The 52398-nt window shown below is 61.3% G+C and overlaps 2 protein-coding genes across 5 annotated transcripts in view; both read left to right on the top strand.

Moving 5' to 3' along the window:
* Nucleotides 1–12539: 12539 nt before the first annotated feature.
* Nucleotides 12540–46793, top strand: OTUD7B (OTU deubiquitinase 7B). Of its 4 annotated transcripts, XM_075445307.1 has the most exons (13): nucleotides 21475–21998; nucleotides 22132–22649; nucleotides 25830–25977; nucleotides 30659–30829; nucleotides 31019–31234; nucleotides 36676–36777; nucleotides 37632–37759; nucleotides 40300–40412; nucleotides 40987–41114; nucleotides 41726–41875; nucleotides 42704–42818; nucleotides 43879–43963; nucleotides 44949–46793. In XM_075445307.1, exons 3-13 carry the CDS (start codon nucleotides 25905–25907, stop codon nucleotides 46263–46265), a joined length of 2598 nt encoding a protein of 865 aa, XP_075301422.1. In that variant the 5' UTR covers nucleotides 21475–21998; nucleotides 22132–22649; nucleotides 25830–25904; the 3' UTR covers nucleotides 46266–46793. The 4 variants fall into 4 exon arrangements, with proteins under 4 accessions (XP_075301421.1, XP_075301422.1, XP_075301424.1 ...); XM_075445306.1 differs by lacking the exons at nucleotides 21475–21998; nucleotides 22132–22649 and adding an exon at nucleotides 12540–12634; XM_075445309.1 differs by lacking the exon at nucleotides 22132–22649.
* Nucleotides 46794–52386: 5593 nt separating this feature from the next.
* MTMR11 (myotubularin related protein 11) overlaps nucleotides 52387–52398 on the top strand; it is a 7093-nt gene continuing 7081 nt past the window's right edge. The window contains exon 1 of the mRNA XM_075445163.1: nucleotides 52387–52398. This exon is cut by the window's right edge and continues 240 nt beyond it. The gene's annotated coding sequence lies outside the window, so the exon portion shown is untranslated.

Genomic DNA, 52398 nt, shown 5'->3' with positions numbered 1-52398 from the left:
AATAAGGATTGGAGAAGGAGGCTTCTCCATGAAATCTCGTCCGCTTTAGACAGCAGCCAGCTGGTCCGTGATATTTATCAGCGCATTCCCGGAGACGCTGGCAACACCTTAGCGACGCGCCGACCACCGAAGTTTGCCTGCGGAGCTGAGACGGGGAGTTTGTCCGCAGCGCGGCGTCACGGAGCTGCTCAGAAGCGTCACCCCTTCCCTGGCTGCATTAAGCTGAAGATAACCAAGGTTTTCTCTCCTTACAAGCTGCAGTCTTTCACCTTTCTGGCGAGTAAACGGGGTAAGGTTTAGAAATCCCAGCTGCTGTACGCAAAAAGCCGTTGTAGCCGAGTGCTCAGAAGCATCCCCATGCAGTGGGCTGAGGACGTTTGGCTTTTCCGCGCACGCAGTTGCCATAAAGGTGGTCGTTAACCCAAAACATTCAGGTGAAGACAAGGTGTTGGTTTGCCAAACTGCCTCCTGTTTGTAAATCACAGTCCGGACGAAGGGGAAGCCGTCCTCTCGCTCGGTGTCGAGTGCAGCGGAAAGGCAGGGGCCCGAGTGGCTTCTCACCGTTCCTCGGCCTGAACGGAGGGAAAATGAGCTGTGTCTCTGAAATAATACAAGAGGCAGCAAAAAATCCTGCCCCTTCGTCTGAGGGCGCAGGCTCAGGGCGCTTGGACTCGACTGTTTGTTTGCCAGCGCGGTTTAGGGAGCATCAGGCCGACCCTGTGCAACGTACCCACCCCGCGCGAGCAGACACCCCTCAGCTGCGCACACCCCTGCCCTCCGGTAGCGAGCTCCTTCCAGCGTTTATCGGCATTTAAAGAAAAAAACCAGCCTTAACCCCAAAAGGATGAGACGTTTTCGTATTCTCGCTTGCGCCTCGAAAGCCGTAAACACGGCAGCAGCAGAAATGCAGCCGGCGCGAGCAGTGTTGAGTAACTTCATGACACGCTGTTGGCTTGGCATCGATTTCGTGCTGTCCTTCCGAACGGCGTGCAGCGCAAAGACGGAGAGGGAAAGTTAGAGGTGTTTTAAAATCCAAGACACTTAATCAGCCCTCAAGAAAGCTGACGTTAAGGAGGTTCGGAGCTGATGCGGATCCGAATTTTCCAAACACAATGGTTTTTTCCTCTCTCAGGCCCAGGAAATTGATACTTTGAGGACAGAAAATCGGAAGCTAAAAAATGCGGCGCGTTTCACATTTTGATTTAAACGTGTAGGCAGTTTGCCGTACGACCGCTTGCTGCAGCTGCTCGGGGAGCGATCGCGCACCTCAGCTCAGCGCCTTTGGCTTCTCTCGTTGACAGAGACTTCGCTGTCAGCGTTTCTGTAGTTTTGCAGCGGCGTTTTAAATCCGATTTCAACTGGGTTTGAATTCCTGCCGTGCCGGGGCAGAGGGCGCCTGCGGAGCGAGGAGCGGCAGCTGTGCATCCTCTTCAGGGCCGAAGGCTTCGACGGCCTGGGAGAACCCTGACCACGGGGAATTAAACAGCCTTCGTTGGCCATGCCTGGTCGGTTTGCAGGGATGCTGCTGAGACGCAGCAATGACCCAAAACAGGTGACACCAGCTGGGTGCGCGCTGTGCTCCATGACCGGGGGCTCGTCCCAGCTCCCCGCGGCACGGGAGCCGCAGGGGAATCTCACACCAGCAGCGCCCGCGTCCCACGGCTGCGTGTCCTGCGCCAGGCACATCACCCCGGCCGGGCTCCTCGCCCGTCGTAGCCAAAAACCAGCAAAAGGGAGCGACAAATGGGGCCAGTCGCAAGGCGCAGCTGGGATGCAGAGGTCTGCCTGGCACTCCGATGGAAGGTGTTTGTCCAGCACGGCTCTGTGCGTAGCTGCGATACGAGGGTCACCCAGTTCACGGCAGTCCCATAGCTAAACATCAATATGTCTTGCCTGGGAAAAAAGAACCTGAAAGTCAGGGGACCTTGTTGCTCCTCCGGTGGGAAAACGATCCTACGGCATGGATCTGCGGGGAGGACGGGCAGTGCAGCTTCCACCAGGCAGGCTCGGGAGATCAGCCGGAGCCTTGGCTCAGCGTGTGCTGGCGTGGAAGAGCTAAAACCAGCCCCTACAGGAGCCAAGGGAGTCGGGTACTCCATTTTTTTCCCCACATCATTAATATTAGCACACAGGAGCTTCTTCGTCTTGGACAACCCACTGCTTCTCATCCACTTCAACGACAGGGGAAGAACTGAGACAGATTATGCTCCTATTTAGGGATCTCTAAGACGGCATTAGAGCTTTGGTGTTCGCCTGCAGCACCCATTCGTACGCTTCCACAAATCCCATCTTTTGAGAGCTCTTTCCCCCTCCCTCCTCTTTTCGCGCCACTAATCCTTCTGCTCAAACTTACACAGGGTTTGGAACTCGTGCCCGTACCGAGGAGGGCTTGGTGACTCAGACGAGCGTACTTCCAGGTTCAAAGCACAAGCGTGTTACCCGGTTTTACTGAGGCTTAGGCAACGCTCCTCTTCGAGAACGCCGGCGCTGGCGCCGTGGTGTTCGAGCGTCCCGAAGAGCCCTTGGCCCTGCTCATCGCAGTCGGAGCAGCAGTCGGGGTTGGACGCCATTCCCAGAGGGACAGAGCTAAAAAGGGGCCGCGCGAAACAGAGCCCGCGCACCCTCACTGTCGCAGCACTATTTATAGGAGAAGGGATGAGTGAGTAAATCCTGCCTTTCACGTCCAATTAAGCAGCTCCCCTCTTCCTCACCGAGTAACCCAGACATCTGCTGTCTCTCAAGCACTCAGATCACCAGCTGAGAGCACATCTTAGATTTCACAGCACCGTTCAAACCACTTTGGGTCTTCTTCCTCCGGAGCAGTGAGGGGCCCGGAAGCTCTGCGTACGTCGCAATCTTTGCACAAAAAAATACCTGTGTGGTTTAGCTGGTTCGGGATTTCCCCAGAAAAACTGCTATTCCAGGCACCTGATTTTAATTCTCTGCTTGATATGCACAATAATTGCAAACTAAATAAAAAGTCGGTGTTTAATGGCATCCTATTGTTTCCTGGCCTTGTTTAGAGTTGAAATGATTTAGTGTCTGCAGAGCACTTCTCATTTAATTATTTGTCCGGTTTCCTTGGAAATGCTTTTGTAATGATGTCAGTGATGATTTTTTTCAACTAAATAAGCCCAGAGTGTTGCCTCCTCCAAAAAACCACATCTTTGCAATTGTCCTTAAAGGCACGCAAACGCCGTCTTGTGCCTTTGCTGTTTTTCTGTCGCGATGGATTTAACTAGATGAATTACAGAGCAAAAGTACAGTGCAAGAATTATTTTGTTATTTTAGCATCAATATTCTGCTATCAGAAAGGATTCAAAATCCCTGTAATTACTGGGGGGAGGGGATATTCTCTCGTTACAGGACTGTTGCATCTCAGACAGGTGAGCAAAGCTCCAGGTAATGTACAGCAGAACATTTAAGATAGATGCAAAAATACCTCAAATTCTGCTTTTTGTAGTTGGAATCTATTGTTACACCCAAAGCCGCGACACGGCGGCTCCTGCACAGGTTTGGATGCCCGTGCTGAGACATCGGGGGCTGGTTCTTCTGCCAAATTTCAGTAGCGTTAGCTGTGTCTGCAGACGAAGTCTGACGCTTGCGAGACATTCGACCACAGAAGAAGACACGATTGGTGGTAAACTGTCCTCTGCTGCTGGAGCCTGCGTTAAACTGGCAGCGAAGGGACTGCGCGCGTAACCTCAACACAGCCTGGAGTCGGCGTCTGTGCTGCCTGCCCGCAGAGCCCAGCAGCCGGGCTGGCACCACCCTCCCGCAAGCTCCCGCAGCACCAAAGCATCAAATAATAACGATAACGGACGGATCCGAGCACCTGCCTGGAAAATCCGAACCAACAGCAGTACTGGACACAGACTAGAGGTGCGCTAGCCCAGCGACGTAAACCTCTGGATGAATTATCGAGTTCATTTATTGCAAAAGACGAAGCAGATCTCCCGATGCAGATTTTATCTTTAGTGTGGTCTGTCTGTTTGCCCTCTGAACTTACCTGGGTGTCTGGAGAGTCACTGGCCCAACTACCCCAAATACCCCGGCTTCTTCTGAATCCAGCAAATGATGGCCAGACACCACTTCTTCTTCATCTGTTTTCATTTTCCCCTTCCCCCACCCGTGCTCTGCCGGCGTAGCCCAGCGTCAGCCTCCCAACCAGCCCTAAAACCCTGCTGACCAACTCGATTCGCACCGAAGGGTGCAGCGCTCTGGGAACTGCGGACCAAAGGGAACCGCAATAAAATCGCAATAAAATCGCAATCAAATCTGCGGTGTCCGGGAGCTGAAGGCTTTCCTGACTCTGAACTGGGACTTGCTCCCCAGCGAGCCCATCAGGCAGGACGGCCCTCAAGGCTCCGCAGGTCAGGCTCCTCCGTCCCCGTCGTTATTCTTCCACCGAGGGTTTTATCCACCCGCAGAGGTCGGCGGGGACGACGCGGGCAGTTTGAGGACGATGCAGCACAGCGTTTGGTGGCTGTCGTGCCGGGTTTTCCTCGTGCCGACGTTTCATCCGCACGGAAGTGGGTGGGTTGTGCCAACCTGCCACTTTCACAAGTTACCAACTGGTGGACGTGCTAAAAGCTTTCTGCCAGAAACTAACAGAAAAGAAATTCTTCTGGGGCAAAAATAGTTCCAATGATCATTTTATGAATTACTGAGAGTGAAAATGTCCATCCTACTTGTAGGATATTTATCCGTTATTTGCAGATGAGACTTTTAAAGCAGCTTTATTTTTATTTTGAGGAAATCTTTACAATGTTCCTTTCCCGCGGGATGACTTCAGGTAGCGGAAGAGCAGTTTAATGTCAACAGGACTTGTTGCTGGACAACGTAACACTTGACATCATTCTAATTCAAATCTTCTTTAAGAATTCATTCAAATGCATATTTGAATAAATAAAAATCTATTTAATCTCACTAATAATCACTCTAGTCCAATTCCAATTTAAACGGCACGGTAACAGCTTCAGGGGCAGATTCTGGCACCTAAGTTCAGTCAATAGGATTGTCCCGGGATTACAGTGCTGTCTGTTTTAAGAGATCAAATTTTATCTTGATGATTTAAAAAGGAGTCGATTTTCCTCTTCTCGTTTCGCAGGGAAAGTGGGCCCAGGCAGTCTGCGTTCCCTGGGACACCACACGCTACCACGTAACAGAAAACTCCTCCTTGGCAACCTCTGATTCACATCCCAGTCTGTCTCCCATCTTTAAAATGCTTCTGCTTCTCTCTCAGGGTAGGAAAAGAATTCTTCCCGTCTCTGCTGTAGCAGATGATGCTGGTTCTTTCCCCAGATTTGAGCGGCTGTCCCACGGAACACTCGTGCACCACTGCTCACCTCGAACTAATTGAACACAAGCTTGTAAACGGAATCCCAGCGATTCAGGTTGAAACGGCGGCGTGAGCGAGCCCAGCTCCAGAAACGGGCAAGGACGAAGTCTTTGCTCCTCTAAAGTAACATCTTCAGTTCAGCGACAAAACCGGCTCCCTGCCGCGTCACTGAACGGGCAACAGCGCTGGGCACAGGAGAGGAAAAGCAGCCCACTGCCAGCAGACGGGAGTTGAAACTCATGCAAACTTTGAAAAACAGAGTAGTTGCTTAGAAACAGTTGTGCCTGTGTGTCTCGTGATGTTTTTCTTTGTCTGGTTTTCATTAATACAAAGTAATTTTCATTACGTATCTCCCTCCTGCGTGCAAGAAAGCTTACAGCACCCCGGTCCCGGTCTGCGTCTGGTTTCTGGTGACTCGGGAGAGTCCCGGCCCTTTCTCAGTGCCTACACTCCAAAACGACGCTCCCGCCCGAGACACCTTCTGCCGCAGCGTTCCGGTCTCCCGAGGAAAAGCGCTGCCTAAAGAAGAGGCTCTTGGCAGGCAAAACGAGGTTTGGATGACTTTCCATCTTTGAAGAGTTTCAGGCCCGCGAAGCCAAAAATGAGTTCATTTTCCTATTAGCTTTGCTTCTCGGCTGCCATTTAGCCCTCTGCTTTTCTAACCGAGTAAAAAAAAAGTCATCGCACCATGAGTAGGCATGTCTTTTTTCCTACTCAATTATCTCTCATTAGTAACTACAAGTAACTCCCTTTAACTGCCTTGGGAACAATTTCCGCAGCTATTGAGCTGGCCTACAGTCAGCCTTGTGGTTTCCTGTTGGCCTTGGAAAACGAGCACGCTTCATTATGTGGAATGGTTTACTTCACCTCATTATTTTTTCATCATCTTATTGTGCTTCCCCTTTTAACAGTGATGGAGGGGGAAGCAAATAAACAAGCAAAGGTTCATCTGGGTCCAAAACTTCATCCACTGTCTTTTGGAAGCTGCGTCTATCTGTCAGTTACGTTGAGTTAATTGGCCACTCCGTAAGGTTTTTGGGAAAAGTCAAGTGAGTTTTAAGGCAAGAAAAGCTTTTCACGGCCCTGCTAGTGGAGGCCTTTATAAGTCTTCTTTGCAAACCAGACCAGAGCTAACTGGTCGAGCCCAGGTTAAGCTGAAAAGACTTTGTGTCTGCGAGCCCTCTGCGTCCTCGTCATACGTTTCTCCTCGCTAGTGAAATGATTTTGGTACATGGCCTGGACAACGGCGGTCCTGGGCTCCCGCGTGCCTCGCCTCCCTTCTTCGGTGTCTTGGCTGTGCTCGCCATCTGCTCCTCTGTCTTTATCCCCCTCGACTCCAGCCCCTGATCCTCTTTGTGGCACTCTTCTCATTTATCCTCACGTCCCCTAACAAATCCAGGCCAGTCAGCGCACTCGGTCGAGACCGCGCTTTAATCTTCCTTCGTACCCGTGATGCCAAGCGCCGTAACGGTGCTGGTGCGTCACGCCGCGGGTGCCGTCAGCACAGCGGGCCCTTACGGCTGCTCCAGCAGTCTGCTATCAGCCCTGTGCCACGGCGGGCACTAATTCGGCTGACGACCAGCGCCCGAGGCTTCAGAAGAAAGGGAAAACCGCTGCGCTTTGCCTGTGGCGTGAAGCTGTGGGTCCGTTCCTCACCGCCGGAGGAGCGGGGTTGCTGCTGTGGACTCAGGCTCAGCGTCCAGCCTGAAAATCAGCTCCTCGGTCGGACGCAGAGGGGCTGCACGGGGGCTTTGCTGTGCTGGGACACCAGCCCGTGTCCCCGTGGGGGAAAACCCCATCCAAACCCGGGGTGACGCATGCTGGGCCCCCCTGGGCTTGGCAGCAGGCTGAGCGAGCGGGGGCTCCATGCCACCGCGTCGGTGACCTCCTACAAACACACACTTCACCTCGCTCTCCGCAGAAGGGACAGGAACATCCAACACAGAGAGACGGGAGTGGCTTGGGGCTTTAGCTCTTCTCTGGGTTTATGAGTTTTTAATTTGTTTCACAATGGTTTTTTTTTTCATTTCCAAGGCATGAAGAGCCATACAGTCCACCCCAGCTGTCACAAAATTAAGCGTAACAGTTCACGAGTGAGCCAAACACATCCCAGCGGACCCACAATCGTCTCAGATTTGCTTCCCCTCTGGGGCTTTCCGAAGGGAAGGTCACACCCAGGCTGTGCCCCTTCCGGCAGAGCCAGACGTGGACTCCCCTCGGCAGCTCCGCAGCCGGCAGCTCCCGCTCTGCCTCTCGCCAGCCCTGCCTCACCCTCGCCTTCTTCCCGTGCCCCATCCTCCCGTTCGCACCCTCGCTGACGCCGATCCAGCTAAAACCACCAGGGGAAGGCTCCGCTCGCGTCACCGAGAAACCGAGCGAAAACGGGGTTCTTCAGCCGAGTCGGCTGATGCCTTCCCCGCGCTCTCCCTCCTGGAGCCGGCACTCTCCTCTGCAGCATGCTGCTTTGTATTTCCTTTCTGACTTCAGAGCAAGGCCCCCCAGGACCCCCAGTTCCAAACCCCGACGTTCCATTGCCTGGCTGCACACCCAGCAGCCCGCGGCCGGTCTGACTGCGCTCCATCACACAGATCACCCCGCAGCTCCTGGCCACGGTGCCCATTCCCGCTCGAGTCCCAGCAGGGTAAACCCATGGCAACGCTCAGATTCTGCGGGTCGACTCTCCAGACTTGGAAAAATCAGGATTTTCACCTTCCGCTGTTGGCAGTTAGGGCTGGCTGTTGGGAATTCTGCTCTCCTTTCCAGCCTGACCCACTGGGGACACAAACGAGCCCGTGAACCTTCCGGAAGGGAGGGCTGCCTCCCGCCTTTGTAAAGGGACTGGAGCAAAACTGGGGGCTGCTGGAAGGGTTAATGCATTCCCATACGCGAAGTCCCCTGAAATCCTCAGACGAAAGGGTCTTCCGAAGTGCAGAGCACTGCTATTTGTCCGGCGTCTGAGGAGCGAGTTGTGCAGGAGCTGCTGCGAGATTTCCAGCTGGACATTCGGAGAAAGCTTTCATCCGAATGGAAAAAAAAAATCAAATGAAATCCCATCCAATAACAAACTCAGGAGCTGATGTAGGTGGGTGAGGCTCCGCGGAGCTCAGTGGAGCCGTCCCTGCTTGCGTCGTGACAGAATTTGTCCCCGAGTGGCTGATGGCACCGTAGCGAGCAGCAAGAATCGAACGATTCGGTCGTTCACAGAACTGTGGTGTCTGCCATCAAAGGCAGCGCCGTGCGGTCGTCCACGTCGCTCCCTGCCTCCGTGCTGTGCCGGGGAGGAACGCGGGGAGCTTAGCGTGTGGCTCTCCTCCTGCCGCCTTGGTTTCGAGTCCAGCGAAGGGGCTGAGACCGAGGGCCCGCTCCTCTGCCGTGCTGCCTCCTCGCCGAGGACGGAGGACGGTGCTGCGGGCGGTTTTAAGGCACAGCCCCAGGTCAGCGCCGCTGCGAACGGCACCGCTGTGACAACCCCGCAGTAACGCCAGCCCCGATGGCTGGGCGGGCGTTTGCAGCTCAGCTGGTCGCCCCGCGGCCGCATCGCGAGGCGTCTCGTCAGACCCAGGCCTGCCGCCTGTCCTCTCCTCCAGACAGCCCTTCCCCTGCTCCTGCGCTTTGCAGGCAGGCCCCTTCCCACCAAGGGGCATTTTGAGAACCGTCCTGCAGCTCCGTGTTCTGCCTCTCAGAGCCGCCGCGGACGGGAACGGCTGCGACTGCTGGGCGTCTCGCGGGGTCTCGGGACAAGGCTCCATCACCGCCGGCTCCCAGCCGCAGCGACAGGATCACAAAGCTCCGGATGAAATCGGGGTCGACGCTCGGGAGCGCACGGTCTCTTGCCTGGAAGAGCAACACCGGGACGCGGTGCTGGGCAGCCTGCTCTGGGTGACCCTGCTTGGGCAGGGGGCTGGACTGGGTGACCCACAGAGGGCCCTTCCAACCCCCACCATTCTGTGATTCTGTGATTCTGTGAAAAGCACCCAGGCGAGCGGGTTGCGCGCCGGTCGGCGGAGCTGCGCGCGGTCGCTCGAGGACACGGCACGGCGCAGCCGATGGCGACCAGCCCTGGGGACCGCAGGAGAGCGGAGCTGAGCCGCGACGCTGCCCACGTGCTTTCTGTTTAAGACTCCTCGGGCGGTTTGGGGTGCACAGAGAGGTCCCAGCCAGGGGCAGGGAGTTCGGCAGCGGAGAACACAGGAGCAAGAAGAGAGCTCTCGCCCTTCCGTGTGAGACAGGAAGGTAGGAACGGAGCAGTGGGGAGGCTGTGCGAGCACTCAGCGCCCTTGCAGCCAGCAGTTTGAACCTCCACGATCCGTTTGCTTCTCCCTCAGGCCCCGGGGAGACGAGAGCCCGGCCCGGGCTTTGCAGCGCCGCTTGCATTAGCCAAGAGGAGCTGCTGCTGCGGCTGCATCGATCCTCCTGCATCGAGGCCCAGCGCAGCACAGCCGACACGACGCAAACGCCTTCTCCCCGCTGACAGAAGCTCCTCGGGCCGGCAGTGTGAAAGGGGAGCCAGCGTGCCGAGCCGGTGAGCCCAAGGTCCTGCGAACGCTCAGCTGAAGGGATGCTGAGGACACAAACAAAACTGTGCTGAGCTCCTAAAACAGCTGATGCCGACGAGACCCAGGCCCAGGAGGGAGCTGGGGAGCTGCGAGCAGCCGTGGGGCAGCCCGGGAGCGGAGGTGTCGCGGGGGCCGGCCGTTGGTGTCACCGTCAGCGTCACCATCGCTGCGCCCGTTGCGTGATTTCGGATGGAAGGGCAGCACCAGCGTTACCGATGGTGGGCATGGAGGCCTCGCCCGTCTCCTCAGAGGGAAATTCATTGACAAAACCCCTGCTCCCAGCTGCGGAAAGGCTTTGAACTCGAACTGGCAGGGGAGAGGCAAGACTTTACTCCTATTTAACACCGTGCCTGCGCCGCTGAGCCCCTGTCATTGCTCCGGGCAGCTGGAAAGAAGCAGCGGATGCAAGCAGCACGGGCAGGGGACGACACGAAGCCTGGGCCCACGCCGGCAGCGCGACCGTCGCTATCGATCGCTTGGAAGTCAGAGGCACTCAGAAAAGTCTCTGCTCGGAACACGCGTGGCGGCGGGGGGAACACGCCTCCGGGGAGGCCGGGACGCCGCGGCACAGACCGTTCGTTCTTTGCTGGAGTTTTCTCTGCCCCTGCCACGATAAACAATCCTTTTGTCTGCGACATAAACAACGCTGGGCTGCTGGCGGAGAACAAAGCCTGCGATTCAGCGCCGGGATCAGCTGAACGCTGCGCATGACGGCCCCGCGCCGGGGGTTTGCCACCGGCCGCCGCCGGCCCGAGCAGCCCCCGCACCCCGGCTGCCACCACCGCACCGACCTGGGGCCCGTCCCTGCCCTTCTCGAGGGAAACGCGTCTCTGCAGCCAAAGGGCTGAGCTACCAGAGAGAGTCCAGCGCAGGGCTGCGAGGATGAGGAGGGGACTGGAGCATCTCTCCTAGGAGGAGAGGCTGAGGGAGCTGGGCTTGTTCAGCCTGGAGAAGAGAAGGCTGAGAGGGGACCTTAGAAATGCCGATCAATATCTGCAGGGTGGGGGTCAGGAGGATGGGGCCAGACTCTTCCCAGTGGTGCCCAGCGACAGGACAAGGGGCAACGGGCACAAACTGGAGCAGAGGAAGCTCCAGCTGAACCCGAGGAAGAACTTCTTCCCTCTGAGGGTGACGGAGCCCTGGCCCAGGCTGCCCAGGGAGGCTGTGGAGTCTCCTTCTCTGGAGATATTCCAGCCCCGCCTGGACGCGGTGCTGTGCAGCCTGCTCTGGGTGACCCTGCTTGGGCAGGGGATTGGGCTGGGTGACCCACAGAGGGCCCTGCCAGCCCCCCCCATGCTGGGATTCTGTGAGATGGACCGAGCGGTAAAAACACCCGACCGGCCGTTCCCTGTGGGCGCTCTGCCGGGATTTCCCAGCACATCCCGGCACCTCGTGGCAGAGCTGGCGGCACCGCGGGTCTCCCCGCACCGACCACCGAGATCTCCAGTTCGGCTTTGCGAGGACGCGTCCTCCTGGCTCCGGGAAGCAACCCGAGTGGCAGCGCCGGGGCGGATTCCCAGCGTGCTTCGCCCGCGGCCGCCGGCACCCACGGCAGGGGGAATGCCAGGCAGCCGGTGCTGCCCGGCCCACTCGGCCCTGTGCGCCGCGGGGCCGAGAGAGGTGGCTTCACCTTCCCCCACCCGGGAAAACAATTCCCAGCGGGAATCAGCCTCGGGGGACCGGGCACCTTCCCCTCGGCCTCCAGGATTTGGGGGTGCAGGCCCCACGCAGGGTCTTGGGCCCCACGCAGGGGGTTCAGGCCCCACGCTGGAGTTTAAGCCCCAACCCGGTAGGTTCGGGCCCCAAGCAGGGGGTTACTGGCCCCACACAGGCCCCACGCAGGGGATCAGGCCCCACGCAGGGGGTTAGAGGCCACACACTGGGGTTTAAGCCCCAATCCGGTGGGTTCAGGCCCCACGCAGGGGTTCAGGCCCCACGCAGGGGATCAGGCCCCACGATGGGGATTACAGGCCCCACACTGAGGTTTAAGCCCCGACTCAGTGGGTTCAGACCCCACGCAGGGTCTTGGGCCCCACGCAGGGGGTTAGAGGCCCCACGCTGGGGTTTAAGCCCCAACCCGGTAGGTTCAGGCCCCACGCAGGGGTTCAGGCCCCACACTGGGAGTTACTGGCCCCAAGCAGGGGGTTACTGGCCCCACGCAGGCCCCACGCAGGGTCTCGGGCCCCACGCAGGGGGTTCAGGCCCCACACTGGGGTTTAAACCCCAACCCGGTGGGTTCGGGCCGCACGCAGGAGGTTACTGGCCGCATGCAGGCCCCATGCAGGGTGTTCAGGCCCCATGCTGGGAGTTACTGGCCCCAAGCAGGGGGTTACTGGCCCCACGCTAGGGTTTAAGCCCCAGCCCGGTGGGTTCAGGCCCCACGCAGGCCCCACGATGCGGGTTCGGGCCCCAGGCAGAGGTCGAGGCCCCACGCACAGCCCTCCGCCCGTCTGCAGGGGGCGCTCTCCCCTCCCCTGCCCCCCCCCCCCCCCCCCCGCGCAGGCGCCGTCGCCATTGGCTGGGCCCGGCCCGGCGGGGCGGGGCGGAGCGGCGGCGTGCGCCCGTCAAAGCGTTCCGGGCGGGAACGGGGGCGGCGCGGCGTTCCGGGCGGCGGCGGCGGCGGCGGAGCGCGGTCACTTCCCGCCCCTCCGGGAGCGCGGCCGAGGCGGCGGCGGCCGGGCCGGGCCCGGTGCGGAGCGGAGCGGAGCGCAGCGCAGCGCCATGGAGCCGCGCGCAGGTAACGGCGGGCTCGGGGCTCGCTCTTTGGGAAAGTTTTCGGCGGGGCCGGGCCTGGGGCGGCGGCGGGTCCCGCCGGGGTCACGGCGCTGCCTCAAGCGGCCGCGGGTCCCGCCTAGGCCCGTGGCTGGGCCCGGGCGCCGGTGGGGCCGGGGAGGGGGGCGGCCGGGCTCCCTCCCCCCCCCGCGGGAGCGGCAGGCCCCGGCGTCGTGGGTCTGGTCTCGGTGCCTTGGGTCGGCCGAAGTCCCCGGGAGCGGGGTAGAGCCCGGCTTTGCCACCGGGCCTGAGCCAGAGCGGGCGAAAACCGCACCGGGGCTGGCAGAGACAGGGCGGTGGGCGCTGGGTGTTCGGCCCCGCTCCCCGGCGCTGGTTTTGGGGGCAGATCGGGGGGATTTGGGTACTTTTCCACAGCCTGGGCCAAGCGGGGTTTGCCGCTGGCAGCCTGGAGACGCGGCCGGAGCAGAGGTGGCTGCCAGGCCCCGTCCCGGGGGTCTCGCCCCGGCCAAGCGCCGCTGTCTCTCTCCCTCGCGCCCGCTGAGCCGCGCGAGGCGTCTGTGCGGGGATCCGTGCGTCAGGGCCGCGACCGTGCCGCGACGAGACACCGGCTTCGAAACAACTCCGGCGCGGAGCCGTCGTCGTAATCTCGGGAGGAAAGGGAGTTTCTCGTCCGGCTAATTGCAGGCTGCCGAGCCGCGGACTCCGAGCGCTTTCCTTGTGGGCGAGGAGGCCGGCGGTGACTCACCGGCTCTGGCGATCCCGTGCCGAAGGGAGACGTCTCGCGCCGACGCCGCGCCGCGGGAGTCGCTGACGCAGGGAGCGCGGTAACGGGACGGAGCCTCCCTGCTGCGCCGGGGCACGGGGGGCTCGTCCCTGCCGCGACGCCTGCGCGACGGGCGGGCGCCACGCGGTGCCATCTGCCTGACGATCGGCTCCGCGAGGCGTTTGCCGCCGGCGGTGCGCTCGCAGCGTGCAGGGAAAATGATTTTTCATCCTTGAATTGTAGGGCGAATAAAGTCGTTATCGTCAGCTGAAGTCGTGAAGGCGGGGAAGCCAAACTTGGCGGATGGAATTCTCCGCATCGGCTCGCTGACGGTGTCCGCGTTCTTCCTCCGGACCCCGCTGCGTGGTTCCGCTCTCTCAGCGAAGCCTGACCGCTCCCGCGCCACTGCCGGGCCCTCGGGCTGGGGGCCGCTTGCTGCTGCGCCTTGCACGGAGCTCGGCCTTTGCAACCCGTGCGCGGCGATCGAGAATCTGGCAGCTCGGTGTCGCAGGGGGAGCGCGGCGGGGCGGTGAAGCGTTGCGGCAAATTTGTCTTGGGCGCTTTTTTCCTTCAGAGAGTTTAAAAGAAAAGGAAACGTTGTGGTGCTGATTGGAGGCATTGGATGGGCAGCTTCAGGACAGAGTAGGGGGAAAAAGGAAAATAAACGGCGCGGTGGCTTGCGGCTTCGCGGCTTTCACCTGCGCGGAGCGGGCACCGCGCTCCTCTCTGCCCATGGCAGCGTGGCGAGAAGAGCGAGGGGTGTTCTCGACGCAAAGCGCACCGGCGAAGCCGCTGTGCGGCCGCTCGAGCGGCTGCGTTTGGGGTGTTTTTTGGGGAAAAGCGGCGTTGCACTGCTTGAGCGTGTGTTTTTGCTGGCTGAAGAGAAGCTTGCGGAGGGGAGACGGCGCGGCGGCGCGCGGCGTTGTGTGCGGCGCAGCTGGGAGGGGCAGCGGCCGGGCTGCTGGCTACGAGCACGCGACTCGGTGCGGCCGGCTGGCAGAGCCGGCCCTTCGACAGGCGAGCGGTGGGCGCGGGGCGCGCAGACCCCTGCGAGAACAGAGGGCGGCCGGCGAGGTGAGGGGACTTGTGCGCCCAGACGCTCGCGAGGGTCAGGACCGGGGTCTCTCTAGTGCTTTAATTTTGGTTGGTTTGGTTTTCTGCTGAGAGTTTGCGGCGTTTCTGGCGTGGCTCTGCCGTTGCGCGGCCGCGGCAGGATGCGGCCGCTCGCCGTGGGGCAGTGGGGAGGTGCTGGGAGCGACGCTCCCTCGCTGTGTCCCAGCGAGCGCCTCGGCTCTGGCAGCACTTTGGCAAAACTGTGAACTCGTTGCTGACAGAAAATCAGATTTTCCCGGCGGGAGGAGGGCCGGAGCAGGAGACCGCGGGGAGCAGCGGTGCTTGGTGGGGTGGCGAGATCTGCCGTGGCCTGGTTTCCGAGGTGCCGACTGCGAGCGTCCCCCCGGGAGGCCGGCGAGTGCTGGGCTCTCTTGCGAAGCCGGGGTTTGGGCTGGAAATAGCAGCAGCCTGCTTTAGGCAGGTGAAGTTCCCTCCACAGAATCACAGAATGTTCGGGGTTGGCAGGGCCCTCTGTGGGTCCCCCAGCCCAACCCCCTGCCCAAGCAGGGTCACCCAGAGCAGGCTGCACAGCACCGCGGCCAGGGGGGCTGGAATATCTCCAGAGAAGGAGACTCCACAGCCTCCCTGGGCAGCCTGGGCCAGGGCTCCGTCACCCTCAGAGGGAAGAAGTTCTTCCTCGGGTTCAGCTGGAGCTTCCTCTGCCTCAGTTTGTGCCCGTTGCCCCTTGTCCTGTCGCTGGGCACCACTGGAAAGAGCCTGGCCCCATCTTCCTCCGACTGGATTTCCTCAAGTGCAGCCGCTCAGAAAACCGCGTTGGGTTTAGCTACGTGCCTCGGCGTTGGCCGAAACGGGGAGAGAGCCGCTCTGTAATGACTGTCGTTCCTGGGAGCACAGCGGGTGCTGCCGCGCTCGTCGAGCCCTTCGGCGGCTTTGCCGAGCCGCGGCGCGAGGAAGGGCGGCTGCGCGGAGCTCTGCTTCGGGCAGTCGTTTCACAGAATCACAGAATAGTAGGGGTTGGAAGGGACCTCTGTGGGTCATCTAGTCCAACCCTCCTGCTGAAGCAGGGTCACCTACAGCAGGCTGCACAGGACCTTGTCCAGGCGGGTCTTGAATATCTCCAGAGAAGGAGACTCTTCGCCTGCTGCTCCTGCCACTGCCGTCGGCGCGGCCCCGTGAAGCAAGCTGCGCCTGTGGCCGGACACCACAGCCCTTGGTTCTGCCCTGAATTCTTTTGTAATTTATCCTGGAAAGCACAAACCCCCTCGAAGGAGGAACTGGTGGAGGAGAGCGATGACGATGATGGGGGTAGAGCCTCGGAGGGACGGGAGCTGCTGCGTCTGTGTTGGAGGCTGTTCCTGGCTCTGCTACGGCCGGGAGCCTGCGCTCCTGGGCAGCTGCCGGCGCCTGCTCCCACCCCGGTTGTGGAGAAATCGGGGTGCTGAAGTTTGCACGGTGGTGTTCAGAGCAGAGGGAAGGGGGTGGCTGCAGCTCGGGAAAACAGCGGAAAGGGTTTATTTAAAAACAGTCAAGCAAGTGAAAGTCGCCCCGTTTTTATAAACTCTCGCTGCGACTCTTGCCCAACGGCGGCTTGGCTTGCGCTGCGGCTCTTGAGCAACAGCGCGTTTGTCAGCGCAGCTCTGCCCGGCTGGAGGGCTCCGCGCGCGGGGCCGGCGTGCGGTCCTGAGGCAGCCGGCCCCGCCGAAACCCTGCGGGAGGCTGCGAGGCCGGGCCCGCCCCGGAGGGTGAAGCTCATCGAGGAGCTGCGTCCAGATGCCTGGCTGCCCGTCGCCCCTCGCGACGAACACTCCTCGTCTCGCTGCGGGGACCGGACACTCCTCGTCTCGCCGCGGGGACGGGCGTTCTCTCTGCGCCCACGGTGCCCCTTCCCGGGGCCGAAGGAGGCGGCGAGCTCGTGGGTTTTCTTGCGCCTTCCTTTCCCCCAGGGATAACCGCTGTGTGGGCTCTGGCACCGGGGGTTCGGTGACGAGCTGCCGGTTTGATTTTTCGCCCTCGCTGGAGCGAGAGCTGTGCGGTCCGTACGCCGTCTCGCGCTGCGCCTAGTCGGAGCTTAACGACCGTAATCAAGGTATTAGGTCAGGTCCAGCGCGGCGTCGCTAATCCCGGCTCGGTGTTTCGGCTGTTCTCGCGCACGTTAGGTAACCTGCCGGTGCCGGGTCAGCGGTGCGGGCTGGCGCCAGGGCAGCGTCCCGCGGTGGTGGGAAGGAGCAGGAAGCGAGGAGCCTCCCTGGAGGACCTTCAGATCTCGCTCGTCGGGAGCTGAGCCGCGTGAGTAGCTGATTTCGCTTGTCGCTATTCCGATAAGGCTCGTTAGGAGCAGGCGCGGGGCTGCTCGTGGCACCCAAGTCTCGCCCGTCTCGCCGCTGGTGGAGCTTGGCGGAGCAGAGCGGGTGACCGGCGGCCGGGAGCGAGAAGCTTCCGGCAGGACGAGATCTCGCGTGGGTTTCGGCACCTCCAGATCTCAGCGGAAGGTGCCCGGGGGCTGCGGAGGGTCCAGCGCCGGGGTGGGGTCGTCCTGTCTCCCGCCGCGAGGCCGGGGCGAGGTGGAGGTGCCCGGCCGAGGTCGGGTGCTGGCGTTGTGCTGCCGAGTCCCGGCTCGGGTTCCTGCCCTTGCCAAAAAGCCGCGCGGCGGAACTGGGGAAGAGACGAGGTAGTTTTATGCTCCTGAAATATTCCTGGAAACACCAAGAGGTAGCGAAGGCTGGAGTTCTGCATCGTGTTTAACGCTTAGCTTGGACGTTAGCCCTCTTATTATATATTGTTTTTTTTCTTTTTCTGAAGTTCTCAATGTGATCAAAATCTTAGTGGAACGTGAAAATTAAAGCCCCTCTAAATGATGATCCTGGAACCGTTCGCCCGTCCTTCCCGGCCCGCGGATCGCGTTCATTCCCAGAGAAACGCTGACGTGGTTACGTGCGCTTGGCGATTCCCCCCGCTGTGCCCTGGAAGACGCGAGCGGTGAAGCTGGGGCTCGGTGGATTATTTTACCTCGCGTCCTTCTTACTTCTTCCCGTGGTCTCTCCCAATCTGCCGGATGGAGCTGGGGCGGGGATCGCAGTCGTGCGGTTTCACCACTGCCACGGGGCACCGGGACGCTCCGCACCGCTCCGGCTTCGCGTCGGGTCAGCGCGTGCCGGAGCCCGGCGGGTGAATTCCGGCGTCGCGTTGTCCCGCGGAGAGGCCGGGGGACGCGAGGGGGCTGCGGCTCGCTTCGCTCCGGTGGCGTTTTCCGACTTCGCTCTGGGTTTGGGTGGGTGTTCGGTGTTTTAACCTTGCTCCGTTTCTGTTCCGAGGGCTTTGCAGGCTCGGGCAGAGATTGACTGAACCCGGCTTTTCTCCGTGCGAGCCGTTCCGGCGCCGGGAGGGTGAAGCCCGCAGGCAGCCGTCGGCAGAGGCGTCCTCGCGGCGCTCGGGGATGCGCGGCTCTCACCCCCGGCTTTCGCGGGCGCGGTGACCCAGCGAGAACGACTCTTTGTGTGAGGATGGCGCTCGTTAGGGTTCAGAGCTGGCCGTGACTCGCGCCTCAGCGTCGTCTCGGTGCTGCGCTGGAGACACCGCTGCGTGCTCGGGCCCCGGCGCGCGCCGCGGGGGGAAGAGCCCCTGGACCCGTTGCAGAAGCAGCAGAGCACCCGTGGGTAACGCGGTCCAATCCCGTGGGCGGAGAGCTGGCAGGATCTGGAGCGTGGTGTTGCAGGACGCTGTTACCGATGTTTCCTCGGGCGTTAAACCCACCGACGGCGCGAGTTTTATCGGCTGGATTGGTTGGCGTCTGCCTGGCGAACACCCCAGGGACGGTCTCGTCCAATTCCCCCTGCGCCGCCATCGCTTCATCGTGCTCCTCGTTAGCGATCGTGCATGGGCTCAGAGGCTGCTGGTGTGCCCAGATCTTAAGAGATTTTTTTAGTAACTCAGCTGGGAAACGCACCTGCCCAGCCCAAACTCGGTGTAAAATCAGAACGCACGCGGCGCAGAGGGAGTGCGTAAACGCAGGGGAAGATGAAAGTCCTCTTGGGTTGCTGGTGGCGTGTGATGTTGACTTGAAAGCTCGAGCTTAGGAAGGAGAGAGGTTGCACGTGGGCTTCTGACGCAAAAGGAAACGTTTTTCTTGGGCTGAAACGGTGAAGTTTCCTAATATAGTTCTGGTTGCTGCATCCCGCTGCCCGGAGCGAGCAGGAAGCGGATGCCCCGGGGCTGGACGCGGCCGCCGGCTCCTGGCTTTCGTTTTCGTCTGAGAGCAAGAGCCGGTGAAGGCACCTCCGCGAGCGCGGTCCTGGCCAGCGGCCCGGGCTTGGCTGCCCATCCCCGCCACGAGCTGGGGCCAGGCAGCTTCTTCGAGACCGGCTGAAAACAAAAAGAAATACATAAATTCCAAGTTTCGTTTCCTTTTCTGTTCGACCTGCTCTTGTGCCAGAGCTGAGGATCTCGCGCTGCGTTGCTGGCTGGGATGAGGTCGGCTTTCAGAAACCAGGGCAGCCTTGCTGTAGGAGGAAGCAGAGTGATGAAGGCTCCCAAATCTTCGTAGCCCCGAAGGCTCTGACCATGGGCGCGGAGCTGTAAATCTGCGTTTTCTCTGCTTTCCTCCCGTCGCTGCGGAAAACTGACAAAGCGGCCGGGGCGGTGCCAGGCGTGGGCGCAGAGCTGGCTGCGTCCCCGGGAGGGTCGGCCGGTGGCGAGGCCGGTGCCCAACCTCGGGTTGTTTGCGGGGTTTTTCTCCTCGGGGGTCGTCTCCGGCGTTTGCCGCTGGCGCTCTCCTTCCACGGCTCGCAGAGGACCGCGCTCCGCAGGCGCGACGGCGTGTTCAGGCACGGCAGCAGGGCTGGGTGAAGCATTTCCAGCAGCAGTGAGCTCAGCCATCCCTTCTGGACGGGGCAAGAATATAAAAACCCCAGTGAATCAGCCTGAAATAATGTGGGAAACACCTCCGGGTCTGGCGGGCACCAGGCTGCTCCCTCCCGGGATCCCCACGCGTCGCGGGAGAGGGGCTGGGAACTCGTCGGCCGTTCCTGTCCTCTTCTTGCTCGGGTTGATTTAAGCAACACCCCGTGGCTTTTACATTTTAGAAACGTCTGGAGGCGGGGAGTAATTTGTTAATAACCTTTTAGCTTTGTTTTGAGCCTGCGTTGTTGCAGATCGGGGCAGCCGGCAAGGCAGCGTGCCGCGAGTTCCCTCGAGCCGATGTGAAGCTTTGAAGACCGAGGGGAGAGGAGCGGTTAAAACCCAACGAAGACGCCGCTGGCCGTGCCTGCGGAGACGCGAGTGACTGACTCTGTCGGATTTAAAGCCAGGCTTATTTCGGAGCTTCTCCGTGCGGAGGAGCGGCCGCGCTGGCTGCTCGCCCCGTGCCGGCCGCGGTGGAAGTTCAGCCGGCGCGAGGCTTTGCCCCGGTGCCGGATTCCTGCCGACCTCCCCAGAGAGCGGTTGGCACGAGCCCTCCCTTCGGGTGACGGCACCCACGGCTGTTTAACTCACGTTAATTAGCAGCCCGAGTCGCTCTCCCCACAGACGAGCGGGGCTGCTCGTGCCGCCAGCCCCACGACCGACGCAGGGGATGGTGACCGCTTGCGGAGGCCGACGGGCGCCGGGAGCAGCGACAGCCGCCGGTGTCGGGGCAGAAGGAGCTCCCGCCGGCGCGCCGGCACCCTTACCGACGCACCCAGCGCATCTGCGGGGCTGCGGAGCGGTCCTTGCCTCGTAAAACCCCGCCTTCGCGCGGAGGAGCGGCTGCGGGCAGCAGTGGATCCGCACCGTCCCGCCTGGCCCGGTCGGGTCAGGAGTCGCGTTCGGAGGCTCGGAGACCCCGCAGAGGAGGCGCGCGGTGGAGGGAGCTCGGTCCCGGAGCCAGCAGACGGTCGTGTGGGAATCCGGCCCTGCGTGTAACGAGGGTGTGATTGCTTAGAGCTGAGGCTTGTGCCCTTTTCATAGAATCCCAGCATGGTCGGGGTTGGCAGGGACCTCTGTGGGTCACCCAGCCCAACCCCCTGCCCAAGCAGGGTCACCCAGAGCAGGGGGCACAGCACCGCGGCCAGGGGGGCTGGAATATCTCCAGAGAAGGAGACTCCACAGCCTCCCTGGGCAGCCTGGGCCAGGGCTCCGTCACCCTCAGAGGGAAGAAGTTCTTCCTCGGGTTCAGCTGGAGCTTCCTCTGCTCCAGTTTGTGCCCGTTGCCCCTTGTCCTGTCACTGGGCACCACTGGAAAGAGCCTGGCCCCGTCCTCCTGACCCCCCCCTGCAGATATTGATCAGCATTTCTAAGGTCCCCTCTCAGCCTTCTCTTCTCCAGGCTGAACAAGCCCAGCTCCCTCAGCCTCTCCTCGTAGGAGAGATGCTCCAGTCCCCTCCTCATCCTCACAGCCCTGCGTTGGACTCTTTCCAGGTGAGGGCTGAAAATACCGGCCAGGCCCTTCGCCTCCGACTGCGGCGAAGGCGCTTGCTGTGCTGCCGGGGTTTTCCCCACGAAACGGCCGGCGGTGCCCTGGCTGGGACCTGGAAACTCTTCTGCGCTCGCATTTTGGCTGCCGAGCGCTCGTCGGTCCCCCGCCTCCCAAACGAGCCTGCGAATCCTGCCCGTGTCTCAGAAGGGCGAGGCTTAACGAAGCTTTTTATAGCATTTTACGAGCATCAGCCAACTGAACGTTGTGACATCGCTATGGGGTAGGTGTTTTTTCGCGTGTCCTAATGACGCCGTTGCTGTCTGCGTGGGCGCTCGAGGAATTGCTGGGGGGGGGGGGATGCTCACGGCGAGAGGTTCCTGACGACGCCCCAACGTTGTGCTGGGCTGCTCCGAGCCGGCGTGGGTCCCTGGGGGTTCGAGGGTGCTGACGCTGCCCCGCGCCGGCATGACGCGTCCGACGGGAACGTCGGGATGATGGCGGAAAGAGGCTCCTGGATTGATGAGCGTCCCTAAAAACGAGCGGCTTCTGGGGCAGCTGGGCTGGCGGGCGTGCTGGGGGGGCTGCTGGTAGCGGTGGAGAAACTCTTGTGTGTCTAGAGGAGGGGGGAAAACGGGGGGAACGTGGGCTCCATGGGAGCTGCACTGAGCTTCCCCTGATTCCTTGTCTTGACGGCACGTGGCGAGAGATCAGGGGCGTGCGGAAGGGGGACGGGTGCTGGAAGGAGAAAGGTGAACCCTCCGAACCCCAACTTAGCTGGACTTATAAGTGATAACCCCAACTTATCACTTATCTGGTGAGACGGCAAATTCCAGGGGGAAGCGCGATGCTGGGAGCGGAAAGATGCCGGTGTCTGCCCCGAACGCGGGCGTTGCGAATCGGGAGGCCGAAGAAGCGAGCGGCACGGCTCCCGCTCCGGTCCCTGGTCTCTCGCCCGCGTAGCTGAGCGCTTGCATCACGGCAGAAGAGGCGTTGGGCTCGGAGGATTCCCGACAGCCTGCGACCGTGTGGTTTCAAGAACGAGGAGCCACGCACAGTCAAAGGCGACATCGACACCGCTGTCGCTCCGTCCTCGGTGGAAGTCTCTGCCTGAGCCGCCGGCGCTGCTGCCGGCACCAGGAGAAGGTTGGTTTTCTCTTGAGCTTTTCCCCTTTGGACTCTGCTACCTGCTTTGGCTTGTTCTGTTTGGGGTTTAAACTTTGCTCCTTGCGCTGCCGTTTGCTTTGGGTTTGACTTTGTTCCCCCTGGGGTTTGCCAGTTTTGCACCAAACCGCTCTGAAGCGCCTGGGAAGCCGCGTGCTCCCGCAAAATCCGTCGGCGAAAGAGGCCCCGATAAACTCTTATGCTTGCAAAAGGTTTGGCCAGAAGCGGTCGGGGTGAAAATCTTCCGGGAATTTCCTGCTCTGCAGCTTCTGGTGGAGGGCAGCTGCGGGCCGCGGGCTGCCCCGAGGTGGGTCGGCCTCATCTGCGGGGTTTCGGCGACGCGTTGGACCTCCCGCCGGCTCGGAGGGTGGGCGGCGAGGTCTGAGCCGCGGGAGGGGACGCGCCAAGGAGGCCGGGAGAGAGCGACGTCGCAGAGCGAGGGGAGCGAGCTGGGAGGAACCAGCTGAGCCGCTCCGCGCGGGAGATCAGGATCCCAGCGAAGGACCTGAAGCCCACGACCACGCGTGCCGCGGCGAGCGGAGCAGCGCTTCACCCAGAGCGTCCGTGCCCTTGTGAGTCCTCCAGATCGACGGAGCGGAGCTGCCTTGGCATCCCCGGCTCTCGAGGCGCGAGGTCAATATTACATTTGGCGAATAAATTGGGTTGGATTTATTTTTGGGGTGTTTTTCCCCCCGTCCATCTTCTGGAAACCCCAGCGAGGGAAGCGTGACGGCTCCCCCATCAATTAGTTGCTGCTTTGCGTAGCTAAAATATGGTGTGTATACTGCCAGGATAGGGCAGGCCGATCGCCTTCGGGGTCACGCGTAAGAGGCGATGGCTTCGGCCCCGGAACGCCGTTTGCCGAGCGTTTACCCCGCGGCGGCGGCGGTTTGGGCCACGGTGCCGTGTTGGTGCCAGGAGCAGCGAGGAGGTCTTGCTCCTCGCCCGAGACATGACAGGCAGGAGCTGATGGGGCCTTGTCGCGGCGGGAGGGTCGCTGCCGAGCGTTCCTGCCTGCTCTTCGGAAGCTCTGAAGAGCGTGGTTTGATTTGGAGTCGGTAACGAAGCCTCGCCGAGCCCGGTCCGCGCGAGCCAGCCGTCGCCTCGCCGTGAGGTCAGAGCTCGTTACGCTCCGCGACGTCGTCTTCCCCCTCTCGAACCAAGGTTTTCGTTGCTTGAAGAGCTTGGAGATCTGCGTTTGCGGCTCCTTTCTGCACCTGAATCGTTCTAATTAAACTCTTTGCAAATTAAGGCAGTTTGGGGCACGAGGGCGGTGGGTCGCAGCGGGAGGAGGACTCGGAGTGCGACTGGTTGCCCACAGCCTGGAACTGGGTGCGCAGGGCGTTACATTTGATGGTTTGGGGGTTTTTTCTCCCCTGGAATAGCTTAAAATGTGAATATTTGGGAAGCGGCGTCTCCTCGGTGAGCCCTGGTGCGGAAGCGCTTCGCGGGCGGCTCGGAGAAACGGGCTGGGTGGTCACGGAAGAGCCCCGGGACGTGGCTCGCTGCAGTGTTCCGGGTGTGACCAGAGCTGTGTAACAAAATCCCGGGGAAGCGGTTCGCTAAAGGCACAAATTCATCCCCAAAATCCAAAACACGACGGGCAAGGCGTTTCGCGTCGGGGCCTGCGCGTCCACGCCGGCCGCGCTGGGGATGCTCCTCCAATGCTTCCGGGGAACTGGTTTTCTTAGTCCTGCTGCCCTTTTTATTGCCCGTTCTGGTTAAATATCGGAGGGAAACGCGCCCCGGAAGGTTTTCTGGGCGAAGTTCGTGCAGCGGCGATGCTGGGCTGGAGGGGAGAGGCCGGGTTGTTCGGGACGATTAAATCACAGCTCTTCATCATTTAATTTGCTTAATTCCTCCGTGTGTCCTGCAAATAACCGTCGCTGCTGCAGAGATCGTAGAAATGACTGGGTTTTAGTCCTAAATGCGTCGTCTTTAGCACGTTTCTCCCTGTGATCTAGCAGGAAAGGTCACTTACGGATCGTACACGGCGGCGGGGCAGTGGTGCTGGCATCGTCCGGTGTCCGCGTCCCCTCGTAGGGGTGTCCGCGTGCGCGGGGCGCCTGTACCTGGCTGGGTGGTGGCCGCAGACCCCTCTGCGCTTGGGCTTCCTACCTGGGACGGAGCAGAGAGCGTTTCCCTGGCGCGGGAAAGAAAATGCTAACCACCAACCGAACCCCGAGGGAGAGGACGTTGCTTGGCGCGATCCCCGGCGATGGATCCCTCTCCCGGCTCGGCGCCGGACCCGGCGTGCGCCAGCTGCGCTCTGCCTGACGCTCCTGAGCGCTGGGGTTTGCTGGGTGGTGGCGGACGCCGTCAGTTGGCGGCCGTGGGCTGTGCTGCCGCTCTTTTCCTCCCCAAACGCCGCACTGTGCTGCTTGCGCTGATTTTTTTCCGAATGCCGACCCCACCAGAAGGAAGTTCGCTTTTGCTGCAGTGAGTTTTCAGTTAGAAACCTTGCTGTGTCCATCGCTGTCGCTGGTGGTTAGAGGATACAAGCGTCCTAAGTAGGGACATTCCCTCCGTTGCTGATGGGGCGAGAGCAAGAAACCCCCTGCCAAATTTTGCCGTCCAGAGACGCTCGGGTTTCGGATCGCCCGCGGCCGACAACAGCCCCGAGACTGCTCCGGCGAGGACAGAACACGGAGGGGCTTCTCTGTCCACGTGAGGTCAAGAGGTGCGGGGCTGGCGAGCCTGGAAGAGAAGAAGAATTTGGTATTGAGCCGCCAAAGCCAGGAAGTTCCAGATTGAAGCGTGGACTTTTAACTCGCAGCTCCTGGGGTCTGGGAGCTGCGTGCCGTTGGGGAGTTTTGCCCAGGAATAAGCCCAAAAAGAGCCTTTTTTGGGGTGCCAGGAAGACAAGTGGGGTTGGTCACCTTCCCCGTAATACAGAAATTTCCTCTCCCGCTCCGAATGGGGCAACACCTCCCTCTCCAGCCTTGCAGGTCCTCTCCCCTCCGCTCCACGCCCCAGTCTGAGCTCAGGGTGAGGGGTTTCCCCAGCAGTTGCTCTTCCCTGACAGTGGAGTTTTTCTCGCGACCCTTCGGCAGCGAGGGAGGCCCGCGGAGCGCTCTGCCCGGCTCCCGTGGGCGCGCGCCGCTCTGCCTCGCTGCCTCGAGGAATGCGGAAAACCGGGGCTGGGATCGCGCGGCGAGAGCACGCGCCTGGCGGGACCGCGGCGCCGGCTGCGGCTTCGCGTTCCCGCGCTCTGCGCCCTGCCGGGAAGGAGCCCCGGGCGGCTGCAGGTATTTTTTCTGCAAGAAGAGGAATTGTTTTGTATTTTATTGCCTGAAAGGGCCTTTTTGGTTTTGTTTTGCGTAGGCAACAGCTACCGCCAGCGTTTTGGCCTTGCTTCCCTTTCCCTGGTGCTGGCGGAGGGCTGCGCGTCCCGGGGAGGGCAGCGGTGCTGAGCTCCCCGCGGACGCAGCGGGGAAGCTTCCCGCTCGCTCGCTGCTGCCGGACGAACCTGTTCATTCTCCTTGCTCCTTGTCCACCATCTTGGAAAGAAAAACTCCGCTGCCTTTGGAATGGGAATTGGGTTTTTTGCTGACTTGGCTGAGCCCTGGGTGCGCCCGTCGCTGCAGCCCCTGCGCGTGGGCAGGAAAGCAGTAGCGCTTGTGTGTTCTTCCAGCAATTAGCAATTAGTTAAACAGCAGCCCCAAAGCACAATTAATACTGGGGGGGAGGTTTATTTTCCCCCCTCGGCACCTGCCGCCGGCTGGTTCCCGGCCAGCCCGGAGGCTGCCTGGCCAAGCTAATTATTTTATTCTTCGTAACGCGAGCCGCGTGTGCTGTTGGTCTCGTTCGTAGATTGACGCCGAGGTGCTGATCCGGGCGCCCCGACCCCAGCTGCCGGGAGGAATCCATGAGCGCACGGCCTCGGCTATGGACATCGTCCTGTCGGATTTTGTTCGCTCGACGGGGGCAGAGCCGGGACTGGCCAGAGACCTGCTCGAAGGTAAATAAAAGTGGGAATAAAAGAAGGGAAGAGCCAGGCGGGGAGCTGGTGGGAAAAAAGGGGTTGTGCTAGGAGCAGGGAGCTGCCGGCCGGACCCCGAGGGCTGGCGGTTGGCGAGTGCGATGCCGGAGATATGAAAATTGTGCCCTCGGCGTCGCGGCTGGTGAACTTCTGCCTTGGTTTCTCGTTATGCATCCGTCGGGTGATGAATTTCAAACGCTGGGAAGGAGACCGCGTCAGCCGGGAGCGCGGTTTCCCTTCCCTCGTCCTCTCCGTTCGCCTGTGGTGTTCGCCACGAGCACCGGAACTGGAGGAATTTTTTTCTTTCTAGCAGCGATGTCGTCAAAGGGGTTGAAGGAGCAGCACGAGATGAAGGCTGCCTGTGTTTGGAAAGCCATAGAGGGGTAATTACGTAGGCAGAACCGTGCGGTTACTGGTATATCTCGTTCTGCTGGTGAAGGTGGTTGGGTTATGCCGATATAAATTGCCGTGTTGTCGGTGCCGGTGACCTCTCCTGGCAGAGCATCCCCTCAGAGCCCCGTTTACACCAGCACAGGAGACTCCAGTGGAACAGGATCAGTTGGCTGAAGGTGATGGAGAGCGCTGAGGTGCTCGGGGAGTGAATGCGGGCGTCATCGGCGTTCGGCCGGTTTGCTTTTAAACAGGAGGACAGCCCTCGAGAGCGCGCCGCGTCGGCAGCTTTCCAGCGCTCGGCGTGCGTAAAGGAGCACGTGTATTTGCCCCAAAACACAGTGGAATACTGGCAGTCTCAAAAACTCCGTGAGATGGGGGAGGGGAAGTCACAGAATCCCAGCATGGCAGGAGCTGGCAGGGCCCTCTGTGGGTCACCCAGCCCAACCCCCTGCCCAAGCAGGGTCACCCAGAGCAGGGGGCACAGCACCGCGGCCAGGGGGGCTGGAATATCTCCAGAGAAGGAGACTCCACAGCCTCCCTGGGCAGCCTGGGCCAGGGCTCCGGCACCCTTAGAGAGAAGAAGTTCTTCCTCATGTTCAGCTGGAGCTTCCTCTGCTCCAGTTTGTGCCCGTTGCCCCTTGTCCTGTCGCTGGGCACCACTGGACAGAGCCTGGCCCCGTCCTCCTGACCTCCCCCCTGCAGATATTTAGAGGCATTTCTAAGGTCCCCTCGCAGCCTTCTCTTCTCCAGGCTGAACAAGCCCAGCTCCCTCAGCCTCTCCTCGTAGCAGAGATGCTCCAGTCCCCTCCTCATCCTCGCAGCCCTCTGCTGGACTCTCTCCAGTAGCTCCTCGTCTTTCTTGAACTGGGGAGCCCAGCACTGGACCCAGCACTGCAGATGGGGCCTCCCCAGGGCAGAGCAGAGGGTTTGCTCCCCCTCCTTGGCCCGGGCTCCGCGCGGCGCTCGCAGCAGCGAGGCGTAGCTTGCTCCTCGTCAGAACTCCCGCTGGCTGCGCCGGGTTCGGGGCTCAGCCTTGCATTTCTGCGGCTGAGCGTCGTCTCGGCGGAAGTCTGGCGGGCTGTGGGGTTTGTGGTGTGTTTGTCTTCTGGTTTCTGGGTTTAGGTTGCTTTGTTTCACATCAGGATTTCTAATATTATCTTTTAGAGGATACATTTAGGCTTGCCATGAGAAAGGTTAAAGCAGATATTCCTTCAACCTCTCCGTCTCCCGCTCGGCGCATGGGCGGGTTTATTTTGACAGCGTAGTTTTAACTCGCTCTGACGAGGTGCTGCCGAGGCGGTGCTGCTCCCTCCTGCAGCGTCGGCGGGGCTGGCGGCTCCTGGGGCGTGGAAGTCGGGGAAGACACCGAGATTTTTCTGTTTTGGGTGGGCAGTAGTGAAGGCAGTCAGCTAAAACAGATGCATAAAGTGAATTATTCAGACGTGAAGTGTGAGGGCAATAGGAGCGACTGAAGTCGTGTTTTCTGTCTGAGCGTTGAGTTTGGTGCACGCGTCGAGTGAAGTCCCTGTCTGGCGGCAGTGGCGGGTCTCCTGGATGACGGTCCCCTCCGTCCCTCTGCTCTCCAGCCCCGCTGGAAACCCGTCACCTCGGCAGCGAGGGCTCGCGGGGTACAAAGCCACGGGGGCAAGGGCTACGAGGATGAGGAGGGGACTGGAGCATCTCCCCTACGAGGAGAGGCTGAGGGAGCTGGGCTTGTTCAGCCTGGAGAAGAGAAGGCTGAGAGGGGACCTTAGAAATGCCTCTAAATATCTGCAGGGGGGGGTCAGGAGGACGGGGCCAGGCTCTTTCCAGTGGTGCCCAGTGACAGGACAAGGGGCAACGGGCACAAACTGGAGCAGAGGAAGCTCCAGCTGAAGCCGAGGAAGAACTTCTTCCCTCTGAGGGTGCCGGAGCCCTGGCCCAGGCTGCCCAGGGAGGCTGTGGAGTCTCCTTCTCTGGAGATATTCCAGCCCCCCTGGCCGCAGTGCTGTGCAGCCTGCTCTGGGTGACCCTGCTTGGGCAGGGGGTTGGGCTGGGGGATCCCCAGAGGGCCCCCCAACCGCCCCATGCTGGGATTCTGTGAAGGGGATGTCTTAATTGGGAAAATCGTCTCGGTGCTGCGCTTTGGAATCGTCCCATGTTCTGGCAGTGAGGCGTTGGGCTGCAGGTCCCTCCGTGGCTGACCTTCGGGCTCGGGGTGTCCCCGGGGCCACCGGCTTTTCTGCCGGGGAAAGGAACCTCCCGTTCATCGTCCGAGCACCAGCAAAACCTCCTCTGGCAGAAGTTGCCCTGAACCCCTCGAGCGGCCTCTCTCGTGGCTGCGAGCAGGCACCGCAGAGCCGAGGCCATCGCACCCCCTCTCCCAGTGCTGGCAGGTGGCGGGGCCGTCCCGTTGTACAGGGATTTGGGGTCCGTTCGCTGCCGGCGTTCCGCGTGGGGTTTCCCCGGTTTGGGGTGTTCCCGGTTTCCGACGCGGTGAAGCCGGTCGGGAAATGCAGCTGCGGTGGGGCAGTGCCGCCAGCGGGTCCTCCCGCCGCCGAGGCGTGAAGGCAGGCGGCGAAGCTGAACTGGAACCTGCTGGGTCGGTCTCGTTCCTTGAGACTGATTCGTTATTTCATTAAAAAAAAAAAGGCAAAACCCCCAATCCCCTGACTCAAAAGGTAAGCCTTAAAACAGCTTTCCATTTGGAGTCAAGCGTTAAATGCTGCAGACTGCATCTGTCAAAAGAAGTTAAATGCTTGAGAAGCGCGTTTCCTTTGGGGAATTGGACGTGATGGCTTCTTTTATCGTCCGGGAGCTGCCGCGCAGACCAGTTGGCGGTTGACGTACCCTTCCTGTGGTGGGGTTACTCCGTACACAGCTGGCTTGCTCGCCGCGCTGTCTGCTGACGTGCGAATTTCAGAGCCCGAGTGTTCATAAAAAATAAAAAAAAATCACAATTTTCCCGAATGTAAGCCATCTGGCAGATCATTTTTTTTGTCTCTGTGCATTCTCGCCGTTGGAAGACAGTGGCCTCTAACAGGTCAATTTATTGCACGCTGAAAGCCTTCGGCGCGTGAAGATGTACGATGTTCTCGCAGCTTGCTGGGCAGCGTTGAAAGGGAAAGGAGCTGCTGGAAGGATTCACTCGGCCCCACGAAGTTCAGGCTGTGTCGCTGAATTATTTATCTGGCCAGCAGTGGCACAAGTCTTGTGGCTGCCGCCAGCCCGGCCGGCACCGCGCTTGCTGCTGTACTTTGGGTGCCAGCTGGAAGAGAGTTGGGTGGCTGTCTCTTAAACCATGAAAGGAGACTGAAAAAGTCGTATCCCCAATCGCCAGCTTTGAAAACGGCGCTTTGTGGCGTCTGGTTTTCGCTCGAGCCTTGTCCTGCGATGAGGCGGGGGCACGGAGAGCGGGAGGCTGCCGCCTTCGTCGGCGAAGAAGCGGTGCCTGCGTTGGGATGGGTTGTCCTCACGGCGGTCGGAGGGTTACGAAACGGAGCGCTCGGCGTGACCCGAAGCCACTGGCCGTTGGGTTGATGTGGGTCTTGGTGGACGCGACACAGCCTGACCTTCCGTTTCCCTTTCCCGAGGGCAAAATTCTGTTTATTTGACTTCCATCCCCTGTGCTGTGCTCAGTGAATGGTGTTATGGTGACCCTGCCCTGCTTCATTCGACAGCCAGCAGTCCTGATCTGGCAAAATTAGATCTCAGACTGGAAATACGGGAGAAATCAGTTGTGCTGAGGGTGGGGGGACGCTGGCAGGGGTTGCTCAGAGAGGTGGGAGATGCCCCATCCCCGGAGACACGCGAGGCCGGGCTGGCCGGGGCTCTGCGCAGCCCGAGCCGGTGGGAGACGGCCCTGCCCGCGGCTGGGTGAGCTCGGAAGGGCCCTCCCCACCCAGACCCCTCCATGGTGCTGTGAAAATCGGAGGTCTTTGGCCCTTTGGTTGGGCTCTGCGGATGTCAGCACTGAGGAGTCCCGCTAAGCTGGGGACGTGTCCCTGTGCCCACGAGGTGTGAGCCCTCCCTCCAAGCTGTCGCCGCAGAGCCGACGCTGTCTGGGCACGTCGGGTTCATGGCTGCATCCCTTCCAGAGCACCAGTCCTGCACGGGCGCCCAGCGCCCGGCGGAGCGAGTCGCCCTGGCCCTGCTGTCCTCCTGGTCTCTGCGAGACAGCCTCCCTGCTTCGGGATGGACCGCGCGGTTACTGGGTTCCAGTGCTTTAGGAACGGACTCGATCTCTCTCTGGCGTGACGGTGACCGCTGTTGCTGCCTTCCCATCCAGGCAAGAACTGGGATCTGAGCGCAGCCCTGAGTGACTTTGAACAGCTGAGGCAAGTGCACGCCGGCAACCTCCCCCATTCCTTCAACGAAGGACGCAGCTACAAACCCCCGGAGAAGGAGGCAGCCCGGCCCGGGCGCCCGCCGCTCCAGCGGCAGGATGACATTGTGCAAGGTCAGTGTCACAAAAATGAGATGGATCAATTCAATCTTCCTTCTGCTGCCTGAAATATTTATATGCCGGAGCATCCGGCCACTTGCAACCAAAAAATACTCGCTGAAGGCAGCGATTTAATAATTGCTTCTGCGAGGTTTGCTGCTTCCGCGCCGTTCGGGTGCGTTCTCATCTCTCTTTTGTCCTCAGAAAAGCGCCTGTCGCGAGGCATTTCCCACGCCAGCTCGACCATCGTCTCCCTGGCCCGGTCCCACGTCTCCAGCAACGGCAGCAGCGAGCATCTGCTGGAGATGCCCATCTGCACCTTCCAGCTGCCTGACCTCACCGTGTACACCGAGGACTTCCGCAGCTTCATCGAGCGAGACCTCATCGAGCAGTCGATGCTGGTGGCACTGGAGCAGGCTGGTGAGTGCTGGTTTTGGTGCTAATGCGGCGGTGCCAGTTGCGCCGACGGGAAGGAGCCTGAGGCTGCGGAGAAGCGAGGCCGCGTATCTGCTGGGTGTCATTTCACCCCTTTTTACAACGTGGTGCAAGAGCTGAGTAAGACTCTGCTTGGCTTTGCCCGCAGACACTGGATGTAAGTGGATCGCGGGTGCCGTTACTGCTGGTGACACTCGAACAGGAGCGGCATTATCTCACCCCCCGAGCGTCCCTGCGCCGCCCGCCAGCCTTGCCGAGAGAAGGAGGGGGAAGAAATCCCCGCGTGACGCGCGCGGTGGCTCGTCGCCGCCGACAAATACGAGAAGCGATCGCACGCGATCTAGGTCGATGATGCGTTCCGTGTGCTGCTTCCTCGCAGGCGAGCTCACCCGCTGGCTTTGCGTTTCGCTGCAGAGGAGCCGCCCCGCGAGCGCGGGGTTTGCTTTCCAGCGCGCCGTTTTCCTCCTGAACAGTTGCTGGGTGATCTGCGGGTGACGTTTAGCTGGGGAATGAATGGGACCTCTGTGCTGGCAGGGGAAACGTTGCCGGGACAGCTTACGCGGGGTGGGGGCAGGAGGACACCCGGCACGACCTCGGGAGCCCGCGCACCTCTGCTTGGCGGCGGTCGCACCTGGAAAGCCGTTCCTCTGGCCGCAGCGTGCGTTCTCTCGTGTCAAATTTCAGCCCTCTCCTGCTCACGTGCACCTGTAAGGAATATTCTCATGTTTTGGAAATGAAAACTTGATCCAAGCGATCCCGTTACGGCAGCGTGGCCGGTGGCGAAGCCGCCATGTCTGATGCGAACCGAGCCCGGTGCCCTGCACCCGCGCGGGGCCGGGGGGGGTTGGGTCGCCGTGCTGCGGCGCCGGCGAGGGGTGGGGGGCCTGGGGGTGCCTCTGCCTTTCCAGCCGTGTGCTGGGGACGCGTCCTGGCGGGCGGAGACAGCGGGAGGGTGAAGTGATTGATTTTTAGAAAGTGCCTGTTGCAGGGTGAAGCGAGGCCGCGTTGTGTGCGTGGGTTGGCTACAAACGGGTGTTGATCTTTCATAAAGGGCTGCGCTGCGTGTATAAAATACTCCAGGCTGGATTCGAAGCGGGGTTTTGAGCGGGTGCTGTGATCTGCGGTGACTCCTGTTATTAATTTAGTGTGTGCTGTCCCTTAGGGGATTAAGCAAATGCTTTATAGACCAATAAATGTTCAGATGCTCCTCTCCCGCTACCCAGCGATCCCTTTACACCACCGTGGCGGAGGAAGCGTGCTTGAAAGTGGCTGTAAATCGTCACGACACCCTCTCGGAGAGCTTTTAGCCTGCTCAGAGTTGTCTGAAAAGGTCTTGGTGGAGCTGAAAGCTTGGCCCTTGCCACCACCTTAGCGTTCTTGGTTACAAACCTGAATGGGTGAAGCCTTGCCTGATATTTTGGAGACACAGAGTGCTTTTTCTCGTTGCACACAGTCAGCGGTGCCTTGCCCAAGGCTATTAAAAAAATAAAATCAGGAAAAACTGAGAAGAAACCCCTGGGTTTGATGGCTTTGCCTTGGCTCTGAGGTCGGGCTTTCTGCCTGGGGTCAGGGACACGGCTCCAAGGACGCCCGCAGAAGTCCTCCAGCGTGTTGGCAAGAGCCCTCCCGCTTCGCCCTGCAGACTGGGGCTTAGTAAACATCTGTAGGTGGGCTGTTAGAAGCTGCTGACTGAAGAGACGAGCGTGCTGGCTTCGCTGCGGGAGCGGCGTCCAAGAAATGGCAAAGGGATTCCTCGTGCTTGGGGCGTAAACACCCCGCGTCTGGGAGCGGGCAGCCAAAGAAGTGGGTGCCATGGTAATGCATCACCCGCGTTTCGGGGAGCTTGTCAGCCTGGGCTCAGCCCGTGCGTGAGCGGAGGCACGTGCTTACACGTACCCCCCTCCGTCTTACCCGCCTGGCATCTGACCTGCAAATATTTCTGCCCATAACTCATTGGCTGGACTGGTTCCCTCAGCAGGAGAGACGAGCTCGCGTCTGGATCCACCTCGCTTCACGAGGCGGGTGAAGCCTGCGCAGAAGTTGGGTGCTGGGCTCTGCCGGACCGCTCCCCCGGCGGAGGACCGCTGCTGCCATGCCTTCAGCCCCTCTGCTGTCACAGAATCCCAGCATGGTCGAGGTTGGCAGGGCCCTCTGTGGGTCACCCAGCCCAACCCCCTGCCCAAGCAAGGTCACCCAGAGCAGGCTGCACAGCACCGCGGCCAGGGGGGCTGGAATATCTCCAGAGAAGGAGACTCCACAGCCTCCCTGGGCAGCCTGGGCCAGGGCTCCGGCACCCTCAGAGGGAAGAAGTTCTTCCTCGGGTTCAGCTGGAGCTTCCTCTGCTCCAGTTTGTGCCCGTTGCCCCTTGTCCTGTCGCTGGGCACCAGTGGAAAGAGCCTGGCCCTGTCCTCCTGACCCCCCCCCTGCAGATATTGATCAGCATTTCTGAGGTCCCCTCTCAGCCTTCTCTTCTCCAGGCTGAACAAGCCCAGCTCCCTCAGCCTCTCCTCGTAGGAGAGATGCTCCAGTCCCCTCCTCATCCTCGTAGCCCTCTGCTGGACTCTCTCCAGTAGCTCCTCATCTTTCTTGAACTGGGGAGCCCAGCACTGGACCCAGCACTGCAGATGGGGCCTCCCCAGGGCAGAGCAGAGGGGGAGGAGAACCTCCCTCGCCCTGCTGCCCACACTCCTCCTCATGCACCCCAGGACCCCATCGGCCTTCTTGGCACCCAGGGCACGCTGCTGGCTCATGGTCACCCTGTCGTCCCCCAGGACACCCAGTCCCTCTCTGCAGAGCTGCTCTCCAGCAGGTCGTCCTTGGTGGCGAGACCGGGAGGCTGAGCCTGCGCTGCGGAGGGAGGCAGCCCCGAGGGCCGGGAGGAGGACGGCCGAGCTCGCGGCGAGATGCCGCTGCCGTGGGCCGCATCGTTGCGGCAGGTTGGTTGGAAGACTTCGGTTGCCATCATCCCACCGCGTGGGAGAAGGTCGCTGCCGAGGTGTAAACGCACTTGAACGAGCTCTGGTCGCTGCCAGATCCCGAAACAGAAATGGTTTCTGCAGGAATTGTTCTCCTCGGAGATGGGCGCTGGATTAGAGAAGGAGGCTGCGGGTGACTTGTCTCGCTTGAGGCAGGTGAAGTGGGCTTGCTTCAGCGCAGACGCCACCTTTTTCAGCCTCTTTCTTAGCCCACTTCTGGGTGGTGATCCTGCTCCGTCACCGGCGCTTCGGCAGCGGGGACAGAGCCCCAGATCCGTGTTGGATCCGTCACGTCAGCCCGAGGAGCGCGAGGCCGAGTCACCCGGGGACGCTGCCTTGGTCACGCGGAGGCGACGGCGCTGGATTCCCGGTAGCCTTAGGGAAGCCATTTGGCTTCTCGGTGAGTCAGGCCTCGGCTCGGGCGGGGAGGAGCGAGCGCCGTCTGTGTTCCTTCCTACGGCCGTGACCTATTTAGATGGTTCCTGTTAGAAGAAGCTACGGGATTTGGCCAAACCCACGCCTCTGCGCGCCGGTTCCTGATCTCTGCCGCGACCAGGAGATGTTCTGTGGCAAAACTGGACGCGGTGGGAGCCGTGGCGGCGGCTGCGGACGGAGCTTCCTGATGCTGGTGGGCTGCAGACGTGCGGAAGAGCTGCCGCCGACCTCGCCGCTCGAGCCGTGCTTGCGGGGAGATCCCTCGTGCTCTGCATTCCAGTCATCTTTCTCGTAGAGCTTTCAGGGCTTGCTCCCAAGAACCACGCGCGGAGAAATATGTCGTAAATACTTCTAGGGGCCCTCTCGGCCTTTCCACTGCCTTGATAGGAGCGAAAAGTTGGGGGAAGGCTTTGGGGAATGCAGTTCCCTTCGAGATGACTTCTCTTGCGTAACTGGAAATCTGTACAAATTGCTCGGCCTGCCTCGCCGGCTTGGTGCGCGGCGCGACCGCACGCAGCAGAGATGCCTCCGCGAGGTGTGTCCCCTCCGAATCGACCCGGCTCGGCGAGAGGCCGCGCAACCTGCAGAGCTCCGACGGAGAGGCGAACCCCCCCGACCCCCCGCCGGCTGTCCAGAAGAGCAGCAGGTTCTCCAGGAGCGACGTGAAGTGGGGAAATAAAAGCCGCTCGGCGCTGCCTACGGCAGCGTCCCGTTTTGGGTGGCTGTCGCGAGACGCCGTCCTGCTGCTCGCGTCGCTCCGCTGGCCCCGTGCGCTGAGGCAAAGGAGCCGGCTTTTCCGCGCGAAGCCGTTGTCCCCAGGCTGCGCACTCAACGCTTTCCAACTCCGGTTCCTGTCCCCGTGCCGAGAAAAGCGATGACCCCGCCCGGCGCTGCGGCTCGCGCCACGTTTTTGTGTTTTCCTCTCTTTATCAGGGTTTAGAACCAAGTTTTCCGTGTTTAGCTCTGCTCCAGCCGCTGCTGCTGGGGCTGCGCAAAGAATTGCCACGAATGCGGTGTTCGGGAGCGGGGGTCGCTGGCGGGGCCTGCGCTCGGAGCGGGGAGAGCTGCGTTGGGGATGCCGGGAGGGGACTGGTTTTCCGCAGGAGCGATGCGAGCGCAGCCCGTCGGCAGCCCGAGCAGCATCCCCCGGGCAAGGAGCTGCCCGTGGCGCGGGGTCCGCTGCGGAGCGGCCGCCGGACGGAGTCGCAGCGCCCGGTTCAAGGGCCCAGCGGGGCGGACGCAGGCTGGGCTGGGAGTTCAGAGTCCGCGTTCAGCCCCGCTTCGGCGCCTTGGTAAATGTTTAACCTCCAGCCGCGCTGTGCTCGACTGCGGCGGGCGTGTTCGTTTTTTCCTAGCTTCTATTTTTAGATGCTCTTGACTTGAAATACTACGAGTGCCTTCTGTTACCAAAAAGCTGCTATTTTTAAAGGGCGTAAAGCCCCGTCCGGCTGCGTTTTCGTCGGTGAAGCTGCTGGGATCAGCAAACGTTGCTGAGCGTTGTACCTAAACCAGCGAGCAGGGAAAAACCGGCGGCCGCGAGGTGGTTTAGATAGGAGGGAGTCGGTTACGGGAGGAAACGAGGAGCAGTTATGAACTGGAAAAGCTGCTGGGCACCGTTTGCGACGGGCGCTTCGGGAGGTGTTTCCAGCCTGGGGTAACCAGGGTGGGGGGAGAAGTGGGTGGGGGGAGAGCGCCGGGCTGCGTTAAAGGCCTGGCTGGGCTGGCTGCTGCTTCCAGCTTTAACTCTGGGTTGTGTGACCGTGAGTTCAGCCTGGCCGTTTCCCTGCATCCCTGTGAAGCTTTGCAGCTCCGCTCTCCCCTTTTTGTTGCTTTATTCCTGTCTTGACGCCTTCCTTCCTCCAGCCACGGGCCGGGTCCGTAACCGCTCATCTCTTGGGGTGTTTCCCTGCAGATCGAGCAGGTTTCCACCCTCGTCGGCGTTCGTGGAGGGGACGAGCGCACCGGTCCCGTGTTGGGTAACGGGCCCCGTTTTCACACTCTCCGATGTTCTCGCAGGTCGTCTGAACTGGTGGGCGACCGTGGATCCCAGCTGCCAAAGGCTGCTGCCCCTGGCCACCACCGGCGATGGGAACTGCCTGCTCCACGCCGCCTCCCTGGGTAAGAGCTGGGCTCGGCTGGCGGCTGCCAGGACAGCCAACTGCCGCGCTGCCAAGCCGGCGACGGGCCCGTGCCACCTCCCTCGCCTGGCTCGGGGCGGGGAAGGGGCTGCGCTGGGAGGGGAGCCCAGGACCAGCTGCTGGGAGCAGGACCGAGCGTTTCCCATCGGGAAAACCGGGATGCTGCCGCTCCTCCCGGCCACCATGGCAGTGGGTGGGCGAGCGGTCGCGGCGCTCGGGCTCTGCGGGAGAGGGGTGGGCTGGAGGAAGCAGCCTGCCAAGCTCGTGTACTGCTGAAATACCCTCCCCTTCCCTGCGGCGAGCTTCCCTCTGTTTCTGAAGGAAGCGTGAAAGAACGGAGCTGCCCCTTCCCTCCTCTCGCACGTTGGAGTTTCGAGAGCCCAGATGTGATTTTGTCCCGTCGAGCATGACCGTAGTAAATCTTCCGAGGTTTCCAGATTTTTAAATCAGCGGGGCTGTGCATTCCCTTCGTGTCTGTATTTCAGACACAGCGAAACCGTGGTCTCCCTTAACCCGGTCTCGTCTTCCCATCCGATGGGGATGCAAAGGAGCGTGGGGTTTTGGGAGCAAATATTTTGCTGCATCCGTGAGATGCCGCGGAGCTGGAAGCGGAGGTGGCAGCGTCTCCATTTAGCTGCGTGAAAACTCGCTGCGGGTGGAAAACGCGGGCTTTGAACCAGGAGTTTTTGTTGTTTAGTTTGAGCAACTCGCATTTCTCCGCCTCCGTTTCCCGATTTCCCCTCTTGCCCTGGTTCCTGGCGGGCGGTGGGACCTCGGCGGAGCGCTGCCGGCGGCTGCTGATCCTCCGCTGCTGTTCCTTTCTCCCCCGTGCAGGCATGTGGGGTTTCCACGACAGAGACCTGATGCTGCGCAAATCCCTCTACACCTTGATGGAGAAAGGCGTGGAGAGGGAAGCCCTGAAGCGGCGCTGGCGGTGGCAGCAAACGCAGCAGAACAAGGAGGTAGGAACCGGGCGGAACGCGGTCCTCTTCGCGGGGGGGAGAGCCCGGGTAGAACGTCCCGTGGGTCTGGGAGGTGCTGCCTGTCGCGGTAAAGCCAGTCCGGAATTCTGGGCAGCTCCCTGGCTTGTGGCGCTTGGCTGTGCCGCGGGGAGACGTGTCCTGCAGTCTGAGCCACTCAAAATTCTCTGTATTTCGAGGTAGGAAAATTCTTTTGGAGCTGCGTGATGCCCAGTAGTGATGGAAAGCGGAGGTCCCCAGCAGGACCTGATGGCCACGCTGGGCTTTCAGGGGAAAAGCAGCGCTGTGCCCGTAGGTTGCTCCAGCGATGGAGGTCAGCGAGATGCGCCTCGGGTCGGAGCGTGGAGCAAACTCCTCCGCCAAAAAAGCAAATTCATGAACTTGCCACGTTAAAGGCTGCTCGGAGCTGCGGCGCGGGGGCTCCCCAAAAGCAGGGTGACGGCTTTGTCGGGGTGGAAACTTCGCAGCCGTCCTCGCGCGGCGAGAGACGGCCCCTCCGCCTCGAGGTGCTGTTGTCAGCGGGGTGAGCTGGTGCTTCCGCCTGACGCGGAAGGGCGTTGGTTACTCTCCAGCTTCCTTTTTATTTTTGGAAGGGCACAAAGATTTGTATCTTGAGAGTTTGGAAAAAAAAATATGTATTTCCCTGTTTGAAGCAGAGGGTGAACAACTAATCAGAGGCTTTGCTGCTACTGCAGGCATGCTTTTCCACAGCTCCTCAAACCGCGTGCTCCCGAGTCAGCCATCAGCAAAGTGCAGTGGCTTGCAGACCTCGGAAGGACCTGCAGATCCTCAGGGTGTAGGTGCGGGGGCACGAGGCGAAGGGTCCTGGCTGCGGGGTGTCGGTGCTGCAGCGGGCCAGGAAGCGCAGGCGCCGCTGAAGCGGGTGGCTGGCAGTCGAGGATGAGGAGCTGCTCCTTTCCGAGGAAGCTCCGAAAGAAGCAGCCCAGGGTGATGGATGGTGCTCTGAATTTCCCAACCTGCTCCGGGTGCAATGTTCTCCTCCCGTGCTTTGCTTCCCAAGCTTTAGCTCCGCGATGAAAGAGCGCGTCTTGACGACGTGACCGGGAGCGCAGAACCTTAATTAAGGCCTCGCTGAGCCGAACGTGCCGTCGGTTGCTTCTGGGGCACGGCTCGGAGGTTTTCTTGGCAGCTTTGAGGACTGAGCACGTTGTGTTTGGATGCTGGAGCTCTGGGTGCGGAGCCGGGGAAAGGAGGAGGAGGAGGGTAAGGCCGCTGCCCTGCCCGATGTGTTTCTCAACTGATGGCCTGAAATACAGCAGGCTGGAGCTTAGCTTTTTGCAGATCCTCTGGTTTTAAGGTATTTCTCCTCTTTCTTGGGAAGAATGTGGCTGCCGATGCCTCCAGCTCTGGGGCTGTGTTGGAAGCTGCTTGAAAAGCTTCTGCGTTCCGGAGAAAAGATGCAATTCCTCAGTCTGACCCTCGATGCAGGCGTTACAAAGCAGGGTACCGAAGGCAGCGTATTCCGCAGGCAGAAAGCTGCGGGACGGCGGCTGGCTGCTGAGCGTCGAGCGGGCCGAGGAGCGGGCCGAGGAGCGGGCCGAGCCCTGCGGGGGTTCCCCCCGCGGAGCCCGCTGGGTGCGGCGCCGTCTCGGACCGCCACGTCGCCAGGTGCAATCACGATGTCAGGAAAAGCGAGCGCAGCGTGGGTTTGCCGTGGTTTGAAATAGCAAAGCCACCCCTGGATCGAATATTTATGGATGCTGCGGTGCCTTTCATCATCAAGGATGAGGAGGGGACTGGAGCATCTCTCCTACGAGGAGAGGCTGAGGGAGCTGGGCTTGTTCAGCCTGGAGAAGAGAAGGCTGAGAGGGGACCTTAGAAATGCCTACAAATATCTGCAGGGGGGGGGTCAGGAGGATGGGGCCAGACTCTTTCCAGTGGTGCCCAGCGACAGGACAAGGGGCAACGGGCACAAACTGAAGCCTGGGAAGTTCCAGCTGAACCCGAGGAAGAACTTCTTCCCTCTGAGGGTGACGGAGCCCTGGAACAGGCTGCCCAGGGAGGCTGTGGAGTCTCCTTCTCTGGAGATATTCCAGCCCCGCCTGGACAAGGTCCTGTGCAGCCTGCTGTAGGTGACCCTGCTTGGGCAGGGGGTTGGGCTGGGTGACCCACAGAGGTCCCTTCCAACCCCAACCATTCTGTGATTCTGTTTTCTGAAGGGAAAGAAGTTCTCTCCGTTAGCTAGTCCGGCTGTCTCTCGTCGATGGGTTGTGTCATCTTTACTCCTGAAAGATTTGGTGTGAGAGCGAAGGGTTCCTCTCGTTCTGTGGGTGGAAATGTTGACTTCCACCCTGCAAAAAGGCAAACTTCTCTTTCGGGCAGATTATCCGCCCCCGCTGGCATGAGAGCACAGTTTTGGAAATGCCCGCTTTTTTGCATCGTTTGTTGACTATTTTTGCGTAAATCCGTAGTGAAAAGTTGGGGCTGTGTGTGTGAAACTGCGCTGCGGAGACTGGGAAACACTCACTGTGCAGATCTGGGCTTTGTTTGCCATTTTGCAGTCTGGGCTGGTTTACACCGAAGAGGAGTGGCAGAGGGAGTGGGACGAGCTGATCAAGCTGGCGTCCAGCGAGCCTCGAGTGCACTACGGCACCAACGGGCCCGGCTGCGGAGGGTAAATATCGAAAAATCTTAGGTTTCGAGGTGAAACACAGCGAATCTCTTCCTTCAGCGTGCGGCGCGGGGTGAGGCTCGAGGGCAGGTCAAGGAACAAGGCTGGGGCTTGCTGCTTTGGTCGGGCTCGTGGGGTTTGAAGGGGAAGGGTGAAGGATCACGAGGAGCAACGAGAGGTCCATAAGCGTCACCGGAAACAACCTCAGTGCTGCCCGACGCCTTTTCACCTTGACGGCTCTGAAATGAGGGTAATAAGCACAGGTTGAGGGTTTCTGCAGTGCTCGCTCTGGGTTGCTGTCCCAACCAAGCACCACTTGTGAGGCTCTTGACCTAAGAGGCTCGCAGAAGCGCCCAGCGGCGCCGTGGCATTCCCTGGCTACAGCCCTTGTCTGGGAATAGCCCGTTTTGGGGGAATCTACATACAAAATCTCTAATAAATTAGAGCTGCCATCAGGCTGAAAGCTTTTAATATGATCCACTTCTACGTGGCTGCCCATAGAAACCTCTTCCTATTTTTAAAAGCGATGATTAAATACGCAAGGGCTGAGAATGAATTTCTTTCTCGTTTCCCGAAGTGTGGAGAGCTCTGAAGAGCCGGTGTACGAGAGCCTGGAGGAGTTCCACGTTTTCGTCCTCGCCCACGTGCTGAAGAGACCCATCGTGGTGGTGGCAGACACGATGCTGCGGGACTCGGGAGGGGAAGGTGAGAGCTGCGCCGTGCTTCCGGAGCCTTCGTGAATCGTGCGTGCGCAGACCGCGCGTTTCCTCCCTGCTGGGTGTTTTCGTGGGGTCTTTTTGCTCGGATCTGGGATCGGGGAGCAGCGCGTGGGGTGTTGGGGGTGATTCCCACGGAGGGTGCGAGGCACAGCTCGGCGTCGCGGTCCGATCTGCTGCCTTTCCGGAGAGCGTCCGCGCGATGGGTTGCTTTCGGCTTCTTTTGCCCCGACACGTGTGTGTAGAGGTGGGAAATTCCCTTCCCTACGTGTCGGGTTTTCCACTCGCAGACTTGGTTTCCTGTCAGCAAAGATGAATCAATTACCGTCATCCTGCGTGCAAATCTGGAGTTGTCTTTGTGGAGGAGCAAAGAGGGGGCTTTTTATAGAAAGTACGAGTTCATTTTGCAGCTGCATTCCTCCCGATGTGAAGTAGATGTCTGGTTTGGGTTGTGGCTTTTTTTAGTGTCCCTTGAGCTGAGGGATAATTGCAGGTGAAACCTGGGGTGAAGCAAACAGCTTGTTCTGGAGCAGTCTCAGTGTAAACAACTGGGAACTCTTTAACCTGTTGTGAGGACTAACCGCCCTGCTTTCTCTCCAGCCTTTGCCCCCATTCCCTTTGGAGGGATCTATCTTCCCCTGGAAGTCCCAGCCAACAAATGCCATCGTTCCCCCTTGGTACTGGCTTACGACCAAGCCCATTTTTCTGCCCTGGTATCCATGGAGCAGAAGGAACCCACAAAAGATCAAGGTAGGTGATAGAGTTATATCAATATATCACTGAGAGCAGCCCTGCCGAGGGGAGGTTGGGGGTGCTGGGGGTGGGGGCAAAGCTGGCCATGACCCGGCACTGTGCTCTGGCAGCCCAGAAGCCGACCGCACCCTGGGCTGCATCCCCGGCAGCGTGGGCACGGGGCGAGGGGGGGGATTCTGAGACCCCCCGGGAGCCCTGCGTCCAGCTCTGGAGCCCCCAGCACAGGGCAGAGCTGGGGCTGCGGGAGCGGGGCCGGAGGAGGCCCCAGCAGTGATCCACGGGCTGGAACCCCTCTGCTGGGAGGGCTGGGGCTGCGGGAGGAGACGGCTGCGGGGAGACCTCGCGGCAGCCTCCAGTGCTCAGGAGAAAGACGGGGCCGGGCTCTTCAGCAGGGCCTGCAGCGACAGGACGAGGGGCGATGGTTTTAAGCTGGAAGAGGGGAGATTCCGACTGGAAATACGGGAGAAACTGGTTGTGCTGAGGGTGGGGGGACGCTGGCAGGGGTTGCTCGGAGAGGTGGGAGATGCCCCATCCCCGGAGACACGCGAGGCCGGGCTGGCCGGGGCTCTGCGCAGCCCGAGCCGGTGGGAGACGGCCCTGCCCGCGGCTGGGTGAGCTCGGAAGGGCCCTCCCCACCCAAACCCCTCTGAGATGATTCTGTGATCCCAAGCGCTGGCTGTCACTGTGTGGGTTGGTGGGGTAACCAGTTGCCTTCAGAGCTGATGTTGTTCTTGGCGGACGCTCAGAACACGGCTGCCGCTGCTGCCAAGGCGCCAGATTTGGTCCCGGCGGGCAGCAGAATTGGGGTCTCTCTCCCTTGTGCAGCCGTGATCCCCCTGACAGACTCGGAGCACAAGCTGCTCCCCGTGCACTTTGCCGTGGATCCCGGGAAGGAGTGGCAGTGGGGAAAGGACGACAGCGACAACGTCAAGCTGGCCAGGTCGGTTGGCGGCGGAGCGGAGCGGGCGCAGCGGGAGGGTTCGCTGCTCTGTCCCCAGCTGGGGATTCCTTGTCTGGGTGAAAGCTGGGCTCGGGGCGTGAGCCTGTGCGGAGCAGGCGGAACGGCTTTTCCTCTTACTTCCTTCTCTTATGATGCCCTGAGTTCGGTACGGTTTGGGTAGGGCTGCGACGTCTCGGGAGCTTCCTTCCCTCGAGGGGAAGAGACGATTGCTCCCAATGCTGGAGCTCCAGGCCAGGCAGAGCTCGGAGACGAGGAGCAGCAGAGCGCGAGCCGTCGTGTTCGCACAGAAAGAGGGGGTTTTTCCACTCCTCTGTCCCACTCGAAGGTCACCAACCCGTCTGAGCGTGGGCCCTGGGCTGGGAGGGCGGCTCCCTGGCAAGCACCCTGCCTGGTTTTGCCTCGCACCGTGCTTTGGTAGTCGCGAGCTTCCAGTTACCGAGCCCGACGTCGGCACTGGTGGGTGTGGTGAGAGCTGGAAGCGTGACTTCGGGTTCGGAAACCTCGAAACCTCCGAGGTGGAAGCAGTGAAGATCAGGGCGGGTTTTACCGCTGCGGTGTCTCATTTTGAGGAGCTTGGAGCCAGCAGCGAAGACTCTGTCCCTGTGTTCTTAGCGGAAAGGATTTTTTTTTTTTCTTTTCTACAAGTGGAAATTTTTGAGAAAACATCTTGAGTTGAGGTTGTTTTTGTGGAAAGCAGAATCAGTTTGAAACTAGCTCGATTTAGCTCTGCGACAGCTGCTTTTTTATTTGTCTCCCGCTCAAGTAAGGTTATTGGTCAAGTTCATCGTAATTCGTAGCAAGCTTGGTGTTTGAATTCAGGTGTCGACATCTTTATTTGTTTGGGTTTTAATTGAAGGGTTTGGAAGGCTACGGAAATGTTATCTTGTGTGTCACTGCTGTCTCGAGGCAGTTTTACCTGTTGTGTTATACATTTTAATATAAAGACAGCAGGTGAAAAACTGTAAATACGGAGAAGTCAGTTATTAATGTGAAACTTGACTCTAACTCTGTTTTTTTCAACCCTTGTTTGAAATCGTAGCGTGACGCTGTCGCTGGAAGCCAAGCTGCACTTGCTGCACAGCTACATGAATGTCAAGTGGATCACCTTGCCTTGCGACACGCAGGTAGAGCGCCCGGGAGGGTTTTCTTTCCTCTTGAATTATTTACCCCCCCCTTTCTGCGGGGCGGCGGACGCGAGGGCGTCCTCGGGCTTGCTCTCCCTCACGCTGCTCCCGCAGAAAGCGCGGCCGATGCTCCCAGCAGGTGAAGGACTCGGGGTTTGCGCCTGCGCCTTTTTCCTCGAGCTTCTCGCGCCTGCTTTTCCTCTCCCCGCAGAGCCGAAGCGCGGCCCGCGTGCGTCCGCGGCGCAGCCTCCGGCGTAGGTGGCTGGCAGCGAGGCCGACGCTGCGTGCTCCGAGGCAGACAGGAGCCGGTGGCTCGCGGCCGCGGTTCGACCGTGGCTTTCCTGGGACCTTTCCTTGGCAGGAAAGCTCCCGGCCGCTTCGCAGATGTCCGTGGCGGTGCGTTGGCAGGCGGTGGTGGCTGCCTTGGCGGCGTGGAGGGGTTTTTTTTTCCACCCTCCCCTTTTAAGGAGAAAACTCCCCAAACTTAGACCAAAACAGCTCATCATTTGAAACCGTCGAGGCGTCATCTCTGTAGCGGAGCTCGAGGGGTGACGTTTTGGCTGTGACCCCCTCAGCTGGCCACCTGCTCCCAGGTGCTCGGCTGAGAAATGTCCTAACCCGTCCCCGCCGCAGCCTCGCCGACGTGCGAGCCGTTGGCGCAGAGGGACGGAGGATGCCGCAGCCCGGGGAAACGGGTGCCAGCTGTGCCCACCGCGCCTGTGGGTGACCAGAGTGGGAGTTTGTGTGCCCCCTCCGCACCAGTCGCACCCCTTCTTCTTCTCCAGGTTTTCTCCTGAAACCTCCAGCAAGTTCAGACGCGTGCGGATGCGCAGGACGGCGGCTGGGGACGTGTCACGCGGAGCGCGTTTGAACATTGTCCCCTCCGCTCTCCGCGCAAGCACCTGCTCCGTTTCACCTTCAGCCTGAAAGCTCTTACCTGAGGCGCGTGCTGGGCGTGATGGGTTTGTGTTGTCTTTCTCCCTAGGCGCCTTTGGCCCAGCCGGAATCTCCCACGGCCTCCGCGGGCGACGACGCTCGTTCAGCTGCGGAGTCGGGGGAGTCGGACAAGGAGTCGGTCTGCAGCAGTTCAGCAAGCAACGGCGGCAGCAGGGGTTGCAAGGACAAAGAGAAACCAAAGAAAGACCGGGAAAAGGATAAGGAAAAAGATAAGAAACGGGCAGACTCGGTTGCCAACAAGCTGGGCAGCTTCGGCAAGACGCTGGGAAGTAAGCTGAAAAAGAACATGGGCGGCTTGATGCACAGCAAAGCTACCAAGGGAGGGGTGAGCAACGGGCAGGGGGATACCCTGGAGAAGAAGAAGAAGGGGTCCCTGAAGTCAAGGAAAGGCAGCAAAGAGGAGTCTTCCCAAGGAGACTTGTCAGCTCCTGGGGAGAAGCCCTGCCCAGGTAAAGCAGCCCCTGAGAAGCCGTCGGACCCCTACAAATACAGCAACGACGTCAGGCTGAGCCTGAGCATCCTCCGGGCCGCCATGCAGGGAGAGCGCAAGTTCATCTTCGCCGGCCACCTCAAGACCAGCAACCGGCACCAGTACCAGGAGGAGATGATCCAGCGGTACCTTCTGGATGCCGAGGAACGCTTCCTGGCTGAGCAGAAGCAAAAGGAGGCGGAGAAGAAGGCGCTGGGCAGCGCCGCCCCGGCCAAGAAGCCGGAGCTGGAGGCGAACACCCACAAGGGCGAGGAGGCGATGCTCAGCCCCGCGTACCCCCCGCCTCCCCCTGCCTACGCCATCCAGACCCCGGATCTGGCCGTAGGCACGAAAATAGCAGCGTTCCCCTCCGGCTATTCGGGCGTCTTCACCTTTCCCAGACCCTCCATGGTCAACAGCGTGGAAGGGTCGCATCCCCCCAGCTACCAAGAGAGCAGGCGGCAGGTAGCGGGGGGCTCCTGCAGCAGCCTCCCCCTCCCCCCCTACGCCACCCTGCCCCGCCACTGCGCCCAGGTGCGGCCGAGCCCCCGCCAGCCCAGCCCTTCCCACCCGGGGAGGTTCTCCCCCACGGACACGGACGTCCAGCCCGGCTACGCGGCGGAGTGCGACGGCTCGGCCTGCCTCCCCCCGCACAGCAACGGCTACAGGGAACACCTCGAGCCGGACGGCGCGCAGAAGGGAGCGCCGGCGGACAGGAGCAGGAGCCGCGTGCCCTACGGCGCGGTGCAGCAGACCAAATGCAAGCAGCCCAACTGCGGTTTTTACGGACATCCCGAAACGGGGAATTTCTGCTCCTGCTGTTACAGAGAGGAGATGAAGCGCAGGGAGCGGGAGGCTCTGGTGCACAGGTTCTGAGCGCTCTGCCCCGGCGCTGATCTCGGGACCCATGCGAGATGGGGAATGCAATAATACACGTAGAGATGATGTTGTTTTTTAACCCCCCTCCTCGGCGCTCCTCTCCCTGTCTGGCAGGAGGGAGCGGGTGTTCGCTTGGCCGGGCTGAGGAGCGGGGTTTGGCCGGTGGGATGGAGGCGATGCGGGGGGCGAGAAGAAGCAGCCCCCGCTCCCGGCGACCGCGCCGGAGGGAGGAGGGGGCTCCTCGAGAGGCTTCTTCGCGCCGCGGGGCGAGCGGAGGGTGGAAGGGGGGGTTCGGCGATGCGATTCGAGAAACCAGCCCAAAGCTCCCGGCGAAGGGGAGCGGGGGGCAGCGCCCCGCGGGGTCCCTCCAGCTGGGCTCCGAGCGGAGCGGAGACGCCCCGGCAACTTCAGTTTGAACCTTACAGACCGTTGAATTGAGAGGGGTTTTTTGGTTTTTTTTTTAAACACTGTTTTTATTTTATATTTGTTTGTGCTGGTACTGAGCGAAATTTAATTGGAATTGGACGTTTGTGGGGTTTTTCTTCAGTTGAACCCATCGGAGCCCGGCCCCTTCGGACGTCTCCGAGCACCTCGGCAGCGCGCTGGGGGCTCTGCCCTCCTGCCGGGCTCAGCTCTGTTTTTAAAATGTTCTTTTTAAACTCTTCCTCGGGGCGGGAGGGCAGCGGGGGGGGGGGGGGCGATCGCCGTGCTGGAGTGGTTTGGAGCTTCCCCCCCCGCAGAAGCACCGCGCAAAAACCGTTCTGCAGGCGGTGCGGCCGCGTCCGAAGGGAGGCGAGAAGCGAGGCCGGCGCCTCCGCCATGACCACCGGCGCGGGGAGGCCGGGAGGGCGACGGGTGCCCGGGCGCTCGCAGCCCCGCCATGACTCCTGCTACTTGAGCGAGCTACTTCCGTACTACCTCTGTTCCGCCGAAGCGAACTAACTCGGCTCCGTTTCGCTGAGCCACGTAACCCACCCTGGGCTGAGGGACGCTCCCAGATATTTTTGATAACAGGGCCAAGGAGCCAAGCATTCGGAGGAAACCAACCCGTAACGAACGTCCGCCCTCGGCGTGGTCCACGGCGTCCCCGCCGCTGCGCCGAGCGCTCCCGGCCCGGCCCCGGGGGGGTGGCTTTGGCACTGCAATGTTTGCACAGATCTTTTTTTTTTCTTTTTCTAACTCCAGCTCCCCAGCCGGACTCCATCCTGCGCAGAGCGAGATTCGGCGTTTTACCACCTGGAAATAAAACGTGAATTATACCGATAATTCAAAGCTTTACACCATTCCCTCTTTTTTTTTTTTTTTAATTTTTTAAATTTTTCTTGTTTTTTTTTTTTTTTTCAAAAGGCATCAAACTATGCAATCCCTTCCCGTGCGGATCCTGCCCGCTGCCCTTCCCGGGAAGGGACGAGAGCCCCGGGCAGAGGAGGTGGAAGTGTACTTAACCCTGGGGACTCACCCGAAGCCTTACTCCCCCCGCTGCCCCAAGGCTTGGCTCCCACCTACGCCTTTTACCGTCTGTAAAACCCCCCGAACCGGGGCCTTTTCTGAGGCGGCGGCCGCGCGGCGGCGTCACGCGCGTCCCAACGGCGTGGGTCGAGCCGCTGGAGCTGCCTGCCCGTGGGTGCTGAACCCCCCGGTGCTGGTTCGGTGCTGGGCTTGCTGCTTCTCCTCGGTTTTGTTGGCTCGCCGGGCGCAGACGAGCCCCGCGCAGGGGCTGCGATGTGGGTGGGGGTCCCGTCGGGGACTCCCGTGCCCGTCCACCCGCCAGCAGCGATTCCTCCGGGCTTTAACCCGGGTGTGCGGCTTACGCTGCCGCAGCCTCTGGGCCCCCCCCCAAAAATGAAGCTGAAACGTTTAGAAAATGAACAAAAACCTGGCTGGGGGGGGTGGTCACGTGGTTTCTGTCCCCAATTTCGGTTTGGGGCGCGGGCGGTGGGAGTGGGGATGCTCTGCGCAGACCCCAGGCGGGGGGAGGGCAGGAGGCGATGCTTCCCCCGCCCTTCCTGGTGTTTGGGGTGGGGGGGTTCTCCCCGTTTTGGGGGACCCGATCCTGTCACTGTGCCCAGCTGGAGGGGGCTGGGGTCGCGGCGTGGTGGGGAGCTCCTGGCGCCGGTTTTCGGAGCCACTCGATGTGGGGGGCTCCTGCCTGGAGCGCAGTGGTTAAACCCGGGGGGGTTTGGGGGAGCTTTACATGGAGCTTCGGGAGGTGACGGAGCTGCGGGTCGCGGTGTCTGAAGGGGGGAGGAAGGGGCACGCGGGTGGCAGGTCCCCGGCGGCGCGGCCTCCGGGAGGAGGGTCGTCTCAGGTCCCGTGCGGCCGGAGGTGCTGGCACGCTGTCCCCTCCCGAGGTGTTTTTTTTGGGGGAAAAAGGGAGTTTTGGTGGGTGCTCTGTGTTGCTGTTACCAGGGGGTGGGGGTCCTGGTCCCCCCCGAGGTCCGGCTGAGCCCGGGCGGCTGCGCCGGGGGGGTCTGGCGGGGTCTCCAGCGCCCGCCACTGCCGGTTTTCATGGCGGTCGGTCGAGTTCGGGGCTGATTTTTAAAATCCAAACGGAAAGAAAACCGCGAGCGACCGAGCTTCGGGCCCTGGCGCCGGAGCTTGGCTGTGCGTTTCGCGGCGAGGGGAGAGCTTGGGCTGCGCCCCGACCTCCGCTGGGTCGCACCCAGCCCCCCGCCCTCGGCAGAGCCACGGAGGGTTTGTGCAGCTCAGTTTTGTTTCCTTTATGGTGAAACCAATCCTTTGTTTTATTTTCTTTTTTAAGGGACTATTAAATACAATTTCTATTTATTGCAAGCTGACGTCTGCCGCCCGCTGGGTCCTGTTCAGAAACACGCTGAAGCCGCTGCCCCCACGGCGTTCTCACTATTTTTCGGTATTTTTCTGGCCCCTGTTTTTTTACGGCGGGGAGGGCTGGGGGGGGAGCGAGCACCTTTCGTGGAGGAGAAGCACCGGCCCTGCTCCCGGGAGGGTTTTTCTCCCGTCGGCCGGGGCTGGGGAGGCCACGGCTTGGTCCCGGGGTCTTCTAACAAGTGCCCTTACTGGTGTGGCGGAGGAAGCGTTGCTGCCGTCGGGCCCCGGACGCAGCGCAGATTTTCTTTAGGGGGGTGTGAAACCCGTTACCGAGCGGCTGGTTTTGTCGGGCGAGCGTTTGCCGGCCCTGGCGTTACCCGGCCCCGGCACCGGGCGGCTGGTGGGACGCGTTGGTTACCCCTGACCCGACGAGAAGTGACCTGAATTAATTCCGCAATTCTCCATTCACAAAAAACCTTTATTTGTTTTTCTTGATTTTTTTTTTTTAAATTAAAGATGAGGCTGGCGCTGGCTTTTTCCCCCTCCGTGCGAGCACCGCTGCAGCCGGCGCTGGACGGCGCGCCGCCGTCGGGCCGCACGCCGCGTCCCCCTGCGTTTGCGCTACCATCGATTCGCTGACAATAAACGACCTTGGACTAACTCACCCCGCGCGGCGGCCGTGCCTCTTTCCTCCGCTTCGCCCCGGCGGGCTCCGGGTGCCCCGGCCCCCCGTGCCCCCAGCCCCCGCCTGCACCCCCTCCCGCGGCGCCTGCTTGGGGTTTTCCTGGGTGTTTCTCCGCTGCGTCCTTTCCGTCCGCTTCCCTGGGGACCGGGGCCGATTCCCTGCTGTCGAAGCACCAAATTCAGGGTTTTATTTGAAAAATGAAACTGCCCACCGCTCCCTCCCCCTTTTTGGCAGTCCTCGCTGGGTTGGGAAGAGCCTTCGCCCCAGCTCCAGCCGCAGGCCGGCACCCGGAGGTGCTTTCGGCGACCGAACGCCCGAGCAAGGCTTCGGCACCGCGTGGCGATAAAATCCGGCCGCGTGCTGGCGCGAGGCGCGTTGGCTGCTGCAGCTTGAACGGGCTCGGAGAGGGCAAAATTCCCCGCGATGGTGTCCATGGGTGGGTCCAGCCCCGTGGGTCCAGCCCCGGCTCCAAGCAGGGCAGGGCGGCCGCGTCTTCGCCCCACGCCGCTGCGTCCTCGCCCGACGCCGCGGCCCTTGGGGGGTTTGGGGCAGGTTGGGAACCGGGGCGCGGGGAGGTGGGATTCCCTTTGGGGATGAGGGAGCTGGGGGCGGTTTCCCACGGGATTTCTTCGCGCTGGGATTTTCCGTCCCAGCTCCCGGGGTTTCTCCTTCCTCGCAGCGTCGGCGGGCGGCTGCCCGGTGCCACGTCGCTGCCGGCTCGGCCCCGGCGCCGGTTTTCCTCCGGCTCTCGCTGCGGCCTGGGCTGACCCCGAGCTGGCGCGGACGCTGCCCTCGCCTTCCAGAGCAGCCCTGGGTTGAAGCCCTGCAGGAAATTCCTCTTCTCCGTCAGGTGCTGGAGCCAAGGACCCGACCGGGCTCCGCCGGGATGCTCCGCTGGCTGCAGGAGGAAAGTCGGGGTGCACAAGCTGCAGCCACCAAAGCCGGGGCTGCCCCAAAAACCGGGGGGGCAAATACACCTCAAATCAAGGTTTTTAGCTGGAGCGTGTGCTCCAGCGGCGCTGGGCTTCCCGCGCACCTGGTTTGTGCCAGGATTTATCCCGCCCGGTGTCAGCACCGCCGCCGCGGTCCTGGCCCCGGCAGGAGGAGCTGAGCCCCGGGGTTTGGGTTTCGGGGTCCCCGGAGGTTTCGTGGCAGTCGGGGGTGGCAAACCTTGGCCCCGGGGCCACCGAGCACCCGCTGCCGGGAGCGGGGTCAGGGCCCCGGGGCCCTCGGCCGCCTCGGCGGGGTTGGGGCCAGCGGGAGCCAGGCCGGCTTGGCGCGGGGTGCCGGCGCGTTGGGTTTTCCGGGGCTGGGAGGAGGAGGCCGTGCTTCGGCGATGAGTCACGGAGCGGCTCGTTCCTCCCCGGCAGCGCCGTGTCCCGAGGAGAGGCCGTGGGGCTCGGCGGGGGCCCCCGCGTCAGCCGGCAGAAGGGTGCGGGGACGGGGTGGGGGCACCCCGACGGGGTGGGGGTCTGGGGGTAACCCTGCTGTCCCCGGTGCTGCACGGCCCTCGGCTGGCGAAGCGTCCGTGATGGGGTGCGGGGGGCTGTGCGTACCCCACCCAGTGCCGACCATCCCTGTCGGGGTGCCGGGGGCTGTGCGTAGCCCACCCAGCACCGAGCATCCTTCCTGGGGTGCCAGGGGCTGTGCGTAGCCCACCCAGCACCCAGCATCCCTGTCGGGGTGCCGGGGGCTGTGCGTAGCCCACCCAGCACCCAGCATCCTTCCTGGGGTGCTGGGGGCTGCACGTTTCCGCTCCTGGAGCTGTAGGTCCCCCCCCTCCAGCGCTGTGCACCCCTTTGTGGGGTGTCTGGGGCTATCGGTCCCCCTCCAGCACCCTACATCCTTCATGGGGTGCCTGGAGCTGTACATACCCCCCCCCAGCACTGTGCACCCCTTTACGGGGTGCCTGGGACTACAGGTTCCCCTCCAGCCTCTGTGTCCCTTTTGGGGTGCCTGGAGCTGTGCCCCCCAGCTCCAGCACTGTTCTTTCTTTCTGGGGTCCCCATCCAGCACTGCCCACCCCTTTTGGGGTGCCTGGGGCCATCCTCACCCCATCCAGCACCCTTTTGGGGTGCCTGGAGCTGTAGATCCCCCTCCAGCAACCACCCATCCCTTTTTGGGGTGCCTGGGGCCGTCCTCACTCCGTCCAGCACCCTCTTGGGGTACCTGGAGCTGTAGATCCCCCTCCAGCACCCTTTTGGGGTGCCTGGAGCCGTGCTCACCCCATCCAGCACCCTTTTGGGGTGCCTGGAGCTGTAGATCCCCCTCCAGCACCCTTTTGGGGTGCCTGGAGCTGTAGATCCCCCTCCAGCATCGCCCATCTCTTTTGGGGTACCGGGGGCCGTACCCCGTCTCCCCCGTGCTCCAGTCTCGCAGCTCCCGGCCGGGCCCCCGGGCTCTCCGCGCTTTGGGGCGGGGGCTGCGGGCGGGCAGGGTGCGGGCAGGGAGCGGGCAGGGTGCGGGCAGCGGGGCCCTCCTGCCCGCCCGCCGCTCCGCCCCGCCGGGAGCCGGGCCCGGGAGCCGGGAGCTGGGACCGGGAGCCGGGCCCGGGAGCCGAGGAGGGGCCGGGGCCGGGCGGCGGCTCCTGGTGCTCCCGGCAGCCCCGCTCCGGTCCCGCCGCCGCGCCGGGCCCTCCCGGGCGAAGTCCCCTCG

The sequence above is a fragment of the Opisthocomus hoazin genome, chromosome 30, assembly GCF_030867145.1.
Source record: "Opisthocomus hoazin isolate bOpiHoa1 chromosome 30, bOpiHoa1.hap1, whole genome shotgun sequence".
Lineage (NCBI taxonomy): Eukaryota > Metazoa > Chordata > Aves > Opisthocomiformes > Opisthocomidae > Opisthocomus > Opisthocomus hoazin.
This window is presented reverse-complemented; position numbering and strand designations above follow the sequence as displayed.

Coding starts and splice junctions, on each gene's coding strand:
- OTUD7B (XM_075445306.1), top strand. CDS start 25,905: ATGGACATCGTCCTGTCGGATTTTGTTCGCTCGACGGGGGCAGAGCCG. Junction 40,413..40,986: donor AACGGGCCCGGCTGCGGAGG/GTAAATATCGAA, acceptor CGTTTCCCGAAG/TGTGGAGAGCTCTGAAGAGC. Junction 42,819..43,878: donor GACAACGTCAAGCTGGCCAG/GTCGGTTGGCGG, acceptor TTGAAATCGTAG/CGTGACGCTGTCGCTGGAAG.